At 39.2% G+C, this 72,089-nt stretch overlaps 1 long non-coding RNA gene and 1 pseudogene across 1 annotated transcript; one reads left to right on the forward strand and one right to left on the reverse strand.

Annotated features, from left to right (window-relative positions):
* The first annotated feature begins 25,644 nt into the window (after positions 1-25,644).
* On the forward strand, positions 25,645-50,041 carry LOC124861336. The gene is made up of 3 exons (XR_007036597.1): positions 25,645-25,940; positions 45,648-45,748; positions 49,809-50,041. It is a non-coding gene; the product is annotated as an uncharacterized LOC124861336 (long non-coding RNA).
* Positions 34,634-47,393, reverse strand: LOC124861335 (annotated as a pseudogene).
* Positions 50,042-72,089: the final 22,048 nt, after the last annotated feature.

A 72,089-nucleotide genomic window follows, 5' to 3' on the forward strand; every position in this document is an offset into this window, starting at 1 on the left:
AGGCAAGATAGGCAAGGCATGATCTGAACAAACAAGGCGTGATTAGGAAATGACTCTGCGATGACTAACTGAACAGGTGTGTATATATGGAGAGAAAACCAGGTGGAGCAAGGAGACGCAGGACCTTTGAAATATGAGAGATAGGGGTGTTACCAAGAGTTTGGGTGGAGTTTTGTTGCAGATGAAGAATCCTTAAATAAGTCTGAAAACATTTCCTGCAAGTGTTCTGAAATGTTCTGAAGATTACTATTGAGCTAAAGATGTGTCTCTCGGACGTCTGACATCAAGGAGATATTACCACTTCAACATTGGCCCCCACTGACAACCAAGGTGGGGCATGCCCTGTATTTGTTTAATGTTTGTGAGGTAGTAAAGACCTCACAAACATGTATAGTAAAGCTGACTGAAGTAACAGTAATATTTTTATTAAATAAAATATAACTTACTGGTAAGAGAAGGGAATCACATCAATAATTGGACTTGGGACATAGGAAGAACATAGAAACGCCAGGCAGTCCAACAGGGTATCGTAAGAATCCAGCGATAAATAATTGAAAACCAGAAGCTTTAATACTGAGAGGAGTGTGAAGAATGACATAGCAGGTGAGTTAGGGGATAATGTGGAGCAGCTATGGCAAAAGAAGAGGAGAAAATATTATGAAGGGAGACTAATTTACATAGAGGGAGCTGAACAAAGACACAAAAAGACTTCTAACCAAGGGAAAAACTGAATTGAGAGAAATAAATCCAAATGCAGAAAAAAACATGATACAAAAACAAACTAAGAAACAAAAGACAAAGCAATAAACTAACTTGGAAACACCTACTAACAATAATGAACACAGAAAAATGAACTAAAGAAGGCAAGACATAAATAAACAATAAAACACAAACACAAATAAAAACCAAAACCCAAGCAACCATGGATCAACACAATTTGATGAATTAGAGATAGGGTTTGCTAGGGGGGGTAATTTCATATACAAAAAAGAAAACATTTGTATGCTGTAATATAAAAAAAAGAAAACATTTGTATGCTGTAAAAAATATGCTTATGGCAATAAAGTAAATACAGCAGTGCTTTTAATGCACTACAGGTCCTTCTCAAAATATTAGCATATTGTGATAAAGTTCATTATTTTGCATAATGTAACGATGAAAATTTTACATTCATATATTTTAGATTCATTGCACCCTAACTGAAATATTTCAGGTCTTTTATTGTCTTAATACGGATGATTTTGGCATACAGCTCATGAGAACCCACAATTCCTATCTCACAAAATTAGCATATTTCATCCGACCAATAAAAGAAAAGTGTTTTTAATACAAAAAACGTCAACCTTCAAATAATCATGTACAGTTATGCACTCAATACGTGGTCGGGAATCCTTTGGCAGAAATGACTGCTTCAATGCGGCGTGGCATGGAGGCAATCAGCCTGTGGCACTGCTGAGGTCTTATGGAGGCCCAGGATGCTTCGATAGCGGCCTTTAGCTCATCCAGAGTGTTGGGTCTTTAGTCTCTCAATGTTCTCTTCACAATATCCCACAGATTCTCTATGGGGTTCAGGTCAGGAGAGTTGGCAGGCCAATTGAGCACAGTGATACCATGGTCAGTAAACCATTTACCAGTGGTTTTGGCACTGTGAGCAGGTGCCAGGTCGTGCTGAAAAATGAAATCTTCATCTCCATAAAGCTATTCAGCAGATGGAAGCATGAAGTGCTCCAAAATCTCCTGATAGCTAGCTGCATTGACCCTGCCCTTGATAAAACACAGTGGACCAACACCAGCAGCTCACACGGCACCCCAGACCATCACTGACTGTGGGTACTTGACGCTGGACTTCTGGCATTTTGGCATTTCCTTCTCCCCAGTCTTCCTCCAGACTCTGGCACCTTGATTTCCGAATGACATGCAGAATTTGCTTTCATCCGAAAAAAGTACTTTGGACCACTGAGCAACAGTCCAGTGCTGCTTCTCTGTAGCCCAGGTCAGGCGCTTCTGCCGCTGTTTCTGGTTCAAAAGTGGCTTGACCTGGGGAATGCGGCACCTGTAGCCCATTTCCTGCACACGCCTGTGCACGGTGGCTCTGGATGTTTCTACTCCAGACTCAGTCCACTGCTTCCGCAGGTCCCCCAAGGTCTGAAATTGGCCCTTCTCCACAATCTTCCTCAGGGTCCGGTCACCTCTTCTCGTTGTGCAGCGTTTTCTGCCACACTTTTTCCTTCCCACAGACTTTCCACTGAGGTTCCTTGATACAGCACTCTGGGAACAGCCTCTTCGTTCAGAAATTTCTTTCTGTGTCTTACCCTCTTGCTTGAGGGTGTCAATAGTGGCCTTCTGGGCAGCAGTCAGGTTGGCAGTCTTACCCATGATTGGGGTTTTGAGTGATGAACCAGGCTGGTTAACTCGTTGATTCAGATGATTAGGTTCATAGCTCGTTTAGAGACCCTTTTAATGATATGCTAATTTTGTGAGATAGGAATTTTGGGTTTTCATGAGCTGTATGCCACAATCATCCGTATTAAGACAATAAAAGACCTGAAATATTTCAGTTAGTGTGCAATGAATCTAAAATATATGAATGTTAAATTTTCATCATTACATTATGGAAAATAATGAACTTTATCACAATATGCTAATATTTTGAGAAGAACCTGTATATGCAACTGGTGAGGCAGCTCAATGAATGACTTTGCACTCTAGAAAATGTACAGCGCTCTGTATTTTTGTTTTCTCTCACCTAACACACTGTAAATGTGTACTCCACTGTTATATCTACACAAGTATAACTTATGGAAATGAGATGGTTTCTGGCACTGTCCTGAAGATGACAGGTTGCAAAACTGTAGACTTGATGAGCACATTCAAGCTGTGATCCAAGCAGTGAGCAGTCAGAACAACCCTGGAGATACACAAACAAAATCATGACCAAGATGGTGTGTGACATGCACGTGGCCAAAGCTGAGAATAAAGCCTTGTAGCAATACATCATCAAAGGAAGACCTAATGTGACAGTTCCACACCTCTTCTGTGCAAGACAAAACACAGTACAATCTGTCAGTGAAAATGATATTATTAGAGCTGCGGCTGACCTGCTCTCCTTTAGGGAATAGTCCCAGAATAAAAAGAGAAATGTTGGTTAAGTACATTGGTAAGCATGAAAGTTTCATAGCAACAAACAGAGGGCAGTGTTTATTTTTTTTAAACCCATTCATATTTTAACTTGCCTCGAACAGAGCAAAGACAAAAAAATATACAAATCTGTTTGTGCTGATGCTATGCATTAATGCAGTAGGTATAAAATATGGGCGATACATGTATTTTATCGGCCATATTTGGCATATAATAATGCCAAAAATACGAGAGAGAGGTTATTTTCATGTGAACAATTTCTATGTGCAAGAATGCATGCTGCATTAGGAATTTAAGATTAAGAATAGAATCCAGTCGGCTGAGTGATAAACTAGAAAGAACAAGGACTGCTTTTCAGCTCTGACCCTTGACAATTTTGCATACAAGTGTTTCGGTTACTGCAGAGTTTGCATGAGATTCATTTTTGAATGCATCTGTTTGTGTATTTTGCACATTATATAACCCAGATGCATCACTGTTAGATACGGTAAGAGGTCACAATTGGGTTCTGAATTTCAGAAAGGAACTGCCGAACGTCCAAGAATCTCCCAGTGTCAAAATGACCCTTTGCAGACAGAACAGCTCTAAATACAGTAAGATTGTTATTCATGCTGGCGGTAATGACACCCGGTGACGTCAATCGGAGGTCCCCAAAGTTAGTGTTGCTTCGGTGTGTAAGTTTGACAAAACAATGTCGGACTCCGTAATTTTCTCTGGTCCCCTCCCCGATCTGACCAGTGACGACATGTTTAGCCGCATGCTGTCATTCAATCGCTGGCTGTCTAGGTGGTGTCCAGAAAACAATGTGGGCTACACTGATAATTGGCGAACATTTTGGGGAAAACCTGGTCTGATCCGGAGAGACGGCATCCATCCCACTTTGGATGGAGCAGCTCTTCTTTCTAGGAATCTGGCCACATTTATTAGTTCTCCAAAACTCTGAAAACCCAGGGTTCAGACCAGGAAGCAGGGTCATAGTTTAATACTCCTCTGTGTAGCTTCTGTACTGCTACCCACCCATTACCCTATTAAGACAGTGTCTCGCCCACAGCCAAAATTGAATAGATTAAAAAATAATCTAAAAGGAGGAAATCAGGAAAATTTCCAAAAAATAAACACAACTCAGACTGAAAATAAAAATAAAACAATTGAATGTGGTCTACTGAACATAAGATCTCTCTCTTCAAAAAGACATTGTTAGTTAGTGACCTGATTTGTGACAATCAGATTGATTTATTTTGCCTCACAGAAACCTGGCCGCAGCAAGAGGATTATGTTACTATGAATGAGTCAACTCCTACTAATTATTTAAATTTTCACATTCCTCAAAATACTGGGTGAGGAGGAGGAGTAGCAACCACCTTTCAGTCCGATTATTGATTAGTTCCAGACCAGTCAATAGCTACCACTCTTTTGAATATTTAATCCTTAGTTTTCCTCATCCAAATTGCAAAGCACTAAAACCACTTCTGTTTGTTGTTTTGTACCGTCCACCAGGCCCTTACTCTCAATTTTTAGATCAGTTTTCAGACCTTTGATTTAGTGTTAAATAGAGATAAAGTTATTATAGTGGGGGATTTTAACATTCATGTTGACACTGAAAGTGATAGCCTAAATATAGCGTTTAATGCTATCTTAGACTCAATTGGCTTTGCTCAAAACATTAACAAACCTACCCACCATCTGGCGATGCTGTAACAACCATTAAATAATCTGTTCCACTTTTAATTTCCTCATTACCACTGAAAAGCACAGTGGAGGGCAATAATTCTGTTTCTGCCCCTTCACAAATTGATTATTTTGTTCATAGTGTTTCTTCATCATTGCGTGATGCATTAGACAATGCAGCCACCTTGAAAAAGAAGGTAATCATTCATAGGAGGCAGGCTCCTTGGTTTAATTCAGAGCTGCATACTTAAAAGGGAATGTTAGAAAATTGGAGAGAAAATGGCGCTCCACACACCTAGAGGATTCTTACTTAATCTGGAAAAATAGCCTACTGTTGTATAAAAAGACACTTCGCCAAGCCAGAAAAGCTTATTTTTCATCATTAATAGAAGAGAACAAGAATAATCCTAGGTTTCTTTGTAGTACAGTTGCTAAACTTACACAGAGTCATAGCTCTGTTGAGCCATCCATTGCCTTAGCTCTTAGCAGTCATGACTTTATGGGATTCTTCTTAAATAAAATTGATTCTATTGAAAAGAAAATCTTTGACATACTCCCGAAGATGATTACTTTGTCCTTAGCAAGTGAGACAACATTGGAAGTAATTGCAGAACCTGATTTGTGTTTGGACTGTTTTGATCCTGTGAAGCTTCCTGAGTTATCAGAAATAATAGCTTCATCTAAACCTTCAACTTGTATGTTAGACCCAATCCCAACCAAATTATTTAAGGAAGTGTTTCCTCTGATTACCAGCCCCATTTTAGATATGATTAATCTATCTTTAGTAAATGGATATGTACCACAGGCTTTTAAGGTAGCTGTAATTAAACCTTTACTTAAAAAACCTTCGCTTGATTGAGATGACTTGAAAAATTACAGACCTATATCTAATCTTCCATTCTTATCTAAAATTCTTGAGAAAATAGTTGCTAATCAAATGTGTGAGCATTTACACAGCAATGACCTGTTTGAAGAGTTTCAGTCAGGCTTCAGAGCTCATCATAGCACTGAAACAGCTCTGCTGAAAATCACTAATGATATTCTTATGGCCTCAGATAATGGACTTGTGTCTGTACTGGTTCTGTTAGATCACAGTGCTGCATTTGATACAGTCGACCATAATATTCTCTTAAAAAGGCTGGAATATGCTGTAGGGATCAGGGGAACAGCGCTACGCTGGTTTAAATATTATCTGTCTGACAAATTCCAGTTTGTTCATGTAAATGATAAATAATCTTTAAACTCCAGGGTTAATTGTGGAGTACCACAGGGTTCAGTACTTGGGCCAATTCTCTATACTAAATATTTGCTTCCAATAGTTCAAATTATCAGGCAGCATAGGATACATTTTCACTGTTACGCTGATGATACTCAGCTTTACTTATCCATAAATCCTGATGAACTCAACCAGTTAGATAGACTACAAGCATGTCTTAAAGATATAAAAACTTGGATGACTTTAAATTTTTTGCTTCTAAATTCAGACAAGACAGAAGTTGTCGTCTTTGGACCAGAGTCTTTAAAAACGAAACTGCTTAGTCAATCACTTAACCTGGATGGCATTAAATTGACCTCCAGTAATAAATTAAAAAACATTGGTGTTACTTTTGACCAGGACATGTCATTTAAATCCCATATTAAACAGGTTTATAGGATTTCCTTCTTTCACCTCCAGAACATTGCCAAAATCTGAAATATTCTATCCAGGAGTGACGCTGAAAAACTAGTCCATGCATTTGTTACATCAAGGCTGGACTATTGTAATTCTCTACTATCAGGATGTCCACAAAAAGCAGTTAAAAGCCTTCAGCTTATTCAAAATGCTGCAGCAAGACTTGTGATGAAAATTAAAAAGAGAGATCATATTTCTCCTATTTTAGCGTCCTTTCATTGGCTCCCTGTTAAATCCAGAATAGAATTTAAAATTCTTCTCCTCACATATAAAGCCCTTAATGATGTAGCTCCATCATACATCAGAGATCTGATTGTTCCATCTTTCCTTTCTTTTCCTTTTCTTGCTCTCGGTGGAGGTGGACGCTTTTTCTCTGTCTCCCGCACCCCTCCCATATCTGCCCTGCTTCAGCTCTGTGTCTTGTCTTTTTTGGAGCCTCTTTTTGTACATCTTCCAAATTCTTCCAAAATATGGATTTGGTCAGCTGGTCTCTCAATGCAATTGATCAAATTTTCTCGACGAGAAGACAGGGGTCGGGAGAGCCCACTTGCCCGGACGGGACATTTTTCTCCGGATACACGATGGACTCCTGGCAGAAGTGGAGGATTGTGTGTCTGTCGATAATGTCAGTCGAGGATGTGGAAGATGTGTATATAATTGGATGTTTGATTTCAGGATTTCTGCTTTTTGGAATCAGCGGTTACCTGGCATATCGAGAAATTCTGAAAATGTCAGCAGCTGTTCTGGCCATTGTAAGGCTGCCTGGCATGTGTGATGGGATCTTCAGAGCAATCAACACTCAGACTGAGATGTTACGTGAGCTCAATCGCAGACTGGATGTGATCCTTACACAGGATCGCAAGCAGGTTGCGGTTCCTGGACTCAGGGGTGAAATGTTGGAGAAAGTTGTTCGCTCAGATCTGGCAGAAAGACCAGGAATTTGGCTGTTTGGATTTGCCTTTGAGAAGCAGCAGCGAGACTCTCAAGGCTGACGGACAATTAAGACTCAGCCTAACCCAAATAATTATTGTTTTTCTGAATCTGGCTCCTCTGCACGGCCTTGATGGCTGGCTTTCTTCAACTTCTCCTGGAAGTTATGTAAACATGAGGCTCTGCTCCCTCTGCCCCCTCCCTTCCCTGAGGACATCTGTGGACCTGCTCAGAACTTGGCCGGTTGATGTACATGCCATATGCACCCCTCACACCACCTTCACCGTTCCCGGCATGATGTTGTTTTGTGAACTTGTTGCTTTTTTGTGCTGAGGTTTTTTTGCAGTCTCAAACTGTATCCTGCTAAGGATAAAGTGTGAAATGTGATATTTTTCCCTCTACTTACCTAATGTGGCCTCTTTTCTCATCTAGCAAGGGCAGTGCCTGTGAGTGGGCAGCAAAGCCTCGGTGACCCGTCCCCCCATTGTCTTGTGTCATGATGTATGTTTGGATGGGTTGTACTGGAATTCTAATTTCCCCTCGGGGATCAATAAAGTATTTTTTAATTTGAATTGAATCTTTGTTCCTAACAGGGCACTTCGTTCTCAGACTGCAGGTTTACTGTTGGTTCCTAGAGACTCTAGAAGTAGAATGGGTTAATCCTTTAGTTATCGAGCTCCTCTCCTGTGGAACCAGCTCCTGGTTTTGAGACGACATTGTTGTAAATAAGCGCCATTTAACTAAATAATCTGAACTGAAACTATCTGTGTAGTTATGCTGCTATAGGCTTAGACTGCTGGAGGACATAATGACCACTTTCACCCTCTTCGCTACATTCTCACACTACTCTCCAATTTTGCATTATTTGCTGTTATTTCAGTTTTTAACTTTGTTCTCTCTTTTCTCTTCCTAGAAGCTACACCTGGCCTGGCTCTGTGTCTACCTGTGACACCTTTCTGGAGAGGGGAATCGTCCGAGCTTCTGCTGGCAACAACTTAATGCTCACCCTCTACCGATGATCCACATGGCCCTGTCTTTTAGTGTTTAACCCTTTCTCTCTCCTAGACATGGCGATTGACTGAGCTTAACTGTAACTAACTGTATGTGCTCTCTTTTAGACTCTAACCCTGAAAACTGAGTTTATCTGTTCTTTCTTTCTAGGTGAAACGACTAAAGGAGCTACATCCATTAACATTTACTTTTCCTTCCCATAGAACGTACTCCTGGATCAGTGCTTCTTTGTTCTCTTTGTGTCTCTGCTCTGTTCTCTCTAACCCCCAGTCGGTCATGGCAGATGGGCGCTCACACTGAGCCTGGTTCTGCTGGAGGTTTCTTCCTGTTAAAAGGGAGTTTTTCCTCTCCGCTGTCGCTACATGCATGCTCAGTATGAAGGATTGCTGCAAAGTCAATGCCATTGACTGTCCACTATCTCTACATGCTAATCCAGGAGAAGTGAATGCTGCAAGTCACTGACTGGATGCAATCTGCTGGGTTTCCTTAGACAGAAATTTTTTTTTATCCAATTTGAATAAATAACTAACTCTGACTGCACTGTTCAATGGTTAGGATTAATTGGAATGTATGTACCTGACTATTGTGAAGTGCCTTGAGACAACATGTGTTGTGAATTGGCGCTATATAAATAAAACTGAATTGAATTGAATTAAAGTCAAAGGAGATGATCCCTCCAGCCGAGTGAGAGTTGGGCTGGAAAACAAAGTTGGTTCCAAGACAGTAAAACAGCCTTCTCACCCAACTGTGGGTATTCGTTATTTGTTCTCGTCTATCTGAACCTGCTGGATGTCAACTTTCTAGTTTCCTCATTAAACTTTCCTCAAGTTTAAATCAGATACTTAAATCTTTGAATTGAATCTTGAGTTTAAATAGTTACTCAGCAAATGATAATCTAAACCATTCTCAGTCCCTTTCTGAATTTTCCTTTAAATGTAAGACTTTGCGTTAGTTTCTTGGTTTCTTTACAACAGTTAATTGTATTTTTTTTTTTAAGTTTGATTACTGACATGCTAATTGTTGATTAAATTATTAATTTTTATTAATAATTATTATAAATAATTGGATCAAACATAATCATTCACTTCAACTTCAAACTGAATTGTCAATATTGAGATTTTGTAAATATATTTATTTTCCTATTGCTTTTCATGAATGCAACTGGGGCTCACGAATGAAGTAAAATGTTTAAATTGATAAACAAAAAGAGACTTAAAGGAGTGTACTGCACTAGAATAATCATAGAAATTAGCTACTTCAATCAGCTGCAGATTCTGATGACAGAAGGACTGACAGGTGGCCGTGCCAATCATGCCTGCAGGTGACGTTATTTGTGGAAAGCAACAATAACAAATTAGCACCTGTCAGAGGTCGTCAGAGGGCCATGGAGCTGGGTCAACAGCTGTTGGCCAAGTGATTAAGGTGGCTGCCAAGTTGAGAAAGAAAACGTCAGAAAATAGACCAGGACTTTATTAGAAAGCATTGCCCGCAGATCACATTTGTGTCAAATAGCAACAAAACATTTTGTAGATCATTAACTGCTAAATCTAATTGAAGTAAAATATTATCACTCCTACAACTCTAAGAAACTGAGCTTTATCTTTTTCTTACTTTAATGAAAGAGGCTTGTAGATGCATTACTGTTTAATTCAGAAGCCAGCTTTTAGAAGTAAGCAAATTTTCTCAGATAGCTGGTTTTGGCATTCTTTAACCTCCATACACACAAGAAAATTCTGTGGCTAGCAGATTACATCCTTGTCATCAAGAGTTTCTATTTAAAGCATAGGTATACATTGTGATGGAAAGCAGATGACATGATTTATCAGGGTCCTTCCTGAAGACAGTGTTTATGGTGACTGATGTTAGAGGCCCACGCTCCGCCGGCCACTCCGAGCCTTCCGTCTCAACAACCTTCTAAATCCCATTTTTATTGTGATTGGAGGTCATCAGCAGAACTGTCAGTGTGCAATTTCACACAGAAAAATTGCCATCCATGCTCGCGGACAGACAAGTAAATGGAGTGCCGCGTCAATAAACCAAGCAAAGACGAGACATATAGCAGTTAAATGATAAAAAGAACACGAATCTTCATACTTTTGAATCGTTTTGTATTCAATACATAGACTCTGCAAAAGGGTTCTTGCTGTTTGAAGTCTGTCTGGGTTCAGCCTTTTTCATGCTGCAATTCCTGAGATTATGGTTTTTTTAGGTGTAAAGTGTTGTTTCTAGCCACGAGAAGAGTGTAAACTTGTACAAGGTGTTTCATTTTGGAACTCTGTGTTTGTCAGACTATTGACTGGTTTATAGTGTTGAGAAATCAAGCTACTTTGCCAAGGAAAAGTGTTTACCGCCTTACAGATTCTTTCCGTTTTATCACTCTTGAAAAAAAATGTGAAACTCTTGATGGCAGTTGTCACCAAATGTGGGACAAGTTATTAGGTTTGGAAAGCATGTTTACCCAAAAAAAGCATCTTTTATCAGTTCTTCTGATGAGTCTTCTTGCTAAACAAAACCTGCTTTCTAAATAAGATGGCATGTTATTTACCTATTTAGAATTGTTGATATCGTGTTAGCAAACATAACTAAATTGGTAGTAGCTTGGAAATCGTCCCTAGCAAGGTCTTGGTTAAACGTATATATATGTTACCATACAAACAATAAAAGATTGTGAATACCACATACTAAGTCAACTTGCTGAAACTAAAGAGTAAAACACATCAGAGGCGTGTGTCATGTAAAAAATACCACTGGCTGTTTTGCTAAATTAAAACTAGTGGTATTTCCTCATTAGGAACATTATACTGGCTGGCCTAAAAGTTGAATTTCTGTTTAATCTTTTTTTTTTTCCTTTATAGTGAACAGCAGTTTTATGGACAAAAATGCCTTGCTTATTTCTGGGGAGAATGGGCAGAAATGTTGAAGGAACGGAAGAGTCACTCAAACAGTCACTGGTTACAACAAAGAAATGTGGTATACATCTCTGAATACAATGACACATGAAGCAGATGGTCTACAAGCAGCCGAAGACCACAGTGGATACCACTCCTCTCAGGTAGGATCAAGAAACTCTGGCATGGGATACCAAAATTAAACAATATCAGACTGAAAATACCCTTTCTGGTCTGATTAGTTACAGTTTCAGTTGCAACGTTTAAACAGTGGGTTCACAATTTGGCAAACACAACATAAAAGCATGTACTGTATCCATCCTGCCTTGTATAAACATTGTACGCAGGTGGTGGTGTTATGGTGTGGATGATATTTTCCAGGCACATTTTGAGCCTCTTTGTACCAAATGAGCATTGTTAAATAGTATTTTTGCAAACCTTCTCCATCCCTTTGGGACCACAGTGTACAGTCAAAAAATGAGGCAGAGCATTTGATTATACAGCAGAGACCAAGTCATTGTTGTATTTAATGGGAATTTGTGATGAATTACCCAAATAAACTACACATCTAGGTGAGTGTTAAAATACAGTATTCCAATTCATGTAATTCTTATATAAAGATAACAGAAAAACTGGTTAACCTGGGTCTGAAAAACATGTTTTATCTCAGCAGAACCAATACAAATATAGAAACTGAAGACACCATCTAGGAATCGAGCCAGACTCACAGTTTCTGATAAAGTGAGCAGATTTTTTTAGTTGATACATTAGGGCCCCTGATGATAAGGCAATGTTGTACAAAGCAAAGCTCCTGTTCAGGAGAAGGAACAATAAACAAAGGCATCACACTTGCTTTGCATTCTCCCCCTCCACCTCCTCTTTTGGTTCCATTTCAAGACTTCCACTGAGGAAATATGCATACAGTATGCTAAGAATATGCGCATAGCTCCACTGCGATTCATAACAGTGGAGCATTTTTAATCTTTTGTATTGAATTAACAAAAAATGTGCATTAGCTGGTATTCATTATGCAAGGCAATGACTCATAAGTAATGTGCAAAATTATTAGGACTTCACCATCCATTATTGTGACTGATTTTCACACTGACTGGATTGAAAAATAGTAAAATGGAGTGGAATAAGAAATAAGATGAGACCACAGGAATGTATTCAGCCTTTATTTCAAGAAACACTAAACACAAACACACCTTGAAGCCATATTTCTTCGAATGTCTTTTTTGGCTGCAGAAAACACGTCACATCATGTCTGTGCTGTTTTCAACTCAACGTTCACATTTGCTTTCTGTTATTAGCAGAATCACACTGCAGCTTTAACCTGCTGCAGGCAACTTGAGCTATTTAAGGAAATCAGAGCCACACCAAGTCTATAAATGAAGCATAGGGCGAATAAGGCCAAGATGTGGTAGGGAGGGGGTTCAGGAGTGGGTATAGAAAGGATGGGGCAGGAGGAAGGACTGTGACAAGGTGGAAAAAGATCAGAGAGAGGAAATTACGGAAATCAGGAGATTCCAAGGAGTGGATAATTTGTAAAGTGCTACTAAGGCATACAGACATGGGAATCATAAAAGAGAAAGATGAAACTTCTCACGTAAAAAAATCTAGGGAGTCTGATATAAAAGAAATAAAGTAAATGGGCCTTACAGAAAACAAAGAAAAGGTTACATGAATTTAGGCAGATGCTGTATTTTTTGTATTTACAGACACCAGGACTGTGGGGAACTGGGTCAACTTTATATTTCTTCAGACCCTGTCTACACCAATATGGATATATTTAAAACACAAAGCTGACATTTTTCTTTGCAAAAAATTTTTATTCAGGTACTCAGTCACAGAAATATAAACTTTTGAAATGCTTTATGAGCGTGAAAATTTCTAACAACTCAATTATTGGCATACAGCTAAAAACAATTAAGAATATCATGAAAAAGTTTTAAATTTTTTGGCAAACTTTTCAGAACTTGTCAGAAAGAGAAGTGCCTATGTTATAGATTCATTACATAAGGCAATATGTCAAGTCGCTTATGGTGCGTTCAGACCGACCATGATTCCAGGAAATTTGTCACCTCATTTGTGTGCTGTCGCTCACCTGACATTTCGGCAGCAATTCAAGTGGCCAAAACAGGAGAAGCTTCTATCTGCTGCTTGCCGGTTTTAACTCAATATGGAGCAAGTTTCGGTGCCGGCGTCGACGTCCCTGAGTTTACCACAGATTCTCCAGAGACAGAACCAGTTTGGAGAGTACCACCACCTACTCCAGGAGCGGCATCTGGATTAACATATCTTTCAGCTGTACTTTCGTCTATCCAAGATCCAGTTTGAGGACCTGCTGTCCTGCATCAGGGACGACTCAGCCTCCGGGACACCAACTACAGGCACTGTATCCCCACTGCAGGATCCCTGTCCATTTGTCTTTGGTGAGTAAATAAATCTCAGCTCAATAGAAAAGCCAAATTGTACTGCCTACATCTTCTAAATATAATAAACATTTTTGTGCCTAAGCATATGGACGAGCACTGCCAAAATACACCAGACAAGAGCTGATATGACAACAGAATGTAGCATGGTATCACATTAAACAATTATGTAATAACGGCTCACCTAGTAATCAGACTTGGTGACACAGGCATCTAAAAATGTAATCCTTATGAATAAAATGTAATTTCTTACATGTACATAGATGTACCCTGGGCAAGTGCTGAGTTTCATACTTGTATGACAACTTTTGTGCTGAAAAGGGGGCTATAGATGCGACAGGAATTGAGAGAAAAGTTCAAATGTTTCAACTCCAGCTAAATTCGCGTTGCTTCTTTCGCAGGTTTTGCTTCACTTTTGCTTCGCTCTATTCACGTCAATCGGAGCATTTGCATCGCGTCGCCTCGTTCACATCTCTTCTCTCCTGAATGCCCCTCTAAATAGGGTTAACATGTAAATCATTCGCTCCTGTCGATTCATATGTGGTTGGTCTGAACGCATCCTTACAGGTAATGAAAACCAAATAACAAACAAATATTCTGAACATGAATGCCAAGCTTCTGAAAAGTATGTTAATTTCTATGCACTCAATACATGGTTGGGTTTTCTTTTGCGTCATGGCATGGAGACCCTCAGCCTGTGGCTCTGCTGAGGTGTAATGGAAGCCCAGGTTCCTTTGATAGCGGCATTCAGGTCATCTTCATTGTTGGGTCTGGTGTTTCATCTTCCTCTTGACAATACTCCAAAGATAATTTATGGGGTCCAGGTTTGGCCAGTTTGCTGGCTAATCAAGCACAGTAACACCATTATCATTGATCCAGTTTTTAGTGCCTTTTCAGTGTGGGCAGGTGGCAAGTCCTGCTTGAAAATTAAACCAGCATCTCCTTAAAACGTATCAGAGTAAGGAAGCATGGAGTGCTCTAAACGTTCCTGGTAGATTGCTGTGTTAAACGAAGACTGTGGACCGACACCAACAGATGACATGGCAACCCAAATCATTACTGGCTGTGGAAATTTCACACAGGACTTCAAGCAATGTGAATTCTGTATTTCTCCACTCTTCCTCTAGACCTTGCTTTCATCTGAAAAGAGGACCTTGGACCACTGAGCATCAGTCCAGTTTGTGGTTCAGGGGTGGCCTGACATGGGTAATGCGACAGCCTCAGTCCACTCCTTGTTGTTACAGCCAGTGGTCATATGTGCTGTTTTCATAAGCTTGCCTACAGGCTGCTGATGGGCCTGCTGGAGAAACCCTGTTCCTCCGTTCCTGTCGCCTTGGCTGCGCGGGACTCCTGCTGGTGGAAATCACCCTTATTTGTGTTCTTCTTCACTGGTTGCTCTCTTCTTTGCTGTTCCTGTTGGACTCAGATCTTCCTGGGCGCTCTGCGCTCCTCCTGCTGGACGTCACTGGGAACTCATGTGGACTGTTCATTTCCTGTTGCCGCCAATGCGCCGCCAATCACCGAGGAGTTCGCCCTATATAAACTCTCTGCACCTGCTACTAGGCGCGGCTGTGACTTAATCTGAGCAGCCCGCCACTTGTGCTTATGAAGCTTTGCTGCTGTTTATTTTTGTTTATTCTGGTTAAGAAAATGGTAGCTGTTTGAACTTAACTTTGTCCTCCCTGGTGACTTGTTTAGAACTGGCTGGCTTGATTTTGGGAAAGCCCATTGAATAGGTTTCAAACTTAGGGTTTGATTTCCTTTGAGTGTTTTGATTGCTTTGTTTCACTGTTTGCTGATTGCCTACACCTCTAGGCCATTTTGAGTGTTTTATTTGGTTTCTTTCTTTTGTGCTGGAGGCTGCTTGTTTCTTTGCCTCAGGTTAGTTTTGTAAACTTTGACTTCTATAATTTTTCATTCCACTTGACTTTCTATGAATATGCTTGGATACAGCACTTTGAACAACCAGCTTCTTTAACAAGGACCTTTTGTGGCTTACCCTCCTTGTCAATATTTGTCTTCAGTCTGTCAAATGAGCAGTCTTCACCATGATTATGTAGCCTACTGACCCAGACTGAGAGACTCATGAAACCTTCACAGATGATTTAGGCCAGTTAGCTGATTAGGGCAGTGATTCCCAACAGGGGGTACTCGTACCCGTAGTGGTACGTGAGCAAATTGGAGGGGGTACACAGAAACATTTAATATTGTATTTCCAAGATGACGGGTAAATATCATCAGTTAGCAGGAATAATTCTTGGATGTGTGATGCTTTATTGGCACCCAGGTGCAAAATACACCAAGTTTTATCAACCAAAAGAGCAAAAAGGCACAATAAAACAACTACAAGTCGGAAAGATTAGAGCAGGGGTGTTCACCGGCACGACGCTCCACCAGGAGAGAGAGAAAAGTAACAGCTGTTTCTACTCTGCCAATCTATCAAAGCTTATCAAGGACAAGCATGCTCAGGTGTCTCATTAAAGCTCAGTTAAATGATGAAAACAAAGTAAAACTGATACAAAGAGCCTGAACATTATTTTTGTTATTTTTTTAGGCTTAAATGCCTGTTTATTGTGGTCTTCAATAGAGCTCCAGTTTTTTTGTTCTAACAAAAGCAGGTTTATTATTTATGTTGATTTTGTATTTATTTAGATTACTTATTCACTTTCACAGCGACATGGTTATCTTTATGTTTAATTTGAGCTGAAAAGAATAAAATGCCTAATTGTTTAAGTTATGGAGATTAAATGAAAGGTTTTTCATTTAGTAATCATTTGTTATCCATTCTATTTTTACTAACATGTTTGACAGTCACGACTGAATAAAAGGTTCTGACCTGGCTCGGTGGTCAGAGGTGAAATAATCCCCCTGGCTCTATAAGAACGAGCTTGGTTGGTTGGCTGGTAGGTAGGTAGGTATATATATACAGATACATGTAGATAGATAGATAGATAGATAGATACCAAAACCAAAGTGAGAGGCAAAAAGAAGCATGCAAATACACTCAGAGGTAAAAATAATATAAATAAAAATAAGAATAAAAGACTGTACAGTAAGGGGAAATTTAACATGTAAGAAAAAATTATGTAGTTCTTAAAAATAGCATACACAGATTAAATGTGCAACTGAGTAGGGTCAATACAAAAACTGCAACATTTGTATTTATATTTGTACATAAATAATAAACAAGTCTACAATAAATGAAAAAAACAAAACAAAAACATAACAGCAGGGATGTAAAGGCTTATTGTGTTTTAGTTTGTTGGGAGCAATAATGGTTGTAAAGCTGCCAGGAGGAAGGACCTACGATAATGTTCCTTTGTGCACGGAGCTGGCATTCCTGATGAGCTTATCTAACAGCTTCCTCTCAGCGGTAGATAAACTGCTGCTCCAACAAACCACACCATAGAAGGCAGAGTCTGCTCTGACCCTTTCTTTAAAGAGCATCAGTGTTGTGACTCCCGTTCCAGTTTATTGTTCAAAAGAACACACAGGTACTTATAAGGGTTCACTACCTCCATGTCACTTTCTTGCATGTTCACCGGTGTCAGTGTAGTGGGTCTGCGCCTGCGTAAATACCCGACCAACTCTTTGGTTTTCCCTGTGTTGATCAGGAGATGGTTCGCTGGCTCTACTTCACAAAGTTCTGTGTCCACTGTCTGTACTTTGAGTTGTCCCCACCTGTGATTAATGGCAGAGTTATTAGAGAACCTTTGTAGATGGCAATCTAAGGAGTTGGTGGAGAGGTCTGCGTGTAGAGGGTACACAGAAATGGTTTAAGCATAGTTCCCTGCGGGGCCACCATATTGCTGACCAGCCTGTCAGACACACAGCCCTGCATCCTCACAAACTGCTGGTGGCCAGTGAGGTAGTCCAGTAGCGACTGGGAAAGGTGGTGTTCCACTCCTGACAGCTCCAGCTTGTCCCTCAGACGTCCACAGAGTCCAAGAGCACCAGAGAAAAAAAAAAAAAGAACATGATCCTCACAGGCTTCTCCAGATGGGTCAGAGCTTGGTGCAGAAAGTATATGTTGTCATTGTTCTAAGGCTTTAAAGTGGCTTGTGGAAAGGACTACTGTTTGAAGGGCTGCATTCCAGTAGATTTACATTTTAGGAAAGCTCTACTGGCGTTAATTAAGCACTCCCTGTGCTGCATCTTCTCACCCTCTGACTTTGTGACAACCTCCCTTGGCCTCACATTGGAGTAACATTGCAACATTTGCAAGAAGACTTGATCCTTACACATTAAATCTGAATCAACCCAGGGCTAGTTTCCAAGCATGTTGAATTGTTGGCTCCAGTTGACACAGGAACAAATAATAGTCCTGAATATTTACCATCAGCTCCACTGGCTACAAAAGAGCTTTGCCCAGTGCACTTACTTGCCAACTGTTCTCTGTGACCATCATCATTGACTGCAAAGTGGCACAGCAGCAATAAGTTAACATTGCAAGTAAGAAAGAAAAATACTGACTCCAAACATAAGATAATGCTAGCATCACTTGAGCTGCAAGATTAAATAGCTCCAACTCGTATAGTCTACTGATACTTGTTAAACATGATGTCTCATGTTTATTTAAATGCTGCCTCAGTCTATAGAAGCTTAAGACTCTAAAACCACTGCAGCAACTAATTAGGCAGTCATTAACATAACAAGGCAGTATAGTGCGATTAATTAGAAAGCTGCTTCAGCATCGCACTTGAGAAGCCAAGCATTAACATAACATTTATATTATTGTTCATTTTATGGTTACTGTGTAATCTCTGCTAACTACAACTGAAAAGTAGACAATGACTACAGCTGTATTTCATGGTATGCTGAAAAGCATCACATTTAGTGTGACACTAATAAAAGGAAGTAAATATTAATCCAGAAGCTGAATCTGTACTACCCCTTAAATGCATTGATTACTTTAAGTGGAATATTAAAAAATAAGTTAGGTATTATAAAAACTGTAAAATAATTAAAAGATATATAAGTAATGAACTGTAGAAAACTTTTACAGTTATGCCAAATTCTGTAATAGCTTAACAGAAGTTGGGGAATGCAGAGAAAAAGGGACCAGACTATAAAACTAGAAAAAAAAGACGTGAAAGAACTTTGGTTAAATCTCTGAGCCAGAAGACAATCAATATTACTGTTAGAGTTAAAAAGCTGATAATTACAGATCAGTGCATAATAAGACACAAGATGAACCAAGTAAGTTTGACTTGCAAGGGTGAGAGCCAGTCCTCTGCTAAACAGTGGGAGAAGGCCTCACAGACCAGGAGAAGGCCTTGCACCAGCCTTTTATTCACAACTCACATTCTTACAAGTAAAAAGCGGGAATTGGTTCAGCCAATTCTTAAAGAGAACATAAAAAAGCAGTCATTCCCGTATATGGTATGAGCATGTCATGTCCAGAGAGTGATCCACTCCAGACCGCATTCCTTAACTCTCCACTCCCTTTTACACAATAAAAAACAATCACAGGAATCATCTTAACCAGAGTAGAACTTAAAACATAAACCTAGTTTAAACTAAACAATGATAACTTATATACAGTTTTCCAACAATTACCATGGAAGGTCAGTGGATTAGTAAGGGGCAACTGACAGTCTTGGGTTGAAACCTTTACCTGATTATAAAAATGAGGAAGTTTCCAAAGTGAGCAAAAACAGAGAACTAAACTTCTGTTCAGCAAACAAGGAAAAACAAAGACAAAGTGGCAATTAAAAGTGTTTCATATTTCCTTTTAAGTGCTGGTTTATTTATGTTGAAATCAGCTTTCGTTTGGGACTAAAGGCCATAAATATCTTTCAGATTGGTTTGCCCATGTGACGAGGTTGTTTCTCCAACACAGTTATTGTAACACTCTAAATTAATCTAGACCAAAATTCATTCCAGGTTACATTTGTATATAAATGACTTTTTCTCCCTTGTGAATTAAAGCGGTCTTATAATACCCAACTGTATTTTCAGTCCAATTAAAACTACACAAAGCCTTGCTCTAACATAATTACCACAAGTTGGAGGCATCATCTAGTGTCTAATTTAATCAATCCATCTCCAGATTATTGAAAAATATACCTAAGGGGTAATGAACCCTTTTAAAATATTCTCCCTTTTTGGCATAAATTGAGGTGGATGCTTTTATAGTACACTTCTCATAAGTTTGTCTTTTAGTGTGGAGAGACTACACTGAAAAAATATGATACTAAATGGCTTGTAAAATTTCAGTTAACTGAGACACTCAAACCCAGTTGTAGAGACAAAGTTGCCTCTGTCATAGTGTTACGTATGGCTCTGACCCACATGCTGAATCACGCTTAAGGGAAACGGGTACAAGTTTGAAAAAGGTTTATTTAAGGAGAATAGATCGGTATGGTGTCCAGGAACAATTGTAAGGAAAAGCAACACGTAAGTTGCACAGTAAACGAAACCGGAACTTAAATGTGTAATGTCTCTTACAAGGAGGGAGTAGGCAATCCGCCAGGGGGAGAGGGACTCGGACTGGAGAAGAAGTGAATATGGAGACAATGGTAAGTCCGATGATTTCTTAGTTACTTGGGTTAGAGCTTGGAGTGCAGGCGTAGCGTTAGCGGAGAGGTAGAGGGTGGACAGGTTAGGTTGAATGGTCTCTTGAGAGTCCAGGTCCGGAAGCAGCCAGCCGGGGAAGTTCCAGAGTTTGACGTCGGGTAGGTGTGTGTGGAAGATCCTTCCTGGGGAGATCCTAGGAGCGAGGCTAGTGCGAAACAAAGCCACAGGGGCCAGCCTGGGTAACCTCCAGGTAGTCACCAGTTCTGTTCACTAAGAGGAACACAGAACAAGTTAAACGTTGTCGAAGGCATAGTATACATAAACTTAATTAATACGAGGCTGGCTGAGTAGATACCACAGAGGCTAATACTCGAGCGACGAGATGCTGGCTGCTTCCTGGTTAAGTACTCCAGGACTCAATCACCGAGATGGAAAACACCTGTCTCCACCACTGCTGAGCACTAGCACTTGGAGTCAACAAACACAGACATAAACATATAACAGAAACTCCAGCTCCGACAGCCCCCCAATACACACAATCACTTTTAATGTGTAATTTGTACCATGAGACAGAACGCAAGCCAAGATGAATCCCACAAGTCATAATGGGATGTAACAAAAGAGTGAATAACTTTCAGTGTCCTGAAATGACACATTGGATCTGATCACAGCGAAATTTTGAAAGCAGCCTGACTGAAGCAGTTCAGTAATAGGGTGATTGAAATGCAAAGAAGAATTAAAACGCACAGCAAAGTTCTTGGATACTGGCATAAAAAAAGAGATGGGGAGCTCAGGGATCAGGGCAGATCATTAAAATTTATTTTTTATCAGTGTTCAGCTTGAGGAAAATTTGATCTATACAACCATTATTTGTGAGTGCAGTTTGGACAAAGACTCTCGGTCTATTGTTGGGACTTGTGCATATATTTAAGCCAAAAACGTGCTTAAGATAATGTTATTCAATTGACAGATTAAATTGCAAATGCACTAACCAGCACCGGGGCTCATTTCATTTAATATTTTTCTTTTCAATGCTATCTTAAACTGGATGATACTATCAGATAAGTACCTAACTTCTACTTAACTACAAACACTAGCAAAATATGTACAATCCCTGTCCCTTTAAAAGCAAATGCATGCACCTCTAATACACAGACATGAACATCTTGAAACATTTCCATTGGGGAAATTACATATAAAAAAAGGTTTTGCATAGTGTGAAGCTAATTTAGTTGATAGCAGCAAACACTGGTGTCTCTGTTTTTAGGAGGCATCTGCAATGCAAATATTTGTAGTGAAACTGCCTCTAAATGAGGGAATTCTTTCATTTTTCAGAATGGGTTTCTTTCTTAAATGTTCAATGGAGGTCCCGGACTTAGGTCTCCAATGTGGCATTTTTAATTGATTATCTGTGATTTAATGTCAGTATTTTTGTGTGCACCAATTGCAACACTTGGTTAAAGATTTGGCATGTTATTTTATTAATCCAACAATTTTGAGTTTTCACAGTGAAAGACAGACTGTATTGGCTGCTGTGGCTCCCTGAAACAAAACAGGTTTTGAATTTGTATGACACAGCAAGTTATTGATAACTTATTCTCTAAAATCTTGTTTTAGCCTAAAAGAAAACATATTATAGTAATAGAAACTCAATTTAGGTTCCAAATAAAAGTTATTGATGCCCCTCATCCTCAAACAGTCCATCCATAAATTATAGTTTGTTGGATTCTCAATGTTGATGGATGAAATGGGATGGAATAGGTAATCAAATTTCTGACTTTCTGCCACAGCTTACCCATATCATCATCATGTACAAATAGATTTACACTGATTCTTAAAAGCATGGAGCAAAGCGCATTTGAATGAATTTAAATCATAACACCTCTATTAATTGCCAGATACCAGATTATTGCATATTTTAAGGGGCGCTGGGCAACTTTATTGTTGCTAACAGTTTATGAAGTAAGAGAACAACCTTTTCTTTTAGTTTTATCCATACATTAATATCTGTAACCACAATTCAATATGCTATGAGCCAAATTAGCAATGACAGCAAACATGCTAGCATTGACCAAACACTGCTTTGTAAACTTTGGTAAACTGGTTTGTGTTAAACACGAGCAAGAAACTAGCTTAATGAAGACTGTAGCTGTATGTGTCAAATGAGCTATATCTGAGTGACCCTCTGACTTCTCCATTTTGTGTATAAACCTTTTCTGGCTGTGGTTTTAAGAAAATTATTTAAATATTACAGAATTTTAGCCATTCCAGTCAAACATCATGGGACAGCTTAATTTAACACGGGCAAAAATGTGTTTTCAAACAAAATGTCATTTAATATGTTTGAGAAACATTTAATGCAATTTCACACATAGATGTACCTAAATATATATCTGTTTTGATTTTAATCATTTTAAAGATATTATTTTCCATTGCTGGGATGACTGTTTAACTATTTAACTGAAGTTTTTCAATAACATTTTTACAGGTCGGATCAAAGGTTTTCTCATTCAAGTCATAACTAGTAACCATTACTGTATAGTTTTCTTCACTCTTAAGTGTGAGTGTATTATTATTATTAGGAATTTCATGTAAAAATATGTGATGTGATGGAAATCACATTGTGTGGTTACAAAAGCCAGCATGTGTTGGATATGACATGTGGCACAAATCATTCCAGATCAATGTTGACTTTTATTTTCTTTAGACTAAAGTAAAATAAAATTTAAAACATATCTAAATCTGAAATATTAATGCAAATTTAATCAGATGGTATAAAACTGAGCTTGTGCAATCTCTGTGCTAAAAACCAACAAGCAAGTGAGACACCTTCGACTTTCTGTTTGAAGCAAAATTAGACTGGTTTGTAGTGATTAAACTTTTATTATTATTTTTTTATTTATATACATAGACTTTGTCTCAAACTTATTCACACCGCTGACAGATTAAAATCATTTAATTTCATTAAACCAACAAGTGTTTTTCCTAAAGGAAATGACAAAGGCATCTCAAAAATAAAAAAATACTAAAACAACCAACATACAGGTGGGATGTTTAGGAAATAATGCTTTCATTTACAAAAAAAAAAAAAAAGATTGTTGAAAATTATGTATACCCTTCTCAATAATCTATTTTTTTTTTAGCATTACAGTAATCAACCAGTTTCTGCTGGTATATTGATAATTTATCTTAATAATAAGTTCCAAGTCGTTGAGACTGGAAGGTCTCCTGGCTTGGCTACTCCAAAATGTCAATATTACTTCTAATAAAGATGTGGGTAATATAAAAAAAAAAATATTTTCTTAACTTAGGTCTTAGGAGTACATAGGTGTGCTCCATCAATGTCAAATTATACATCTTCATATGGCTGTGTATGATTAGTTAAATTATGAGATGTTAATAATCAATTTGTGACCACCTGCTGATTAAATTAAGACAAGTCAAGTTTATTTATATAGCGCTTTTCAGCAGCAAGGCACTCAAAGCGCTGTACATGAGGAAAAACATTACAATGATACAAAAAATCAAACACAGAAAAAAACAAAACAAATGACATTAAAAATCCTTGGGATATTGGTAAGAGCTGGTTCTAATCCAATCTTTCTAATAGAGGTAATTAGCTCATTAAGTCCTCTGTGGTAAGGAATTAATTCAGTGCTAGAAGAAAAATGATAATATTAATCCTTGAGGTCACTGGTATGAGGCAGTTGTGGTCCCATCATTCAAATAATAACAGTCATGGGCGCTCACTGAAGTCTAAGCAGAGTAGCTGGGTTACTGATAGGTCCAAACTTTTTAAATACTAATAATGTTTGGCTTTCACTGGTATGAAATAGTTGTAATAAAGTCCTTTTAAGAAATCTAAAAATCTATGGTCATTGGTGTAAAAGCAGCTATAGTCCAAATTTTCAAATACTAATAATATTTGGCTTTCGCTGGTAATCCTTCTTAATTAAGCCCCACATTCTAGATCTACGGGGTCTCAGGGGTTGCACTCTAAATAGTATTAACTTTAATTACAGATCCATTCTGAGCTGTGAAAAACGAGCATATCATTGGCAACTTAAGTACACTACCAATACATTTTAGTTAATGCTTAAGTAGGCAACTGAAGTAAAGATTTTCAATTTATTAGCGGGACGAACCCTATCAACTACTTTCTGCTGATGTATCACATAAAATCCCAGTAACGTATACCAAAGTCTGTGGTTGTAACAACACAAAATGGGAACAAATTTAATGTGCATAAATATCAATGTAGTGAACTTCAATTAATTCCATTTTGAATACATTTTTATCCATTCATATGAAATAAAGCAGACTTTGCCCTGTAGCTCAAGCCGCTGTGTTTTCACTCAGATTGCCTCCTTGGTTGTTTCAGTTTCGATCAAAAATCTGAAAACATTCATTATGCATAATCACCATTTTTTAAGAGCTTTAACAGGATTTCATAATTACCGTTCCACTTTGCAAAGCGTGACATTTAAATTTGTAATTTGGCCAGAATGCTGCTCATTCCCATCTTATTTCTAGACCAATAAATACACTTCAGAGAAACTGTTACATTACACTCAAATAGAAGATGCAAAATATCTGTGCCTAAACAGTTTATGGAATGAGATTTCTTCTCTCCTTTTATTGCAGGGGGGGAATTGCTCAACCGTGCATCGCAAATGTGAGCAAGGCTTGTTTTCTGCTAATGAAACATTGTTATGAGACACTGCAAAGCCAAGCTGACGGTGGCTCAAAGAAGGAGCAAGGGATGCATCAATTTACTACAAATGATTTTAGAAAAGGATTGCAGCATAATACAATATTTGAAATATAAAGAGTCGCTGCTTTTTCTAGGTTTTTTGTTTTTTAGAAATACAAGATTATTAACTTTGTGTGGCATGGGCGATGATGTAGCTGCTCTCATTTGACTGTTAAGAGTGAGGTTAATTACATCAAATTACTCCAATACCAGCAACATCATGTTTATGTTTACTCCATATATAGTGCCCATGTTTTGTGCAAGGCTATACATGCCTCCTCCTGTATTTTGTTACATTGTGCCTTGTAAAAGGCATTCAATGTGAACACTTTATCACTCTGCACATTGCAATTACAAACTTCAGTGTATTTTATTCAGATTAGTTTGTGACAGACCAACAGAAACTACTGCATAATTGTACAGTGAATAGGAAACATAATATGGTTTTCAATGTTTTTAGGAATGGGTGGTTGACAAATAACAATTCTGACTGTCCAAGAAAATATATTTAAATATTGTTGCTCTGACAACATATAGAACAATAATACTAACAATGATGCAAGTGCATTACGATCTCTACTTAGCATTTTGATTCAAACAAAAACATGATATGGAGCAACTGTCCGGCATCTGTGTGCCCTCACGAATAAGACTTTGCTTTCCAAATAATTTATAAATATTTGAGTTTTCCAGTGCATGTAAAATTATTTTGTGTATCAATAGTCACATAAAGTGTCGATATCCATGCATAATTTTAAAGCAAGTTAAAACCAAATACATTTTGTCCGAACAAGGGTTTTAATGTGGTGTGACAGCATAATGTACACTTTAAACTGGCAATAATATGGAAATTCTGAAGATGAAAAGGACCAATACCAACTGGTTAGTTACAGTAGTATCTCTGGAGGGATTTGCAAAGTCATCAGGTAAGTTTAGCTTTTTTTGATTTTTAATCAAAAAGCTATGAATCACCAATAGTTGTCAGTGTATTGTGTCTTACGGTGTGACTTTATTTACATCAAAATTTAATATTTCTTCCAAAATTTATTTATTAATTCTTAAAAAATCATTACTGCCATGTGGCTATTTGTGAACTACAAGCTTGCTGCTTTAGTTTGCTAATAAATTAGTATTTAGGAAAATGAGGAAAAAGTAAAAATCTCATACCTGGACAGACATAGCTTTACAAGATGTCATGGCCACAAACAGCATATAATATTATAACTACTAGTACTACTACTTACTACGACTATAATAATAAATTCCTTTAATAGGTATTAAGAGAAGAAACAAAAAAGAAAGATTAAGATAATTATTATTATTAAGAGAAGAAACAAAAAAGAAAAATTAAGCCATTTAGTGTCCAATCGCTTCCTCGTTCTAAGCAGCATGTTGAGAGAGAAATGGAGACATGCACAATAGAAACACAGAAAAAGAAAAAATGAGGTTGATGCCATTATGAACTGGAGGTTATGAATAAACTCAAAGGGGAACAACTAAAAGCAGAAAAATACAGGAAAAAATATTAATAGCAAACTCATCATCCTGTTTGCTCTGTGAAGCAAAATAGGGATTAGTGACAGGAAAACAAAAGACACCAAATAAGTAAATAGAGTCAACCTGTGTGGGATATAATTTACATAATTAATAATTACAGCTAGTCTGTGAAGATCCCACAAGTTTAACAAAGCACTTTAGTGAACAAGGATTATGAAGACCAAAGAACACAACAGACAGGTCAGAAACAATATTTTGGAGGAGTTTAAACAGAGCTAGGTCATAAAACAATATCCCAATCTTTGAACATTTTATACAGCGATACAATATTGAAAAAAAGAACGAGTTGGCACAGCTGCATGCTTATGGCTGTCAACCTAAACTGGCCGGCCCAGCAAAGAGAATGTTAATCAGAGAACCAGCCAAAGGGCCCATAGTATCTCTGCAGTAGCTGCAGAGATCCATAGCTCAGGTGGAAGAATACCTTGACAGGACAACCACATATTATGAGACACAGGAAGCATCCAAAAGAGGGTGCTCTAGTTAGATGAAACCAAAACTGACGCTCAGGCACCTGAAACACACCACCCCCATCATGACACCATGGTGGTGGCCGCAGCATCATGTTGTAGGGAAGTTTTTCTTTAGTAGGGACAGGGAAAACTGGTCAGACTTGGTGGAAAGATGCAGGAAGCAACAAGCGAGTGGTTTAGATCAAATATATTAGCATGTATAATTTATAAATATGTACTGCTTTGTGTTGGTCTGCCACATAAAATATTTATAACATACATAAAGCTCCTCATTGTATCATAACCAAAGTAGACGTAGAAGTTTGAGGTTTATGAATTCTTTTGCAAGTCCCTGTCTCTAATAATAGATATTTTTGGCAACAAAAACTTGCTTTTTATCTCATTTGGTTTGCAGGTGATTATGCAGGTCTAAGTGTTGTTGGAAACATTATAAACTTCACTGGGCTGAAAATGGCTCTTACATGTGCAGGACAAGCGCCGATGTTCAAATAAATGCAATAATAACAAGACAGCAGACTCGATGCTTTCCACAACTGACTGATGTGAATCGGTCTGCGTCATTCACACTCACTCCAGGTTATCCACCTTTATTAGAAACGTTAACTGGGTTGACCTTTTTATTTCAGGCAACATTTCTCCTTTTTGGCAGGGATTTCTCACACTGGGCCATTAATCAGCAGCAGGGAGAAGCTCCCGAAAAGGAAACACAAAAGACACTGTTTTGCCTGTACCGCATACACATGCTTCAAAGGACATTATGTAAGCTGTGTAAGAGCGGACACAAGATCACATTAAGATTCTGTCCACTTACTTACAATTATTACAATTATTCTGCCCATTTAAAAAGCACTGATCCGTTGCCTCATGCCAAAATAGGTCACCATCTGGAAAATGCCAAACACACCACGTGCTTTGGAGTATTTTACCTTTCATATTTAAAGTCTAGTCAGCCATGGGTCCTTGTGATGACACAACTAGAAGGGGCGCTGAAATCAATAAAAATCTCATTTAGATAAACTGACAGGTAAGCTTTCCCTTCCAGCCAGCATTATGGAGAGCATATCGTGCATTACTGCATGTCAATGCAGCTTTGCACTCAATATCTGATGAGTGATGATGCACAAGGCAGTCTGAGCCAACTGAAAGCAGAGGGAAGTGATGAAAAACTCTTTAATATTATATCCTTCACAGTAGCTTCTAATAAATCATTCCACAATATTGCTTCTCAGTGCACATTTTAATTAGAATTGTATTAATGACTGAGTGAGTTTTGATAGTAGATCTTATATTTTGGATTAGCATTCCACTATTTTATAATGCAAACATATAAAGCTGTGTATATGCTTTTATTTAATAATATCTAACTTGAATCACTTGACAGACACAATTGAAAGTACATTGTGATTTTGTCATAACTTTTTAGTTAAATCCAATATAAATTGTACAAACTGCACAGCACAGATAGTACATAATTGTTTAAAGACAAAAACGAAACAAAAAAGAGAAACATAGATACATTCAACACATCTAGATACTTAGCATTGTACAAAATCCAAAGACATGTTAAGGATAGAAAATTGTAAAGTTTGAATGGGAGTCAGTGCAACTTCTGGGGTGTTTGGTGCGATAAACTATTTAGGTGCTTAGAGGAGTAAAACAACATCATGTTGCTTCTGTTCACCGTTTGGTAGCATTATTTAGAAGTCAGGGAGTACTTTCTGCTTTGCTGCATTGTTTTGGCACAGTCTACTCCCATTGCTTGTCGGGCTGACTGATGAAGGCCCCAACAGTTTTAAACTGTTTGTCAAGCAGAATTTTGGGTACTCTATAGGAAAAAGCAAACAGTAATAAAGTGACAGGTTACAAACACTGAAAATATTGCATCTAGTCAACTGTTAGCTACTAATGGCGCTAAAGTCGGTATCAGAGTGTACACCTTAAAAGAGCTATTTAACAGTTTTCAGTGAGAAAAAGATTGCATTTGGTCCACCCTAGTTCAAAATCCAAAATATTAGAATTTATACTGGACTGTCCAAACCAAGCCTGGTTTACCGAACACCGAAGAGAGATTCTATGAAATACAGTTTTATACAAATGAAACCTTTATTCTATTTGTGAGAACACAAGAAGGGACATTTTTAATACCTTCCGTGGTATGACAACCACCTTAGAATTTGGCAAGCATAATATATGGACTTTTCAAAACTGTGTACAGGTTTTATGTATGTGAACAACAAATAGGGGATTCTTCATCTTACCAAAGAATACTGCTAAATCTTGTTTCGTATTGTCCTCACAACCCCAATATATATATATATATATATACATATATATATACAGTAAAGACCAAAGGTTTGGGCAAACCTCATTCAAAGAGTTTTCTTTATTTTCATGACTATGAATATTGTGGCTTCACACTGAAGGCATCGAAACTATGAATTAACACATGTGGAATTATATACTGAACAAAAAAGTGTGAAACAACTGAAAATATGTCTTATATTCCAGGTTCTTCAAAGTAGCCACCTTTTGCTTTGATTACTGCTCCACACACTCTTGTCATTCTGATGATGAGCTTCAAGAGGTAGTCACCTGAAATGGTTTTCCAACAGTCTTGAAGGAGTTCCCAGAGATGCTTGTTGGCTCTTTTGCCTTCACTCTGTGGTCCAGCTCACCCCAAACCATCTTGATTGGGTTCAGGTCCGGTGACTGTGGAGGCCAGGTCATCTGGCGCAGCACCTCATCACTCTCCTTCTTGGTCAAATAGCCTATACACAGCCTGGAGGTGTGTTTGGGCTCATTGTCCTGTTGAAAAATAAATGATGGTCCAACTAAACGCAAACCGGATGGAATAGCATGGCACTGCAAGATGCTGTGGTAGCCATGCTGGTTCAGTATGCCTTCACTTTTGAATAAATCCCCAACAGTGTCACCAGCAAAGCATCCCCACACCATCACACCTCCTCCTCCATGCTTCACGGTGGGAACCAGGCATGTAGAGTCCATCCGTTCACCTCTTCTGCACCGCACAAAAACATGGTGGTTGGAACCAAAGATCTGAAACTTGGACTCATCAGACCAAAGCACAGATTTCCACTGGTCTAATGTCCATTCCTTGTGTTCTTTAGCCCAAACAAGTCTCTTCTGCTTGTTGCCTGTCCTCAGCAGTGTTTTCTTGCAGCTATTTTACCACAAAGGCCTGATTCACACAGTCTCCTCTTAACAGTTGTTCTAGAGATGTGTCTGCTGCTAGAACTCTGTGTGGCATTGACCTGTTCTCTAATCTGAGCTGCTGTTAACCTGCGATTACTGAGGCTGGTGACTCGGATGAACTTATCGTCCGCAGCAGAGGTGACTCTTGGTCTTCCTTTCCTGGGGCGTTCTTCATGAGAGCCAGTTTCTTTGTAGCGCTTGATGGTTTTTGCTTCTGCACTTGGGGACACTTTCAAAGTTTTCCCAATTGTTCAGACTGACTGACCTTCATTTCTTAAAGTAATGATGGCCACTCCTTTTTCTTTACTTAGAATTTGTATTATGGCAAGAAAAAAGCAGCTAACAGTCTATTCAGTAGGACTATCAGATGTGTACTGTATCCACCTCCTGCACAACACAACTGATGGTCCCAACCACATTTATAAGGCTTGAAATCCCACTTATTAAACCTGACTGGGCACACCTGTGAAGTGAAAACCATTTCAGGTGACTACCTTTTGAAGCTCATCAACAGAATACCAAGAGTGTGGGGAGCAGTGATCAAAGCAAAAGGTGGCTACTTTGAAGAACCTAGAACATATTTTCAGTTGTTTCACACTTTTTTGTTCAGTATATAATTCCACATGTGTTAATTCATAGTTTTGATTCCTTCAGTGTGAAGCTACAATATTCATAGTCATGAAAATAAAGAAAACTCTTTGAATGAGAAGGTGTGTCCAAACTTTTGGTCTGTACTGTATATATATATATATATATATATATGTGTGTGTGTGTGTGTGTGTGTGTGTGTGTGTGTGTACATTGTAGTGTGTGTGTGGCCTGTAACTCTTGTCATTTTGTGTTTTTTTTCTGTACAGTAGATTGATTGAATTAAACATTGCATGGATGGTTATAGGCAAACATGCCTTTTAGCTGACAGTGACACTCTGTTGTTGTTTTCTGCTATTGCAGCCAAGGCTTGACATGTTTTTGGTTCAGAGATGGTAACTCCACAGACCTTAGTTGTACCAAGTGGTTATTTTAGCTACTGTTGCCTTTTTATCGCATCCTCTGACATAATTTTGTTTTTCTTTTTTTTGTCAATTCAACTGTCCTGTATTATTGTTGGTCTGTATTTCTTCCTTTATTGGATCTTTCCCTGTAAACCCAAAAGATGGTTTTCAATTAAAATCCTATCAGATCAGCAGTTCCTTAAAGACTAAGACCAGCCTGTCTGGCACCAACAAACATGTCAAGTTTAAAGTAATTTAAATCTCCTGTCTTTCTCAGTCTGATGCTGGATTTGAATTTCAGCAAGTCTAAATGCTTTGAGCTTCTGCCATATTTGTGCTCATGAGAATTGAACAAGGTGTACCCAAAGAAAAAAGTGGTTGGTGACTGTATATAATGTATATTTTTAATGCAAAGAAAGATAGCTGTCCCTGCTTAATCTCCCAATTAAATGTTTGATCTACTTTAGAGCCTTTTGTTGAATCATAACAATGTTCATTCAGAACATTTTCTGAACAGTTATTTTTGTTATGATTCAGTAATTGGATACTAAATTATTTGCAATACTATTTTTGTTGCATTAACTGGATGCATTTATGTTGGCTTTCAACTTGATCAAGCAAAGGGGCCCATTAACTTATTCGTTGTTTCCTAGATCTGTCACAAATAAACAGCTTCTTTTATATCACTAACCAAACACTACTGCCTGTTTTTCTATTTCCCCTTCAACTAGATAAATAGTCCCTGCTCGCTTGTCAAGCTGACGCAATACTCAGAATTTTGCTGGTGGAAAGGAAGAAGAGATAATTAGACACCTTTGGTTTCTTTAGAAATCTTCTCTATCTTTTTTGTTGTACCCCGTATAACCTTTAGTGACAGAACAATTTAGATGGAAACATTGAACACAGCCAAGACAAAATTATAGCCACAGCACTGGGAACCAATAACCAATTTTCAACTTGTAACACAGACACTTTGTTCTGAACCTCATCAAATGGTAATTAAGCTTTTTCCCGCTGGAGACCACCGTTTAGCTTGAGCAGGCTCAACAATAGACAACTCAAATGCAAGGATCTGCTTGTGATGGAGAATAAATGTAGTGGACTGAAAGTACTGCCTCTGGACTGGCAGATTTGTGTGCCCCTTTACCAGAAACGCCTCCCCCCCTCAGCTATTACATTAAGTTTCCCAAGTTTCTATTACTCCACCTAAGAAGCACTATAAGTAAAGGGTGGTGATGCGACTTGGTGACAGACACTGTCAGAGATCCACTAAGACCCACATTCTCAGGATATCAGTCTTTGACAGGGAGCGAGACTTGATAAATGAAAAGAAGAAGAACAAAAGTGTGAAAAGCACTTCAGGGAGGGGCTCCTCCTCTGAGTCCTTTTGACATGTCGACAGCTGATACTCGGGCACTAATGGGGGTTTGACATAGGGCTGATGGGCACCCAGCCTTGCAAGACGGAGGTAAAAGGCTTGTTCCATATGGCTTGCTGTAGATGTGGCAGGCAGCAACTGCTGACAGGAAGCAGATTGGGTGTAAAAACTCACTGCATGGAGGAATATTAAACAAGCAATCGTCTGAATTGCCTGAACTTTGAAAGGGACAGTTTAGAATTTTCAGAGAGATTTTTTGTAAAACGATTATGAGCAGTTAATGTCCTACAAGCAGTAGATAACTCTCCTGGCGTCTTCGTTTAGTAAAAATCCAGCTTCTGGTCGTGGAGTCTGAAGCTAACATTGAGTTAAGTGGGGCAAAGACTTATGGTGGTTCATATAAATGCTTTTCTACGAACTTTATAACACTCTCCTGTTTGTGTTGCAGTTATTTGCCCAGAAGCTGATTGTTTTACAGGAGAAATAGATGTTGACCAATCAAGTACAATCCCTTTCAATAGTAGTAGTGCAATATCATTAGTACTTTACATGTTTACAAGGCACTATAATAAATAAAATAAAATAGCAAAGTCAATTTTTCAAAATAGCTCAAGCTTAGTTAGATTGAATGGAAAGCATTTAATCTGACTGGGCTTGAGAATGTTTAAAACTAAAATTTCAAAATAAGCAAGAAGAAAACTGAAAGATAAAAAGGAATTCAGACAAACATATTTTGAGCATAACACTTTGAAAAAGCATTTATTCTTTCCAGGATATTACCTTGGTGATTAGATCATTGATGTGACAAGCTGTATGCTTGCTTAAGTATAATTTCAAGTGACCTGGAGAAAAAGAGTTCTTGTAGGTGACTAGTCAAATCTGATGTGTTTGTGTACACTACATTGCTAATATAGCAAGATTAACTCAAGGAAGTTTTTACCCAGTTTTTAACCCTAAACCTTAACCCAAGCTTCTAATTGGCCTATTTTGCATAGCCACAATCCAATGACCTGTCATAAATTAAAATAACCCACCTTTTTGAAGTTATTGTACTGGTCTTTTAAAAACATCAAACAGACTTGATGTTATACCCAGAAAATCTGTCTAAATCCCCTTGGATCAAACAATTGAGCAGCGCCTGATTAAATGCCTAGCAACTGAAGAAGCCTGCTTGTGGGTGTGACCGTTTTTAATGCAGAGAAGGTATTACCCTCCAATCTGGACTTTATTCAACAATGCATAATGCAACAAAACTCACAAAAGGCACCTTTAGGAAACTGAACATCCAACTTTGCTTTCAACTTATGGCTTCTTGTCCCCAAGACACATCATCTTTAGCCTAATGTTTAAAAACTTTAAACTATCTCTGGGATCACTACTCCCTGCGTTTCCCCAATATGCTTCAACGCAATTAGCCAGATGAAATCTAATTTATACCCGGTGGTGACAAATGGTCAGTGAAACGAGAAATGATATAATTACCTTTCAAAAAGTATTGTGGACCTCATTTAACTGACGTTAATTAGTCTTAACTGTTTGAAACTACAGCTGAAAACCGTCCAACTGTGAATGGTTGTACAAGTTTTACTTATAATTAGGCTCTCCGCTTTAGCAGATTTTATCTTCAGGACTCAACGCATTAATAGGACTGTTATCTAGGGATTTGCTCCAGGTTTCAATGAAAACACAGATCCTTGCAAATATGTGAATGCAATTTAGCTCTATTCTGGCTCCATATTTGAGATAACTGCTCAATAACAGGTTGCTTTTGTCTTCAAAGAGACTGTTAACCCTCCTGTTGTCCTCATTTTCTGTATACACCCTGTGTCCTCTGGGTCAAAATGACCCGTCTTCACTAAACCCCCAATATAAACAGCTTAATTGAAATTTAAACACCAAATTTCATCTTGCATATTGTCATTGAGCTCAAAATGTGTGAATACTTGAGTTCTCCCTCTTCACTTGAATTTCTATAGCTTAACAAAAGAAAAAAAAAATGCAAAAAGGAGTTTTGAATACATTTTTATTCATCCCAATGACTCAGTTTCATTTTTTTTTCTCCAGTGAACAATTTAACACAATGTACAATACAAAAATATGAAAAATAACATAACCAATTCAACTAATTAGCATATGTAGGGCAGTATACAAGTGCACAGCCCTTGCAGATATATTTCTTACACCTGCAGCACTCAGTATGTGTATTACAGTCCTTCTTTTGAGGGCAGAACTGACATCTCTTTGTCTTACTTGCCCTAGCTGGGGAAGTGGCTGTGGTAGATGGATCCTCAGGTTGATCAGGAGCTCCTGCACTCTGAATAGCTTTCACAACTGCTGCTGAGGGTTCTGTGCGGGGGACATGCTTCATCCTTTCAATGAGTGGAGTTACAAGTGCCTTTCCTAGCTGCTCCAGGAACAACCTCCTCTTGTTCTGCTTATGAGACATCCAGGTTGGGTTGATCTCTCTCCAAATCACAAAGGCATTGTAGGAGGAAACATCAATGATGTTGTGGAAGGTGACCAGGGGCCAGCAGGCAGTCATTCCTCTGTAGCTATATGTTCCAATCACCTTATCCAGGTTGTCCATACCTCTTTTTTGAGGTTGTAGTCTAGGATGATGATTGGCTTCCTGTCCTCACGATCGCTAATGTTACCGTCTGTGTGCAGTCTGCTCAGAAGAACTACTTTCTTGTTTTTCTTTGGGAGGGAGGAAACTAGAGTGGTGTGGGCATGAAGGCAAACTTTGAGAAGAAGACCTCTCTCTCCTTTGATGCAAGCAGTGCAGGTGGGAGCTCGGACTTATTCTTTCGAACTGTACCAACCATGGTGATCTTCCTCTTCAGGAGCTGCTGTCAGAGTTCATAAGAGGTGAAGAAATTGTCACATGTCACATTGTGACCCCTCAGTCCCTCTGTCACATCAAGCACAACTCGCATCCCCTGGTTCTTCTCTGGGCATCCACTGGTCAGCTTCCCAGAATAGACTTGCAGTTTCCAAGCATAGCTTGATTTGGCATCGCAAGACACCCATGACTTGATCCCATATTTTGCTGGCTTGCTGGGCATATACTGCCAGAAAGGACAACAACCTTTGGACAAAAGACATTAGCATCAGTGATTAGTATCAGTGTCACAGAAAACAGTCAAAGAAATCAATAGTGAAAATCACTTTTATTATAAATATGAAAACAGATTACCTCTAAATGGAACCCGTTGCTCATCCACTGTTACGTCAGGCCCTGGATTGTAGAGGTAGGGCAGCCTCTCCACCCACTTGTCCCATACCACTCTTATGGCTGCAAGTTTGTCTGACACACGTCTTGCTGATCTTGACTCACAGTCATCAAATCGTAGCAGTCTTGAGTAGGTGTGAAAGACTTTGAGTGGCATTGTGGCTCGGAAAATTGGCCTTCCACTCTCAGCATCCCAAAGAACGTTGCTCTCTAAGGATGGGAAACAACAGCTGCATCGTAAACAGGTCATAAACTCCTTTATCTTTTAACAACACACTTCCACAATCTCCTCCAATCTTAGGATCAGTGCGTTGTCTGTTAAGCGCAATCAGCCTTCATCTTTATGACCTCCTCAACTGGACTGCTTCCTTCTCTGCAAGCTCAGCTCCATTTATGATCTTTGCCTGCAGACAACTCATCACATCCTTTACTCACACAAACATCATGAAAGGTTATAAGATCAAATAGCCAAGTTAAAGAATAGGAACAATATAAGACAATTCTTTATTCAATTATTCCAACAGTCTGCACCCACCTTCTCCATTGACGGCTGCTGGTGAGTGCATTATGGGAAACCTAGCTTACCCAAGTCCGCAGAAGGATGCATCAATGCATTCTCGATATGGGTGGAACAAGAGCTGTAGTCCGTCCAACAGCGTGGTCGACCAATCAGCAATGTCTCATGTCATCTACTGGTACCTACCTTTTTCGGTAGGTTAATGTTGTGTTTTTTGAAATGTTGTGTTTTTTTTAATGTTTTTGCATTTTTTGAAATGTTGTTGCTTTTTTTGAAATGTGATTTTTGAAATGTCGCTGCGTTTTTTGAAATGTTGTTTTTTGATTTATTGTTGTGCTTAGTTAATGTCGTTGCGTTTTTAGAAATGTTGTGTTTTTTGAAATGTTGTTGTGTTTTATAATTTGTAGTTGTGTTAAGTAACTTGTTGATGTGGTTTGTACTTCAGGGCCACCGTACTTTGCACAAGTAGCACAGGAGTCTGGTCTACATTGCCAGGTTTAAATGGGACCTGTTCCCGGTGCAAAGGGCGACAGGGCTGCCTTTCGTCACCGGTCCTGTTCATAACTTTTATGGACAGAATTTCTAGGCACTTCCAGGGCTCGATGGGGTGCAGTTTGGGGACCAGTGGATTTCATGTCTGCTTTTTGCTGACAATGTGGTTCTGCTGGCTTCCTCCAGCAAGGCCTACAACAAGCACTAGGGCTGTTTCCAGCCAAAGTGCGAAGTGCTGATTCAGCTTCGCCGAGGCCATGGTTTTTGACCAGAAAAAGGGTGGCTTGCCCTCTTCAGGTTGGAGGGGAGTACCTGACTCAAGTGGAGGAGTTCAAGTATCTCGGGTTCTTCTTCACAAGCGAGAGAGAATGGAGCAACTTTTTGTCTCTTGCTCCCATTTCTTCTTTTAGCATTGTGAAGCTCTACTTAGAACATTCTTAAGATCCAATAGTCCAAAATTGAATTTTTTACCTGGTCTTAAGGTTTTAATCAGAAGTGTAAATAGTTAGAAGGACGCCTCAATTGACAAAAAGTAGGTTAAATAGTAGGTTAAGCTTCCATATCGACATTTTGTGGGGCAATTCCCCTTTTAAACACCCTAATGTGTGACCTAACGACTTGATGTCGCATTCTGCACGAGTGCAGCATGATGAAAGGCAAATGCTACTGTAGTTTTTTTTTATGTTAAGGAATGTAAGGAAGTGAGTATGCATTTCCTAAACATTCACATATAGACTCATTTAAAATAAATACTGCAAACATTGTTTTCCTTCATTTCGCGCTCTCAGTTCCTATAATTTCATTCACGGGCTGCTGAACAATCACTAACTGCACTGGATCAAATAGAACACTGCACCCAGTTTGAGGGGTTTTATGTGCTGCATCCTTGTGCTGTCACAATTGTTTCTTTGCAGCTGCCTAATTGCTACAGTAATTAAGTCCTTTATGCAAACAAAAAAATGCGTTCTCTTTGAGGGAGATTACATAAACTCAAATCAATTTAGACAATTTCCTGAAAATATAAACTTTGTTAGGATTTTTGTCTTTTATTTTGCAACTGCAAAGGTGTTCTCATTTGTCTGTTGTTTGAGTAATTACAACACAAATTTGTTCTGCAGCCTGTTCACCAACACTCCTTATAATAATTATCTCACACTGATGAACAAGCTGAGGAGCAGATTGTCTTTTGATTCTCGACTGTGTTGCACCTACTCAGCAGCTGGTCCTATTGATTCAGATCTTCTTAGAGACTTGCGGTGGTTTCTTGCCCAAGCACCATGAAGCTAAGTGACTTCTTCCACATCATTATGCACAGAGCTGCAGGTTCTGTACACTCAGGTGGAGAGTCAGTAGCAGCTTCAATTTGATCAAGCAGTTCTTCTATCAAGTGTTCAGTCTTCCGCAAACAACTTAGGTAGAATAGTGATTTGGGAGTAGCTTATCACAAGGAATGTGACAGTTTTAGCCTATATCCTACATATGTCTGTCCATGGTGGCTTTTGCTTTGGCGCATGGATAGAATGTCTTAAATTTGTCAGTGAAAAGCTAAATCAGAATCAGAATCAGCTTTATTGGCAAGTTTGTATATACAAGCAAGGACTTTGACTCCAGTACACTTTGCTCTCTGGATTTTTTTTTTTAGGCATTATAAGATATATTATACATATATCTTTATGTCCTTAAATATACATATATACAAATATACACATATACAAAGGTGCATTTGTGACTTCAGTATGCATTTTTTTGGTACTCTATTAAATGTTCATCAGAGAAATGGCCTGGGGAAAGAAACTGTCTCTGTGGTGGCTGGTTTTAGTAAACAGTCCTGTGTAGCGGCGGCCTGAAGGTAAAACAGTTTATGTGCAGGGTGTGTGGGGTCTGCAGAGATTTTTCCAGCTCTTTTTCTGACCCTAGACCTGTATAAGTCCTGGATGGAGGGAAGGTCAGCCCTGATTATTCTCTCTGCAGACCTGATTATTCGTTGCATTCTGGACATGTCCTGTTTTGTGGATGAGCCAAACCACACCGAAATGGATGAAGACAGGACAGACTGAGTGACGGCAGTGTAGAAGATGACCAGCAGCTCCTGTGGAAGGTTGTACTTTTTGAGTTGCCTCAGGAAGTACAGTCTCTGCTGGGCCTTCTTCCGAACAGTGTCTATGTGTGAGGACCATCTCAGGTCCTCAGAGATGGTGATTCCTAGGAACCTGAAGTGGTCCACAGCTGAAACGGTGTTGTTGAGGATGGTGAGGCGGGTGTACGGAGGTGGTGTTCTCCGAAATTCCACCATCATTTCCACAGTCTGACAACACCAGTGTACCAGCTGATCCACCTCCTGTCTGTATGCAGACTCATCACCATCCTGGATCAGACCAATGACAGTGGTGTCATCTGCAAACTTCAGGAGTTTCACGGACAAGTCCGCTGAGGTGCAGTCATTTGTGTACAGGGAAAAGAGTCGGGATAGAACACACCCCTGGGAAGCACCAGTACTTATTGATATGGTGCAAGAGAAGATGGTCCCCAGTCTCACCTGCTGCTGTCAGTCCGTCAGGAAGCTGTTGATCCACTGACAAGTGGAGGCTGGGACGTTGAGCTCTGTGAGCTTCTGGTGGAGGATGTCTGGTATGATGGTATTGAAGGCCGAGCTGAAGTCTACAAACAGGATCCCGGCGTCCGTCCCTGGATGGTCGAGGTGTTGCAGGATGAAGTGTAGATCTAAGTTGACAGTATCTTCTGCCAACCTGTTTGCTCGGTAAGCAAACTGCAGGGGGTCCAGCAGGGGGCCTGTGATGTCTTTCAGGTGCTTCAACACCAGCTGCTCAAAGGATTTTATGACCACAGACGTCAGGGCTACAGGCCTGTAGTCATTTAATCCTAGGATGGTGGGTTTCTTGGGCACTGGGATGATGGTGGATCGTTTGAAGCAGGAGGGGACCTCACACGTCTCCAGTGACTTGTTGAAGATCTGGGTGAAGATCGGGGCGAGTTGATTTGCAAAGGCTTTCAGGCATGATGGGGAGACGTTATCAGGTCTAAATGATTCAAAGAAGCCTTAAGGGAAAGTACCGTAGTCCAATGAGATCAAAATCCATATTAAGGTCTTTGACATTAACTCACAAGGGTTGTTTGGAGAAGAAATGTTGAGAACGACCAATGTTGGAGCACATCAAGTAGGCATGATTAAGTAGCCAGATGGACAATTTTTAATGTTGCTTTGTAATGAAACAGCAAGAGAGAAGCATGTGAGTGAACCTAAGCAGTATCGTGTGAGTAAAATGTGTAAATATAAATACAGGACTAACATCAAAGTCACAAAATATCTATGGTGGCCTGAGACCCTGCTACTAATAGCTGAACATTTATACATGTGATGACATCATGACATTGGCACAAAGAGATACTTTTTACTTTGTTTAAAGTAAGTGATACAGTTAAACTGCAATTACATATAAACTGTGTAACTTGTAACTATATTCAGCAACATTTTTAAAGTAACCTTTTCAACGCAGCTGGGAAGTGACCCAAAACATACCATCAAGGCAATAAAGGTTTGGTTAAAGAACAGGCAAATTACAAGCAACTGCTAGGAAGATTAAATGATTTGGAGAGTTTTTCATCCTTACGGAGAGGAATACACACTGGTGACTACAACTACTTGAAATGTCTTACTGCTGTGGTTGCCATTTAAGGTTTCTTCCCCAACTTTAGTCTTGTTTATTGGGGAACAGATAGTTACCTCACTCAGTGGCATCCGAATAAACGTTTTACCTTTTATGTAATGGGTTTTTCTAAATTATGGTTGTTATTCTGTCTCTCTCAAAAATTGAACTAACAAAAAACTAAAGACTATTAATTTTGTCAAATGTGAGCACACATACAAATTCAACAAATACCCAACCCCCACACCACAGTTTTCTTTGAAGTTGTTAGTTCAAATAGCTGACTGAGATTAAGTTACCTTAGAAGGATAGCATGTTTGTGTGGCATGAACATGTTTGCTTTGTTGTACCTAAACAGAATGACATAGATTGCTTTTCATTTGCCCTTTCTCAGTTTAAATTGACATTTAAGGGATTTTGGGAGTTTTTTAGACTGCATTTCTTAAAGTAGCTTCAAGCTGATTCCTCTGCAATATTCCCCTTACTGTATGTCAAATTAGTCCAGTTCTTTAAATCTTTTTTTTTTTTTTTGTGTGCAATACCATAATTTAACATGACTAAACTCAACTTTGATAGATTTAGGTAGGGGCCAGTTGAACCGTTTAATGTCTTCTGCATTAGGAGTATATAGAAATATTTAAATAACAATCACCATCCATCTATTAACTCTACCGGCTGGATTTACACGGATTCTCTCTATTCAAAGCAAGCAAAAATACTGTAAGTATCTGCAGGTGCAGACTGATGGATGGTGGTCTGCCTCCCTCCATGAATGGCCCTGTGTGCTCGGAAACCTGCAGCCTTTGATTTAGCAGTGTGCTGGGAATGGATTTTGGTTGCACCATAATGTGGAAGCTGGGGATGCTTTGGCTCAGGATGAGAGTTGTGCTCTGGGTAATGGATGCCAACTGAGGGGGTAATCATAGCAAACACTAAAATTAGTCCCATCAGTACCAGGAGACTGTTAAATATGAAAACGGCTGAATAGTAAGCCAAGAATGTGTCTGTTTTAGTATTTTAGGGTCAGAACCTAACACTTTAAAGGTAAATCTGAGGAAAGATTCCATAGTAGCTGCTGTTTGCCTTTTTTTTTTCAGTTTGCAGGCCTGATGGAAACTGTAGAAGCCTAACAGCATGGTAATTATTATGAGTCTCAATGTTTTTGAAACAACTTCCACAAGATGCAATATTACACACTAAATAGTGTTTAAAATGCTATATCAAGTATACATGTGGCTTTCTATTACATTTAAGCAACAGATCAGTTGGCATGTATAAATGAGTTTGATAGTATGTTAATGACATAAGCCATATTTTGAAGTAATTCAATTCAATTCAAAAATACTTTACTAATCCCAAAATGAAATTAAATGTTGTTGTAGCTCATATTATGAAGGTTTCCTCAAAGAGCCGTTGTAGATGCTAATGGCTGTGGGCCGGAAGGATCTCCTGTAGCGATCCGTCTTACAGCAGATCTGAAGAAGCCTCTGACTGAAGACACTCTGTTGTTGTAGAACAGTCTCATGAAGAGGATGCTCAGGGTTCTCCATAATGTTCTTCATTTTATGAAGAATCCGTCTTTCCACAATGATCTCCAGAGGTTCCAGAGGAGTGCCCAGAACAGAGCAAGCCTTTTTTATCAGCTTGTTGAGCTTTTTTAAGTCCCTGGCTCTGATGCTGCTTCCCCAGCAGATGATGGCAGAAGAGATCACACTTTCCACAACAGACTTATAGAAGATATGCAGCATCTTGCTGCAAACACCAAAGGACCTAAGCTTCCTCAAGAAGTACAGTCTGCTCTGTCCTTCTTGTAGATGGCTTCACAGTTGCATCTCCACTCTAGTCTGTTGTCCAGGTGAACACCGAGGTATTTATACTAATGTTAATGTTAATGTTTTTTGAAGTAATGTTTTTTGAAGTTATTTTCAGTTATAGTTCCTTTAACCATAGAGAAATGTTATATTTGTTGGGACACACAGCCATGGATTTCAACATTAAACTCCGGTACGGACATTTCTGGAACTTTCAAAATAAAGTGCAGTAACCGTCTTCCGGCACAGCCAGGAAATGGGATAACTGCGGACTTCCTGTGATGCCACTACCCAAATAAAAGCACAGCTGTTGCTACATCCGCCCTCTTCCACACGGTCTTGCAGAGGGACCGGATAGGGGAGACAAAGCGCGCTAATGTCTTTTGCTGGCAAACAGACATAAACTTCGCCCCTTGGACAACGTTTCCTCACCATGGTTCATGAGGTTAGGTATTTTGGGCAGAGAAAGATTTAGGATGAAATGATCCAAACATTTTTCATTTTGTGAAGTTTGTGGGAAACTCGGCTATCTTAGTGCTAACAGGCTATCTGTAGCACACGTGCCGGTTTGTGTTCTTTGTATGTTTTAAGGTTAACTGCTAACCTGTAAGAACACGTGCTTCCTACTAAAGAGTATTCAACAGAAAGGTTGTTGGTTTTCAAGCTAGTGAATAATAGTTCCTATGTTCTCAAACATAAACATTGCATGGCAATGTTGCATCACTCTTTTGGTCATGATTTTCAACCTTCATTGATCAACTTGTTTATATTGTACATGGCCCATTAGTCTTCGTTATTCTTTAATTCTGCTTGGTAGTTTAGTTGGATTGTTATAGCATAGTAAAGAATTTGTTGATTGAAATATGTTTGACTTTGAGTTGACTTATTTTTGTTAATAAATTCTTGTATTTTAAGAAATTGTGTAAATTCATTCCATGTGTGTGCAGAGTTTATGCTGTTCAATAATGTCAGAGCTCGTCTCACACCTTTCTATTTTGTCCTAATATCATCGCCTTACTGGGCTGGTATTCACAGGACAACCCTTAACAGACCGAAATATTATTTTATAAAATATTAATATTAAATAATATTCTCAGATTCATAATCACAATATATTGGAGTGAGTTTGTTGAAAAGTCAAGAAATCTTCTGAATGTTGGATTGCTAACAGCTAGTTTGGTATACTTCCCCCATTTTAGTTGATTTTAGTTATTTAAAACAGCTCAAACTGGATGTTAAATGTCATAGGATACAGAGTTATGTTAGTGGATATTAGACGTCTAGGCTTTCACAAGAGACTTTTGTTAAGTTAGGTATCATCAAGATTCAAAGATGAGGCTCATATTTTACTTCACATGTGTTGGGATTATGATTATTGATTAATTAATATTTATCAAGAATTATAATTTAAAATCATAATTTGAGAACATTTATTTCTTAACCAAAAATCCTCATTTATGAATTGAAACCAGAGAAGTTCTCTGTTGTTGTAATTGTGGCTCAAAGCCCTTGATAATTACAATCATTAAACTTTCTGTAAGAGATAATAACTATTACTAGATGTCACTGTTTAATCAACTGTTTCTGCCGAAACGTGGGGAACGTTGACCTTATTTTGACTGACAAAGCACTCTTGCACAAAATAAACACAAACACTTTCTATTTATCTACGTGAATATTTATTAAATCAACAGCCCTGATACAACTCGCTCTTCCAATTCAATAATCTTCACCTAATCAAACACGCAAAGTTCTACTCAAAACGGAAAACATTATCTAACTAAACACAATAAAACAGCCTTAAGTGTGGATGAAATCAAACCAGCAGTTATGACAGTTATGGCAAAATACAAGAAGGATATTATGCTAAGCGAAGCTTTGAGTGTAACTTCCCCCACCAGGCATCAAGGGTCGTAAAACTTCCCCCAACGCTGCAAGCTCAGTGCACACAAAGAGTTATAAACGTTTGGCGGCAACCAATAAAACATGAAGTTGAAGACAAAGAAAATGGTTGATTTTCACCATAAGGATATTATAGCAGCTCAGCTTTACAGCGCACATGAGCTCAGGTGTTCACACAGTAAAACACAACTTCAATTCAATTCAGTTTATTTATATAGCGCCAATTCACAACACATGTTGTCTCAAGGCACTTCCCAAAGTCAGGTACATACATTCCAATTAACTTGCAAAGCTCGGCGGCTTCAGAGTCCAGCGATCATCAAAATTCAATAACACCTGGCATGCAAATACACTTCGAATACATTAGACTATAAGTGGCAATTCTAAATCGCCCTAAAATCCTACTCTATCCTGCCCAAACTATTTTAATAGAAATAAAAAGCGAACGGACTTTACTTGGTGTAGTCTTCCTTGGAGCAGAGAGGTAGAAAAAAAAGGGGGGGGAGGGGGAGTTTCCACGCGTCCGTGGGTCTGTCCTCGTCCTTTGGCCTCCTTGGCAGAAAGGTGAAAAATATGACGGACCGTCACTAGTCAACTAGAACAAAAACAAGGGTGAACATTTCTTCTCCTTGAAACCTCCGTGGTTTTTTGGTTACGTGTTAAATCCACGCCTTCGATCAGTAAAGTTGAAACTTAGAAGCCTTCTTATTCTGGTAAGCTTAATTTGATGAGTTTTCTGGCCAGTGGGAGAATGAATGACAGTCCACGTGGGATTTCTTCTCCAGAGTGCTGCACCCCAGATGCTGGTTCGGTATCCAACTTGGAAGCAAAGCTGAGAGGTCTCAGAGTATGTTATATAGCCCACTGTGACATCAGAGCTGCGACGCCCCTGTCCTATCAGCCGCTTGGATTTGTAGTAGCAGACTATCCTGGGGTACAAAATGGCCGATGACGCTGAACAGCATAGTGGCGTCCAGCAACGTACAAATGGTCCAATATTCAGTAAACAAATGGTCCAACACATGACAAGAGTTAAATCAGGATAACTTTAGTTGTCTATATATTTATTCTAAAATAAACGGCAAATAAATATAGCAGTAAAGGGGCCATTTGGTCAAATTAGAAATGAAGAGGCAGAGTCAGTGCAAGGTTACACAGCTTTGTCGGCAGTAATGCAGAATATTCAATCCGATAATACTGTGTGTTCATCCTAAAAAGAACACACAGATTGGAAAAAAATTAAAAATTAATTGGTAAATCTCAGCAACGCTGCTGTTGCATAATTCAAAATTAGCTACCAGCTCTGTCTCATCTTCATTCATTTCAAAACAGAGCTGACATCCTTAATTTTTATGTGAAACCTCACTGAAGCTAATAGCAGTCTCTGTGTCTTGTCCACAGGCTAAACCCGATGAAGTCCTTGCTGAAAGGAAGTGGCTGTTGCCCCAATGAGCATCAAACAATTTTGGTGTTGTTTAATGTTTCAACTAACTACTGAAATAGTAGGTTTTTTGCCTGTTAATTATGAAGACAAATGCTTGAAAAAATTGAGCGGGATCGCCTGCTGTCATGATGTTATCACTGGCATACTAACAGTCATTTTCAAAAAGTAATATCTGCATGATAACATGCCGTTTAACCTGAAAGAAAACCTACAGTGAAAAAAAAAAAAAACATTCTCAGGGAATGAAAAAAAAATTAAACGGACATAAAAAGCTTACACAGAGAATCAGAGCAAAAATGAATACACTGAGCATTAAGTGTCGCTGTGGGTGATTATGTGCGTGGGTTCTAATTGGCAGCAAGAACCAGATGAGGTTATTGGTAAGATGGAGATAAGGAAGAAAATAACTGGAAATGAAAAGTGACTAAACTTAAACACCATCTGTGTTACTGCAGTGACTAACACAGTGTTGCCAGTTTAGAAAAATGCTAAATTTGTCCCCATCCTGAGATCCAATGGTCAGGTCTGTTGTCAGGACAACTATTTGTTGAGCAAGCATATTCATATTGATGGCTTAGTCAAAGCCCAGATCTAAGTCCAATTAAAAATCTAGAAATAAAATTTAGCACAAACAAGGCAAGAAGAAAAAAAAGATTGTATAAAGAAAGTCATTAAAATTCCTCATTAAAGTTTGCCCCAGGCCATGTAGGCAACATAGTAAACACGTGAAAGAAGATGCTCCTGTCGCTTCCTGTCTCCAGTCCTGAACTTTCTGGCCAACATGCAAAGTGCTGTTTGGCAGTAAACCAAAAGTGCATATATCATCCCTACAGTAAAACATGACAGTAGCAGCATCATGGTGTGGTGATATTTTTTTCTCAAATAGGGAGAATAAAATTGGAAACACTTGGTGGGAAGATGTATGAACCTAAACACATGACAATTCTTGATGAAAATGTGACACTAGGTGGCAAAAGGCATGTGACTGGAACAGAGATTCCTTACACACACACAAAGCTACATTGGAAAGTTTTGTTGTCTGATGAGCTAACCCCTCCCTCCTACTTCCCTATGTCTAAAGGGTTTGCTTAATCCAGCTCTCCATCCAACGGGTCCGGACTTCCCTAAACCTGAAACGTCTTACTAAGCAGGTTTACTGAAAGTTCTGTTTAAGCTGGTGTCGGGAAATGACTCGCCCAGCCTCTGACAGCCTTCATACAAAAGTCTCGCCCTTCTTCAACTGTAGGTCTGGACGACTGAGTAGCCTATGGCAGTCATCCACACTTTCAACAGTCACTTTTGTTCACGGCTGCTCATTCCCTATTTTTACAACTGGCTCTTGGAATATGGGCTAGGTTAATTTTAGTGGCTCAGCATGAGCCCCAAGTGTGCTGTTTTAACAAACTTGGCTAAGGCAACCTATAAAAACCTCCCAAAATCTCTTAGAACCAGGCAACAAGACTTTTTACCACCAATGAAAAACCAAAAATAGGGTGACTCAATTAATTGAATGTCCACGATTTAACTAGAATTTTATATGCTTTCTTTAATTAGCAACGCTTATGCAGGGGTCAGTAACAGCTTCAATTCGGCAACATGTAATAATTTCAATAATATAAATAAATCAATCAATTCAGCCTGTCTTACCCTGATGCTGAAACTAATGAGTTTGGAGAGCCTTTGAAGACGGAGGCTCATCCATGCACCTGATGGAGAAGAATTCTTCTGGTAACGAGTGGTTTCTTGAAGGGAATACGACTTAATCTTCAGTTTTCTTCCTTTAAGTGGCAGGTACTGATGCTCCAGGCTTCAATGGTTAAACAGGATCTTTGTTGTCATATGTCTCAGAAGACAGTAGTTTCCAGAGGCTGAAGAGTTGAAGGAAACCCGGAGACATAAATAAGGTTGATTCAAGACTTCCAGAAGCCTGAAACTTAGAGCAATCAGCTATTCACCAATCAAGTTCACTTCTGTTGTCTGGATAAAGAGCCTTTAGATGAAATCAGATTCTTAATCTAGAGGCACAGTCCTTCTAAGGCAAACGGGTTGATACTCTTTTTAATGCAGTCGATCAGCTGGGCTGTGTCTCTGGTCCTCTGATTCATCTGTAGCGTCTCTCCGATCTTGTTCGCTGGTCTTCTGCGAGGAAACAACCAACTAGTTCCTCTATTCTTGCCCATTTTATAGAGCATTTCCACCAAACCCTTTGTGCTCATAGGCCAGTGGATGTTGCCATGGCTGTCCCATTGGTCACCCATGACATAAGGTGATTTTCTGGAATTTCCCGAGTTGTGTCCATATCAGACATGCCATCATCACCTCAGTCCTGAGCTGTCTGCTGGCCTCTTGTTTGCCCTGCGCCCCCGCCTTAGTCATCAGTCTTGTGCTGTAAGCTGCAGTGCTCACTTCCCCAATTCCCGAACATCTGCTGTATTCTTGTCTCACTCAACGTTACACTTCCTCTTAAACAGAGGATTTAATTCTTACATTGGTGCTGCTCAAACTTTTAGTTACAGCGTTTACTTCATTTACAGTTTAAAACCATTACTTAAACTTCATCCTTTTTATTCATACACCACACAACATTATCTCTTTCATATATAGCTGATTGAGAATGTCAAACCTTAATGTTTTTTTGTTTTTTTTCTAATTCTCAGTTCTTAACCACATTTCAATCATACATCTTTTAACTTGTTAATCAAAGATTACTAATTTTATTCAATACATGTGAAAGAATATAAAATCATCATACATCATTTCTTTGGATATACTTGTTTATATTTTTGCAAAAGATAAGACAGATAACATGTGGCAGATAATATGTGGCTCCACACAGGCCTCTCCAGTCTCTCAGCTCCAGAATATGAGAACATGCTTGTTTCACTCCCCACTGCTTCAACTGTGTGTTTTTAATAATTATTCCATGGATTATTCATAAGGATATTTATTGTAACTTTTATGGAGTTAACTGTGAGCAGTTACTAAATGTTGCATGGATTACATGGAGAGATCTCACCTTATTTTGACAAAAGGCTTAAATTAAAGCATATTAATATTGATGGGCTAGTCAAAGGCCAGACCTGAATCCAACTCAAAATCTGTAACAAAAGTAGAATATTGCCATAACAGATGCTGTCCATCAAATATGGCTGGCTTTAAAATGTTTTACAAATAAGAATAAGCAAAAAGTCTAGTTTCTAGAAGTGCAAAGCTGGTAAAGATATATCCCAAAAGACCTGCCCTTGTAATTGCAGCAAAATGAGGTTCTACACCATTTTGGCATAAGGATGCTGAATATATGTATGCCACACTTTCCATATTTTTATTTGTAAAAAAATGTTTTCAAAATCGTCTAATTTCCTTCAACTTCATAATGATGCCACACTTTGTCTTGGTCCTTTTAAATAAAGTCCAAAAAATGCATTGAAGTTTGTGGTTGTAACATGACAAGATATAGGCGAGTTCCGTTTACAGTGCAAGCTATCTAAAAATAAGCTATCTACAAATAACCCATCACTGTTTTAGCAGTAGATAACACTAAGACATATCATTTAAGTTTCCTGAACAACAATGGATCTTTTGATGTGCTTGCTGTGATTCACACAGTACAGTCCCTCCGGTCCCTGGTCCTTAGAAGCGATCACACTTGAAATAACACTTGCTCCTAAAGGAACAACTCTTGAACTGTTTCTAAATTTTAGCTGTTTAATCTAAATAAGGCAGAGGAATGTTTACAGAGATCAGCGCTGAGGCTCTTGTCTCGGACTGTCGCCGTCTGTGCATGAGGGCCATAGCTAGAGCTCTTTCACTTTTGCCTTGGAAGTGGTGGCCTAGCGGTTAGAGTGGGGGATTTGCATTATGGGCCACAAGTACCCGGGTTCGAAATACAGCCTGCCACTCTGGGTCCCTGAGCAACACCCTTAGCATGCTCCCTGGGCTGCTCCCCACTGTTCCCTAACGGATGGTTTAAATGCAGATGACAATTTCTTTATTGCGAGATCAATAAAGTCTTTATATTATTATTACTTTCCTTGTACATAAAACACACATTTTCCCAAGATTGTCTTTTCATGTAAACCTTAGTGAAGTGTGAACTAATTTTTCCTGGTTTTCTGCAGACAGCTCTGCAGGAGGAGAGAGTGCACACTTCCAGGTTTGGATGCATTTTCCCTCAAACTCCCAGGGATCTTCACCATCATGTCCAGCCGTGGTCTGCTCCACTATCTCCTCATCTTATTTTACATTTTTAAATTATATTAAATAGCTCATGATTAGACAGTCAAGGTATCAACTTCCTGTACTTGCTGGTTGATTATTTGGTTTTTGTTTTTTTTTGTTATTCCAATAAAGATTTTACCCCAAACGTTGTGTCTCTGTTTGTGCTGTAGTTATCTGATGAGTTTAATAAAATATGCTCTGTTCCTCTGTTTACCTCAGACCTCCAGTGCTTTGCACAGTAATGCTGATTTTACTATTTGACTTTTTTGCAGAAGTTATGCATTTACAGTTTAATTAAGGTAACAAAAGAACCTTTAAGTTGTCCATCATTTATTCACATAAGGCAACCTATGTACACTGCTTTCTGCTTAACACAAGTTTCACAAAGCTGTTAGGGTTTACACTTTCAAAATAATACTGGGACACATATTGGTCAGATCACAGCACACTGTCACAATTTAAAACCACCTCTTCACCTTCACATGGCAGCACCATGCTCAGTGGTATGTTACCCTGCAGCAAGGTGTGTAAACATGACATCTAAGGTATTTGTTGTTGGACCATTTGTTTGCTACTACGTACCCCAGTATGGTCTGCTACCACAACTCTCAGTAGTAATTGCAGCTGCTACCACAACTCCCAGCAGGGATTGCAGCTGCTATCACAACTCCCAGCAGGTATTGCAACTGATAAGAAGGGGCGTCGCAGCTCTGATGTCCCAGTGGACTATATAAGGGCACCGGAGACGCCCACCATTGCTTTTCATGCTGCAAAACGGGACCGGTTAACCAACCACACAACTGAAGCACGCATCTTTCTGGAGAAGAAACTCACACGTGGGTTTTCATCAATTCTCCCCACTGGCCAGAAAACTCAATGAATTAAGCTCACAAGAATAGGAAGGCTTGTAAGTTTTAACACTTGACCAAAACCCATGGAGGTTTTCAAGGAGACAAAATCTTCCTCCTTGTTTTGTTCCAGTCGACTGCTGTCGGTCTGTCATAATTCTCCACTTTTGCCAAAGGAGGCCAAGGACAATGACGACTGCTTCCCTCTGAGTTAGTTACGGACGTGTAACTACTACTCCCTTTCTCTCCCCCCACTCCAGATGAGGCAAAATAGCTTGGGCAGGATAGAGTAGGATTTTAGAGCGATTTAGAATTGCCTCTTATAGTCCAAAGTGTTCTAAGTTGTATATGCATGCCATGTTTGATTGAAACTTTGATTGCTGTTGGACTTTGAAAGCCGCCGTGCTTTGAAGCTGTGTGTGTGTCTGTCTCACTGTATTTTGAAACCTGAGTGCAGACCCAGGTAAACTTACAAGTTGGACTCTTAGAACCTCATGGTGATAAACTCACCATTCCATTGTCTTCACCCTTCGTGTTTTTCCATTGGTTGCCACCAGGAGGTCTTATGACCCTTTGTATGTTCCACTGAGCTACACTTTGGCGGGGCTGCTCTCAAAGCTTCGCTCAGCACCATATTATCTCTTGTTTTTGCCATAACTGCTGGTTTGATGTCATACACACTCAATGCTTTTTTATCCTGTTTAGTTAGTTATTTTACCCTTTTGTGTAGAACGTCACATGCTTGATTAGGTGAAGATTATTGAATCGGAATAGCGAGGTGTATCAGGGCTGTTGAATTAATAAATATTCACGTAGTTAAAGAGAAAGCGTTGGTGTTTATTTTGAGCAAGAGTGATTTGTCTGTCAAAATAAAGTCAAAGTTCCCCAACTTCGGTGAAGCGGTTGATTAAACAGTGACATCTAGTAATAGTTAATTATTAGCACATACAGTTTCTTCCCCCAGGCTGTTTCTCTATTGAACATTCAATAGAGTACAAAATGTAAATACAGATGTTGCAAATGCACCTTTTTATTATATATGTGTATATTGTACATTGTAAATATGTATATTCTGTAATGCAAAAACAAAACCAAAGAGCAAAGTGTACTGGAGTCAAATTCCTTGTTTGTATGTATGAACTTGGCAATAAAGCTGATTCTGATTATTACTGAGAATTTAATAATTGTAATTATCAAAGGCATTGAGCCATAATTACAACACCAGAGGTCATCTCTGATTTCGATTTGTAAGTAATGATTTTTTGGTTAAGAATTGTTATTTTCTTTCTTCCAAGTTATGATTTTAAATTATAATTCTTGATAAATATTAATTAAAAAATAATTATAATTCTTACATTGTGAATGTGGTGGATACAGTTGATCGGTTGATGCAGAATAGGTGTGCCATATGCTGGATGGGAAGATTCAGCCTCAGGTGCATTAGAGTCAGGAGGAGCATCTAGAAGGGTGAAAGTTTTCGGCCAGTCTGTGGTAAACAGGGAAGGATCTGAGACAGCACACCCATCACAACAACGACACACAACTTTATATCAACTTTCAGCCGCTGCAAACAAATAACAGGTTGCAGAAAATCACAGAGTGACTGGCTGAGGTCATTCTGCGGTTAGTGGGGAAAACCCCCCCCAGCAGCCCGCTCTGCTTCAGCCTCTGAGGGTTCGCCAGGCTCTGCTTCAGCCTCTGAGGGTTTGCCAGGCTCTGCTTCTGCCTCTGAGGGTTTGCCAGGCTCTGCTTCTACCTCTGAGGGTTCGCCAGGCTCTGCTTCTGCCTCTGAGGGTTCGCCAGGCTCTGCTTCTGCCTCTGAGGGTTTGCCAGGCTCTGCTTTTGCCTCTGAGGGTTCGCCAGGCTCAGCTTCAGCCTCTGAGGGTTCGCCAGGCTTCACGCCTCTGGGGTTCCACAGAGTTTTTGTGGGGGCCTCTATTCTCCTCTGTCGGCCTCCTGACCTACCTGCAGGTTCACGTCGCAGGCCGCCACGGCTTCGCCGCCGACCGCCCAGAGCTCTGTGGTGCAGGTCTGGTCGCCCGCCGGAACTCTGTGCCTGATGGGGACGACCCCCTGAACTTTGTGCCTGCTGGGGACGACCTCCTGGTCGCCGGCCTGAACTTTGTGCATGCTGGGGACGACCTCCTGGTCGCCCGCCTGAACTCTGTTTTTGTTTCTGGCCCTCCTGCCAAGGCCCCCTCGGCCCACCCTGTGTGGGTTGTTTTTGTTTCTGGCCCTCCTGCTGAGGCCCTCGCCGCCCACCCTGTGTGGGTTGTTTTTTGTTTCTGCTCAAGTCTTGTTTTCGGATCATGTCATGCCTCTCTCGCCTGCACGTTTGTTGTTTTGTTCCTGCCTCTTGCTGTGAGTGAGTTTTTGTTTTTTGTCATTAAAACCTTTTTACTTACCGACATGCTGCCTTCTAGTCTGCATTCTGGGGTCCTATATAGCAAGTCGTAACACCTGCAGCCACTGCGGCCTGTCTGCGGAGCTCTGCTGCTACGAAAATACCAGAGCACATTTCAAACTAGGCTCACTCTTGGTAAACTGACTGCATGGATGAAGTTTTGAGGTCGACTTTGTTGCCTTACTTTTTGTCAGAAAATAATTGTGGTATAAAAACACTAAATGTTTGCACTCACCTTCCCCATTGACTGCTGCTGGTGAGGGCATTATGGGAAATCTAGTTTACCCAAGTCTGCAGAAGGATGCATCAGCAATGTCTCATGTCTTCCACTGGTACCTACCTCTTCCGGTAGGTTAATGTTGTTGTGTTTTTTGAAATGTTGCGTGTCCAGGATCGGACTGGCTGTCTAGACACGGGATGGTCTTCAACCCAAAATAAGTTATATTACTGGTGCTAGCTACAGCCCAATAACCATTGGATGGCATTTGCAAGGGAAAGTCTCCAAAAAAAAACATATCCAAAGATAAAATAACATTAATTTGCAATGTTAATATAAATAAAAAAACATGGACACATTTTATGCACGTGTGTAAAAATCTATCAAGAAAGATCCAAAATATGCAATATTTCATTCTTTTTTTAATTTTATTATTAAAGACAATTCCTTATTTATGATGAAAGGCATCTTTCAAAAATGTATGTTTGAAAGTACCTATGGAAGTGAACCGGAACAAATTTCTCTTTACCCCAGCAAGTTTTTGGTCGCCACCCTTGCATTCATTTCATTTTCCTGCACTGGCACCCTCGCCTTACTGAAATGAATGAGTGGGTCTTGATTTTTTTCTCAGCACAACCCACAGTGTTGCCAAAGACATGTGACTGTTGTTTTTATACTTGGAAAAACTTTGATAGAATGAAAAGCTTTCAGAGGTTTGAAATTATCCCATTTTTTCATCAAAGTGTCTTACAGTAACATAAATCTTTTGGTATATAACGTTCTATTTATTCTGGGCACAACCACCTTTCCTTTCTGGAGGCAAAACAAAAACCTGGAGCACAAAGCAGCTTTAAATTAGCACAAAACATAACCCACAACACAGACATGTAAGCTTAATGGAAGTGCTCTAGTTTACAATGTTTGCTTCAGGCTTATTCAATTTCTTGCATTTATTGGCTTATTTTATGTCAACAAATTCCAATAAGAGATTATAACACAATTTAGATGTAAACTGCACAACCCAGTTGACTCATTTTTTAGCTGTTAATTTGCCGTCTCCACTGCTGCTGAGAAATGTGGAATCTAATGATTAATTTATCCCCATAAAAAAAGTACAGAGAATGAAAGGTGTGGATTTATGGAAAAAGAAGCGAATTTTGAATTGATCCTGGCTTTGGCTCATCCACAGCATCTCTCTTATTACACACATGCATTGCAGGATTAGACAATAGCCAGCACTGTGTCCTCTGGAACAGATTATCGCCCATTTGTATATGTTCCAAAGAAAATCCAAAAAGCATGTGCATTTTTCTAAATTTTATACAAGAGAAAAGCAATCTTTAAAAAAAAAGATCACTTTTCCTCTGAAAATACCAACACATCAGCCACAGTGTTCGGCTGACTTCATTCACTTTCAGAGTAAAAACCGGACCTTTTTAAATCTTCTGAACCTTACAGCAGCACAGTCTTACCATTTCCTCGCTCTCTTGCCTCAATGCATTTGACTGCACTTTCTGTGACATATTTTCTGCTTTTACTTTGAATATCACTTTTCGCTAATGCATATTCCACACTTCCAACACTGATGCATATTAGTGCTGGATGTGTCTCCACTAGTAGAGATTGAACCTGTGCAGTGATGTTGGATCGAACATTTACTCCGCCATGTTGGGCTGTTGGAAAAAAGATGGCAAAATAGTCGGAATTAACACCAGCTAATGATAGTGATAGTATTTGTGTTATTTTGACAGGATTCCTGCAAAATAATCAATTAGCTGTTGTAGCTGGAGCCACATCATTACGTCATCATGAACATCTTTTCAGTAATTTGTCCTCCCTGTTTTTTGGTGAAGGATTGTAGTGTATAAAAAAAATTAAACAACACAAATTATATTATCTATCCCAGTATCCCAGCAAATAGACATCCTAATATCATCAAATTATTTTATTAATGCTGTTTTAAACTGCCAGCGGTGCTTGCAAATGCTTCATACACAAGACTGATCAGCTAATCTCTCATCCACACTAAAATCAGAATCAAAATCAGCTTTATTGCCAGGTTCGTACATACAAACAAGGAATTTGACTCCGGCACACTTTGATCTTTGGTTTTGTTTTTGTATTACAGAATATACATATTTACAATGTACAATATACACATATATAATAAAAAGGTGCATTTGCAACATCTGTATGCTGTTGTAGCAGCTCCTGTGGAAGGTTGAACTTATTGCGTTGCCTCAGGAAGTACAGTCTCTGCTGGGCCTTCTTTCGAACTGTGTCTATGTGTGAAGACCATCTCGGGTCCTCAGAGATGGTGGTTCCTAAAAACCTGAAGTGGTCCACGGCCGATACAGTGTTGTTGAGGATGGTGAGGGGGGTGTATGGAGGTGGTGTTCTCTGAAAGTCCACCACCGTTTCCACAGTTTTGAGTGGGTTCAGTTCAAGGTAGTTCTGACCGCACCAGTGTACCAGCTGATCCACCTGCTGTCTGTATGCAGACTCAGTCTGATGAGGTGCAGTCATTTGTGTACAGGGAGAAGAGGAGTGGGGATAGAACACATCCCTGGGGGGCACCAGTACTTATTGATCTGGATCGGGAGAAGATGCTCCCCAGTCTCACCTGCTGCTGTCGGTCCGTCAGGAAGCTGTTGATCCACTGACAGGTGGAGGCTGGGACGTTGAGCTGGGTGAGCTTCTGGTGGAGGATGTCTGGTATGATGGTGTTGAAGGCTGAGCTGAAGTCTACAAACAGGATCTTGGCGTACGTCCCTGGATGGTTGAGGTGTTGCAGGATGAAGTGTAGACCTAAGTTAACAGCATCATCTGCCGACCTGTTTGCTCGGTAAGCAAATTGCAGGGGGTCCAGCAGGGGGCCTGTGATGTCTTTCAAGTGCTTCAACACCAGACGCTCAAAAGATTTCATGACCACAGACGTCAGGGCTACAGGCCTGTAGACATTTAATCCTAGGATGGTGGGTTTCTTGGGAACTGGGATGATGGTGGATCGTTTAAGGCAGGAGGGGACCTCACATTTCTCCAGTGATTCGTTGAAGATCCTTGTGAAGATTGGAGCGAGTTGATTTGCACAGGCTTTCAGGCATGATGGGGAGACGTTATCAGGTCCTCCAGCTTTTTTTGTTTTCATGCGCTGAAAGAGCCTGTTTACATCTTCCTCGGAGATCTTTAGTGCAAGCAGAGGATCTGAAGGTAGGGGGTTGGTAGCTTTGTGGGAAGAACTTGTTCCTGAATGGGATGTGGCGGGGATGATTTGAGGTGTGAATGGCTTCTTGTTATGTCTGCAGTAGAAGCCATTCAGACGGTTGGCCAGGAGACAACTCTGTTCAGGATGAGTTGGGGGGCTCCTATAGGCAGTCAGGTTTCTCAGACCAGTCCATACAGCTGAAGTGTCACCAGTAGAAAGGCTGTTCTTAAGCTTCTCACTGTAGCTTCTCTTAGCTGCTTTGATCTCCTTTGTTAGTCTGTTCCTGGCCTGCCTGTACCGTGCCCAATCTCCACTGCTGTGAGCTTCTTCCTTTTCCCTGCACATATTCCTGAGGTGGGGATTAAACACAGCTTTCAGAACAACACACTGACTGGAGATTATTAAAACAGTTAAAGTCCATCATTGGTGATTTCATAATAAACTACATGAGGATAAAAAAAAAAAAGATTTTTTTTTCAGTGTAACATTTGATAAATCAAAAATGAAACTAAACTCCACAGTTTTAATCATTGTGCTCTGAATGTTTTTATTGGCTATAGTTCCTCATGATCCCACTCGTCGTTCTTGACAATAATGGTTCTTTCCTATGGTCTGGCAGTATACTTGTGCTGGTATAGCACTGTTTTTTAATGCAAGAGCCAAAGTTTCTGTGGAAACATATATATATATATATACAGTACTGTGCAAACATTTTTGGCAGGTGTGAAAAAATGCTGTAAACAAAGAATGCTTTCAGAAATATCAATGATGAATGTTTATTTTTATCAAAATGCTAAGTTAGCAAACCCAAACATACAGCCAAAGTCAGTAAGAAGTGATGGTATAGCCCCCACAGAGCCCTGATCTTAACGTCATTGAGTGATCACATGAAGAGACAGAAGGATGTGAGAAAGCCTACATCCACAGAAGATATGTGGTTAGTTCTCCAACCAGCCGAGTTCCTTCAAAAACTGTGTGTCTAGAAGAATTGATGGTGTTTTGAAGGCAAATATTGATTTGATTTAGATTTCTCTTTTATTCATTCACTGCATTCTGTTGATTGATAAAATAAACCATTAACACTTCCATTGTTGGAGGCATTCTTTGTTTACAGAATTTTTTCACACCTGCCTAAAATTTTTACACAGTACTGTGTGTATACATATATATATAGGGTTTAAAAGACAGGGGTTGGGAGAGCCCGCTTGCCCGGACGGGACGTTTTTCTCCGGATACACGATGGACTCCTGGCAGAAGTGGAGGATTGTGTGTCTGTCGATAATGTCAGTCGAGGATGTGGAAGATGTGTATATAATTGGATGTTTGATATCAGGATTTCTGCTTTTTGGAGTCAGCGGTTACCTGGCATATCGAGAAATTCGGAGAATGTCAGCAGCTGTTCTGGCAATTGTGAGGCTGCCTGGCATTTGTGATAGGATCTTCAGAGCAATCAACACTCAGACGGAGATGTTACGTGAGCTGAATCGCAGATTGGATGTGATCCTTACACAGGATTGCAGGCAGGTTGCGGTTCCTGGACTCAGGGGTGAAATGGGATAAATCTTGGAGAAAGTTGTTCACAGGAATTTGGCTGTTTGGATTTGCTTTTGAGAAGCACCAGCAAGACTCTCAAGGATGACGGAAAATTAAGAGTCAGCCTAACCCAAATAATAATTGTTTTTCTGAATCTGGTTCCCCTGCATGGCCTTGATGGCTGGCTATCTTCAACCTCTCCTGGAAGTTATGTAAACATGACGTTCTGCTCCCTCTGCCCCCTCCCTTCCCTGAGGACATCTGTGGACCTGCTCAGAACTTTGTGGCCGGTTGATAAACATTCCAACGTACCATCAAGGACAATGGCCTCTGTGACAGTGCTTCATGGACTTACTTGCACTCACACACATGCTCAAGATAAACATATGCACCCCCTCACACCACCTTCACCGTTCCCGGCATGATGTTGTTTTGTAAACTTGTTGCTTCTTTGTGCTGAGGTTTTTTGCAATCTCAAACTGTATCCTGCTACGGATAAAGTGTGAAATATGATTTATTTTCCCTCTACTTACCTAATGTAACCTCTTTTCTCATCTAGCAAGGGCAGCGCCTGTGAGTGGGCAACAAAGCCTCAGTGACCCGTCCCTCCCTTGTCTTGTGTCATGATGTATGTTTGGATGGGTTGTACTGGAATTCTAATTTCCCCTCGGGGATCAATAAAGTATCTTTGAATTGAATTGAATTGAATTAAGCACAAAGATACCTTGGTCAATAAATGGGTACTTGGCCTTTTGGCAGTGTGGGCAGGTGCCAAGTCCTGCAGAAAAATTAAATTGGCAGCTCTATAAAGTTTGTCAGCAGTAAGAAGTATGAATTGCTCTAAAATATCCTGGTAGGTGGTTCCTCTGACTCTGAACTTGACAAAACACATTTTAACAAAATAAACAGAAGACATGTCTCCCTGAATCATCACTGACTGTAGAAACCTCACACTGGACTTTGAGCATCTTGGACTATGTGCTTCTTCACATATCCTACAGACTAATGGATATTGATTTCTAAACGAAAATTACCATAGTTTAACTTGAGAATAAAACTGCACTACTGTGCCAAAGTCCAGTCCTTTTTCTCTTTATCCTAGGTAAGACATTTCTGACATTGTCTCTGGTTCAGGAGTGGCTTAACACAAGAAATTATTCATTTATCTGTGTGTTAACTAACCCCAGCTACAGTCATGCATTATGGATTTCCTTCAAACACTTTAATGGGGTTTGCCTCACAATCCCCCCTAACTTGCAGTTATTGCAGTTGCTTTTGCAAATTCTTATTACCACACTTTTTCCTTCTGCTTAACTTTCCATGAATATGCTAGGATATAGCACTGTGTGAAAAGCCAGCTTCTTTAGCAATGACCTCTTGTTCCTTGTTATCCTTGTGGACTGTCTGCTAGACATCTGTCATGTAAGTATTTTGAAGGGACATAACATAACATGTATGTACTAAAAGGGGGGCGGTGGTGAATGGCTGAAAGCCACAACCCTAAAAATCCTTAGAACTAAATACTTGCAATATATCTACTGATTGATCACTTTTTAGCTGCAGCACAAACATGGTATCTCATTAGATAAAAGGAATATGCAACAACTAAATACACATTGATTTGTTCAACAGTTGTAGCATATCATAGTGGAATTTTATAACTACAACCATTTTGCTAATCTCATTGTATTTCCTTCCTGCTAAATATAACTACAACTTAATATCTATTACCTTAAACTCTATACAGTAAGTGTTCGTTTGGCCTCAAGTATCCAGAATGGGTGTATCAGCATTAATTCTTGATTTGATTTCTTTGACTAAATTAGAGCTATGAGGAAATGGCTGAGCAAGATGGCCCTTGTTAGGAAGGAAGAAAGAGAAAGACGAAGGGAAGGAAGGTGGCTCCCATGACATGGCAGCGGGCCAGGGACAGTGACAGCTGACTAATGACTTTCACTGAGGGTGTCAGCCTCAGATTTATGTTCCCCCTATTCCCGAATCCACTCTCAGTATCTTAAAGCAAGAGTTATTCATGAACTATGAAAGCACGCACACACCCTCAGAGATTTAGGACTGGAGCTGTTTTCTGAATCAAATATCAACACGAAGCAAGTAAATAAAATGCAGGGCAAACTGCAAGCATCAGACGGCAATCATCATACCAAATCAAGACCACAAATATACACAAATGTCCTTTACTCACCCAAGAAAGCATGTACACCATTCCCAACCTCAAAGGACCAATGAGACAGTGTAGAGATTACCCTGACCTTTGAATGATTATAACCTAGACATAGTACCATCTTGGGACTGCTTTCCTGCAAAAGTGTTAGGGAAAGAAACTATAAAAACTTCATATTAGGTACCTTGGTTAAACTTTTCCGAGGAGATAAAGTTTTTAAGCTTGTGACTAGTACTGTTTCCTTTCCTTTTCATTCATGGAAGAGAATGTACCACACTAGTGTGAGCTAAATGCCAACATCAATATTTTAACCTGCTTGTAATAACTAGCACAGCAGTACCAAGAGTGACCTACTCTTCTCTCTTTTAATATTTATCATTTATGAAAGCAAACATCCTCAAAGTTAGAAACGGATGGGAAGATTTTAGGGTGAATTTAGGACAAAAAGAATTAGATGAGGCTTAATATAGATAGGACTTTGTAATGGAAATTATTTTATTAAGCATTCCATAGTGTATGACCTTTAGGTTACCTCACTCCTCAGAACATCTGTGTTAGAGGAGGAAGCTGTAAAAGCCATTATCAGAAGTTTAATAGTTAAAACTCATGCTTTAAGGGTGATATCTCGGGAAGGACAGATGGGTTCCTAGATAATGTTGTCACCTCTGAACCCGAGAAGGGTCTGGGCTCATAAAACACAGACTCTTTGAAGTTGAGATAACACTGTCATGTTCTGGTATAAATACTGTGTGTAAATGTTGATCGGGGCTCTGCTCAACTGACTTGCTTGGTGACAGAGTCATTCAAACGCTGAATGCCTTTGAATAAAACTTATAAAGACAAAGTCCGGATTTTCTCTTGTTATGAGTCAACTTCTACCCACTTTGATAAGAAAATTCCACAACAACTTCATAATGGAAAAAATAAGGGCATAACTAACAGACACGTTGTACTTTATTATGAGTTACTCAGGTGCTCTCCTTTCTAATGCAGCCCTTGGCAACTGCCCATATGGCTCATGTCAAAAACAGCTACTGAGACAATAGCATAAATTGCTTGCTACATATTGCAAAGGAGATTCCCTCCTGTTTTTGAAGTGGCCGTATTCTTTGTTGACTGTTCTTTTTTTTTTGTCTTACTGTGATGAGTTTTTATTACTGTTGAATGGTCTGCAAGTTTCTAATTCCCAAAGACTACAGCAAAAGGAGTTCACTGTTCAGAAAATACCTCAAATTCAAAGTTTGTTTAACAATCACTTGTCAATTTAACACATTTTACCAAATTTGCATTATGTCTTTCTTGTGGCTATTTGACGAGCACTAAAGACAAACTGTCAAACTGTTGGAGGACGTCTTTGAGGATAATGGGAACCACAGAGCTCCCTGAACGACCACATATGGTTCAAAGGCACTCCACTAGGAAGGCTAAAGCGGCTAAGAATGGAATCAATATAGATGAGTAAATTTTCTGTCACAGATAGGGTCATTACTGCAAGCTTTTTGACACTGCTTGAATTTGTTATTTTTTTTTTGTTTCTGTAATGTTTTTTTTTTTTTGCCTGTAATGCCATTAGCCACATACAATTATACGTTTACACACAGGTTACACCGTACCTGGTTCTCACGGAGAATTAAAACATTACTATTTCCATTATTTCCATTTCTATTTTCCATGAAAGTCATAATTATTTTATTTGATTTCTCTCATGTAATTAGTATTCTCATATTCATCATCTTCCACTTATCTGGGTCACAGGGCAGGGGCAGCAGTGTTAGCAATCTCAGCAGAGTTCCCTCTCCCCAGACACCTTCTCCAGCTCTTCTGGGGCGAGCCCAAGGCTTCCCCAGACAAGCTGGGAGACATAGTCCCCCAAGCATGTCCTAGGCAGTGTCCTGGGCCTCCTTTCGGTGGGATGTGCCTGAAACACCTCAGGAGGGAGGCATCCAGGGGGCATTTGAAACAAATGGCCAAGCCACCTCAGCTGACACCTCTCAATGTGGAGGAGCATATTTGGCATTTATTTCTTCAAATTGTTTCTTTTAATCCATTCATCCATCAGTCGTCTATATCCACTTATCCCTGCAACGTAGCAGGGGGCATGGTGTATATCTACAGTAGTCACTGGGTGAGAGGCAGGGAACACCATGGACATGTCGCCAGTCCATCAAAGGGCAACACAGAGACACATACTAATGCCTAAGGGATATTTTGAGTAACAAATTTAACCAACTGTCATGTTTTTGTGTTTGTGGGACAGCCAGAATACCCAGAGAGAACCCATGCATGTGGAGGGAGAACATGCAAGCTCTAAGCAGAAAGACAGAGGCTGGGATTCCAACCCAGAACCTCAGTGGTTTAAGGCAATAATGCTTAACACTGTGCTGCATTGCAGCACGCTTTCTTTATATGCGATACTTAAATTTGACTATCATTCTTTTAATGGTTTTCTTTACTTTAACATATTTATCTTTACTATTTGTTCCTTTATTTCACTGTAAACACTTTGAATGACCCCGTGTATGAAAGGTACTGTATACATAAACTTGCATTGCCTTGTCTCAACCCAAGCCTAAATCCAGTTTGACATCAGGGTAGATTTTTTGTTGATTACTCCAGAACTACCGAAGAAACTGTAAATGTTTAATCAAGCCTAGCACTATGTCTCAATTCTCCTAATGGATGGACATTTTGACCTTTTTGGTTGAAATAAGACCAATAAATCAAAGGAAACAATAGGTCACACAGTGTAAAAGCCATGTATTTCAGGCTTCAGCACTCAATGTACATTGCTGTGAAAACGTATTTGCCCCATTACAGACTTCTTCAGTTTTTGCTTTCTCTTCAGACTTTATAACAAAAAGAAGCTTCCAGATTAAGATTTTATTTATAAGGAAATGTACTACCAAACTACCAGATGGGTCTATGTTATGGCGGCCATGGCTTTTTTTTAGTAAGTGCCAGGCCTACAGAATAAAATGACTTAAACTTGACCACTTTGATGATGTGAAGGCTAAAAGTTCTCAAAAAGCAACACACAAGCACAGATGAGAAACAGAGACATTGACATCTATCATTCTGGAACAGATTACACAGACATGTCTAAGGCTTTGGACTTCAGTGAACTGCAGTAAGATATATCATCCACAAATAAAGAAAAAAGGGAGCCGTGGTGAAGCTTCCAAGAAGCGTCCAGCCTACCAAAATTACTTATTACTGATCCAAGAAGTCACAAAAGACCCTAGAAAAGCATCTGAAGTACTACTGCAGGTCTCACCTTTCTCAGTTATGCTCAGTGTTCATGTTTAAACAATAAGACAGAGCCTAGGCAAAAACTCCATTGGAGACACTTAAGGCAAAAAGTCACTGCTGACCAAAAATAATGCAGAAAGCCTGTCGAATATTTCTCCAAAACAGCATCTCTTAATAATGGAAAACATTCTGCAGGCTGAAAAGACTAAGGTGGAGCTCTTGGGAAGGTGTGTGGCCAGCTACATCTAGTGTAAGACAAACAGCGTTTTAGAAAAAACTCATAATACAGACAATCAAACATGGTGGTAATAGTGTGATGGTCTGGAGCTGCTTAGCTTCTGATGACTTACAGGCAACTTACTGGAAATGATAAAACCATTAATTCTGCTCTCTACCAGAAAATCATTTAGGAGATTGTTCACCCACTGGTTCGTGACCTTGCACCACAACATCTTGATGACCATCTGTAAAAGGGGGGAATACGTTTTCATGGCACTTTATCAGCATGGGTCTTATCAACACATTTTGCAAGTCTGTTTATTTCGGCTAGTTCCAGTGTTAACTCATCTTTTTAGCATCTGAAGGTTTGTTAACTGGATGAGCAGAACAACAGACCATACTCTACAGAAACAGCACTTATTAGAGTTGTAAATGACTCATTTATAAAGAGTAATTCTAAAAAAAACATCCCTCCTTGTGCTATTGGATTCTCTATGCTGCCTTCAACACTGTTGACTGTGACATTTTATTGAGCAGGTCACACACATGGGTTGGTTTTTCTGGCCCAGTCATTAATTGACTTGAAGCTTATTTAAGTGAAAGACTGTTTTTGTATCACTTGGAAATTTTAATTCTACCAGCGTGGAGTACATTATGGTTTAATTATTGGACAATTACTGTTGAATCTTTGAATCATTGCACACATTATTCAGAAACACTAAAAATACTATTACAATTCTGCAGAAAAGTTACATTTCTAGATTTCTTTATTGTAACTTAACTCCTGTATACTCATTTATTCAGCGTGTCATTGACATCAATACATGAATGTTTGGCAATTTCTTACAATTAAACAAAAACATAACAGAAATAGTAAAATATTTTGGTGAAAAAACCTCAGGCACAAAGCTCAGTAAACTGTCTGATAAATGCAAAAACAAAGCATGACATTTAGGTATAATTATAGACAGTGATCTAAATTTCAAAAGGTACATTAACACTATTAACAAATCTGCCTATTACCATTTAAATAAAATAAAAAAAAGTTAAAATATGTATTTAGAAGAGTGACCTTGACAAAACTAATCCATGCGTTTGTCACTATTACGTTTTATTATTCTAACAGCCTTTTTCACTTGCCTCTCAAAATCTGCAATTAATACAAAACACAGCACAGCGTTGTAGTAGGCACTAAAAATTTGAACATAACTTTCCAATGTTTACCTGTAGAAACCAGAATCAATATAAAATCCTATTACTTGTGTAGAAAGCATTAAAATATCCTTCTCCTCAGTATATAAGACATTCAGTACATTAACTTGGTATTTACATACAAGATTACTCAGGACAATAGGCCATGGAAACTTAGTCAGACCACCCTGTACTTTGTTCAAAGGGTAAAGCTGCCTTTTGTACTTGCGGTCCAATGTAATGGAATTAAATCCAAATAGATTTGAGAGAGGCCCCTTTTCTAAATTTTGAGGTTAGATTAAAAACCATTTTCTACCAAGCCTAGGGTTTATATTTAAATGTATGACGACCACATTTTTGTACAAAATGGAATATTAATGTCTTGTTTGTGTGCATCTTGCAGATGTATATTTGTACATTTTATCACCTTTGATAAATGAAAAAAACAAATGTGTGGTTTTTGCATTTGCACTTTTATTAGTATTTTTGTCTTTTGATGAAATACATAATGTGTTCCTTTGTACATGAAATGTACTTTATAAATAAACTTTGACTTGATTTGATATGAATTTCATAGCAAAATAAAGACGTTTTTACAGTATCTGTGGTAAATAAACTTAGCAATACAACATTCTTGGGTAAAGATAGTCATCCTATCTATGTAATTCAACCTGGAAAGACTCACATAATGGAGAAACCACAAGAAGACGGTTAAAGAGTTTATTAATGAAAGATTATTTCTTTGGTGCTCGGACCCCTGAGGAAGCCGTGAACGCTGAGGATGAAATGAGTTTGAATAAACATCTTATGATTATGATTAGGTACGTCTTCCCCACCGGGATCCGATCCTGGTGGTGGCGGCGTAGGCCTTGGTATGGAAGGAGTTGGGAGACTATGGTGGAGAAGGGGTGGAGGAGGGTCGAAGCTCAGCAGAAGAGCGGTGTCTTCCATGCAGATGGTCTTTAAAAGTGATGCCCTGGGAGATGATTGGCCAAGGAGGAGTGCGGACCTGCCGTTGATTGGATCAGCCAGAGAGGAGTGATTGGACGAGACGGGATGTTGAGTCTTCCATGTTGAATTTTCATTTAAACTCCATCTGTTAATTATTCCTAGCTTACAATGTACACTTAGGTTGATGATAAAATACTCAATGATATGAGTAAATGAGAGGTATCTGTGCAAGTGAGATAATCTCTTAATTTGCATACAGTGTCAGAGTGGAGCGTCTCATGTTGTATGGTAGTTGGGTGCAGAGGTGCCTCTGAGCATAAATAGAAAAGTGACTTTCACACGTCACGCATCACATGTGCTTTTAATCCAAATAGCTTCCTGGTGCCCTGAACATAAAGCAGTAAAAAAAAAAGGATTAGGGAGGATGGAGGTATTGAGAAGCAAAGTAGGGAGGTGGGTGCTGGCAAATATATGATGACTCAATTATCCGAGCCGCATGTGTGCCTGCATGTTACTGAGTGTCTGGTCCACCAAGCCTTCCCACGTTGACGACCCCGTTATCCGTGCAGGTTAAATGCCAGAATGGTAATTAAAGTGGAATGGTTTCATCGCCAGCCTAATCCAGACTGGCACCAAGAAGAAGGCAATCTAAATGTTTTCACTTGGGGATCAGCAATCGCACAGAGGGTCTCAAAATGAGATGTACTGACACACATATTTGCGCTTGATAGAATCATTCATACAAGGAGATTAAATCTGATAAACATGCACGCAAACACACATCTGCACAGATCTGTGAACATTTTAGCAGAGTTATTATCAAGCACATAAAGACATTTTAGAGTAGGGAACTGGAGATCCCAGTCAGTAAATGAGAGTTTGGCAAGCAAGGTAGGGGAACCATCATTACAGTCTGAGAGCTGTTTCACCATCGACTCCCAGATGGCTAATTGAGAATAGTTTAATGACACCATCATTTGCAAAAGACAGAAAAACAGAACAGAAAGCATGTGTTGTTTTAGGTTTGAGTTGCATGAAACCAAGCAATGAAGAATCATTGAAATTATTTCCTTAAGGTGAACCAATATATTAATACTTTCTCCCTGTATTTCCATAAAAAACAAAAACAAAACAAAACAAAAAACACAATTTCTATCCAAATACATTCAATAAAATAGTAAGGTGCAACAGCACTGACTTGGTGGCTGAAAATAAGATCTATTCTATTGATACCCCTTTGTTAGCCTACTGTTAAAATAAATATCCTTAGTAAATGGATATGTACAACAAGCTTTTAAGGTTGCTGTAATTAAACCTTTACTTAAGAAACCTTCACTTGATTGAGATGACTTGAAAAATTACAGACCTATATCCAATCTTCAATTCTTATCTAAAATTCTTGAGAAAATAGTTGCTAATCAAATGTGTGAGCATTTACACATCTATGACCTGCTTGAAGAGTTTCACTGAGGCTTCCGAGCTCATCATAGCACTGAAACAGCTCTGCTGAAAATCACTAATGATATTCTTATGGCTTCAGATAATGGACTTGTGTCTGTAATGGTTCTGTTAGATCTCAGTGCTGCATTTGATACAGTCGACCATAATATTATCTTAAAAAGACTGGAATATGCTGTAGGGATCAGGGGAACAGCACTAGGCTGGTTTAAATCTTATTTGTCTGACAGATTCCAGTTTGTTCATGTAAATGATAAATCATCTTTAAACTCCAGGGTTAATTGCAGAGTACCACAGGGATCAGTACTTGGGCCAATTCTCGATACTAAATATTTGCTTCCAATAGGTCAAATTATCAGGCAGCATAGGATACATTTTCACTGTTACGCTGATGACACTCAGCTTTACTTATCCATAAATCCTGATGAATCCAACCAGTTAGACTACAAGCATGTCTTGAAGACATAAAAACTTGGATGACTTTGAATTTGCTGCTTCTAAATTCAGACAAGATAGAAGTTGTCATCTTTGGACCAGAGTCTTTAAAATAGAAACTGCTTAGTCAATCACTTAACCTGGATGGCATTAAATTGACCTCAGGTAATAATGTAAAAAACCGTGGTGTTATTCTTGACCAGGACATATCATTTAAATCCCATATTAAACAGGTTTCTAGGATTTCCTTCTTTTACCTCCGGAACAATGCCAAAATTAGAAATATCCTATCCAGGAGTGACGCTGAAAAACTATGCATTTGTTACTTCTAGGCTGGACTATTGTAATTCTTTACTATCAGGATGTCCACAAAATGCAGTTAAAAGCCTTCAGCTGATTCAAAATGCTGCAGCAAGAGTTCTGATGAAAATTAAAAAGATAGATCATATTTATCCTATTTTAGCTTCCCTTCATTGGCTCCCTGTTAAATCCAGAATAGAATTTAAAATTCTCCTCCTCACATATAAAGCCCTTAATGATCTAGCTCCATCATACATCAGAGATCTGATTGTTCCATATGTTCCTAACAGAGCACTTTGTTCTCAGACTGTAGGCTTACTGGTGGTTCCTAGAGTCTCTAGAAGTAGAATGGGAGACAGATCCTTTAGTTATCAGGCTCCTCTCCTGTGGAACCAGCTCCCAGTTTTTGTCCATGAGGCAGACACCCTGTCTACTTTTAAGACCAGGCTTAAAACGTTCCTTTTTGATAAAGCTTATAGTTAGAGTGGCTTAGGTTATCCTGAACTATCTCTGTAGTTATGCTGCTACAGGCGTAGGCTGCTGAAGGACATAATGACTACTTTCACTCTCTTCGCTACATTCTCGTACTACTCTCCAATCTTGCATTATTTGCTGTTATTTCAGGTTTTAACTTTATGTTCTCTCTCTTTTCTCTTCCTAGAAGCTACACGTGGCCTGACTCTTTGTCTACCTGTGACACCTTCATGGAGGGGGGTATTGTTGTGGAATTTTCTTATCAAAGTGGGTAGAAGTTGACTCATAACAAGAGAAAATCCGGACTTTGTCTTATAAGTTTTATTCAAAGGCATTCAGCGTTTGAAGACCCTGACACTGAGGTTAGTCAGTGAAACAGAGCCCCGATCATCATTTACACACAGTATTTATACCAGAACATGACAGTGTTATCTCAACTGCAAAGAGTCTGTGTTTTATGACCCAAACCCTTCTTGAGTTCAAAGGTGACAAGGTTATCTAGGAACAGACCCAACTGCCCTTCCTGACATTGTCCTAAAAGATGAGTCTGAACCATTAAACTTCTGATAATGGCTTTTACAACTTACTCCCTAACACAGATGTTCACAGAAGTGAGGTAACCCAAAGGTCACACACTTTGGAACACTTAATAAAATAATTTCCATTACAGTATCGTCCAAGCTTCTGCTGGCAACAACTTAATGCTGTCCTTCTGCTGATGATACACGTGGCCCTGTCTTTCAGTGTTTAACCCTGTCTCTCTCCTACTGACTGAGCTTTTACTGTGACTAACTGTATGTGCTCTCTTTCATACTCTAACCTTGAAAACTGGCTCAGAGTTTATCTGTTCATTCTTCCTAGATGAAACGACTAAAGGAGCTACAGCCATTAACATTTACTTTTCCTTCCCATAGAAAGCACTCCTGGATCAGTGCTTCTGTGTTCTGCTTCTATGTTATTTTTCCTTCTCTACTCGGTTCTCTCAAACCCCCAGTCGGTCGTGGCAGATGGCTCTGCTGGTAGTTTCTTCCTGTTAAAAGGGAGTTTTTCCTCTCCACTGTCACTACATGCATGCTCAGTATGAGGGATTGCTGCAAAGTCAACGGCATTGACTGTCCCCTGTCGCTACATGCTCATCCAGGAGGAGTGACTGCTACAAGTCACTGACTGGATGCAATCTGCTGGGTTTCCTTAGATAGAAAAACTTCTTATCCAATTTGAATAAATAACTGAATCGGACTGTACTGTTCAATGGTTAGTTATTAATTGGAATGCAAGTGCCTGACTTGAAATCTATATGATTCGATTGAATTGACTTAGCCCATTTTAAAGTTACCCACATTTCACACAATGCAACAGGAAACAACACTCTCCAATTATTTTTACCTCTGCCTTCCTCCCTTCCTGTTGGATGAAGTAAGGGAGAGTCAGGTTTAGCCTAAACCGGCTCAGTTATGGTTGAGGTGCAAACACACCCTCCGTTTCTGCTACCTGTGTGACCCCTTCTCTTTTCTGACAGAGAGAGGTACCCCCAATCCTTGTGGTTTTTAGTATAACAGTGGCCACCAGTGGGCTCTACATGGACACACTTTATCAGTGTATTATTTTACTTAGTACCCCTACACATAGCCCATTCTAAAATGGCCAAACTCTAACACTTAATAGTTTAATCTAACCTCCCCAAAAACCCTATACCATTCCAAAGCCTTTGTGAAGTGCCTTGAGACGACCTGTGTTGTGAATTCGCACTATATAAATAAAACTGAATTGAATTGAACATGCTATGTACTCCAAAACGTTGTAATAGAGTGCTCTTAAAGGTGACATCTCAATGAAATATCTCTAACTTCAAATGGGCAGGAAAGTTTTTTTCAAGCCCTTTTTTAGCTTGGTACTATGTTATATAAACATCCACTACACTGAAACAACTTCTCATAAAATACACTGAGTTCAACAAAACTGAACCATTTTGTGGTATCTGGTAGCACTTTATTTACAAACATAAGCAAACAAGAGTTACCCACTGGCATTTCCAAAGTGTTCCAGGTGAAACTTGGGCTTATGAACCATTTATATAGTATATTTTATTGATGCCATAGACAATAAGCAACAGTGTGTAACCATTTTCATTAACTTCTCAAAGGCTTTCGACAGAGTAGATAATATGCTATTAAAGCAAAAACCAATCAGTGTTAGTCTATCAGAAAAGGCTGTTGGGTGGATTGAGAATTATATTTCAACAGAACCCAGGGTGTGATAGATGAGGGCATTTTACCTGTCTTCCTTCATGCAGCCAAAGGTGGTCCCAAAGGATTTGGCCCCGGCCACTTTTCTTTATTTTGGATACTAAGAATATTGATCATGGAGTGTCAAACCCTAATTTCCATTGTTTTGCTGATGATACAGTGATGTACTCATCAGTGATGTACCACACCTCATCAGGCACTGCATCAGCTCCAACAATCCATGAATGCTGTTCAGAAGAGTTTTTGTGAGTCTTTCCTTGTTCTGAATACAAAAAACCCCCAAAAAACTTAATGTTTTCCAACTAAAAAAATTTAATATTTCGATCTCCCATCATCACCACTCCTTCATGGTTCAAAATCAAGTTAGTGTCTGAAAACAAAAACCTAGGAATTTTAATTGACGTTCTCACATAAAACAGCTGGTAAAAAAAAAAATTTTAAACTAAAGTTAGAACTTGGCTTTTTCTTCCGAAGTAAGTTTTTGTTTTGAGGGAAAGAAAAGATTTGTGTCTGCAGCTTTTATGTCTTTGCATGATTATTGACATTTATATGAAAGCCTGTCCACAGTGTTTCGATGCTTTTGACAGTTTATCACAGCGCTTTGAGATTCATCACAAATCATAAAAGTTTCACTCATCATTGTGTGTTGTATTTTAGGATTGGATGTCTGATTCTTTTAGTGCGAAGATCAAAACATTGGCATATCCTCATTTATAAAGCTATTCTCGTCCTTCAAATTTATTATCCATTTTTACTATGTTCACTTGCTAATCTTTTCCTATTGAAGGTGTCAAGGGCTCGTACCAAGTTGGGGAAAAAAGCTTTTAAATATTCTGCTCCACATGCATGCAATCAGCTGAAAATTCAGATACATTTGAAAGATTCACCACTTCAAAATGGATATTAAACATTTTAAGTAGTCAGACTTCTGAATACCACTGTTTATTTAATTGATCTGGTTATAGGGCTGAATAATTAATTCGGCTTTTTCATTTTTACTCAGTTTAGTTACCTTTGAAGTATTATAATGTGTTAATTTCTGTATGCATTGTGCTTTAGTGCAGTCTCTAGCTGCTGTCATTTTGGCCAGGAAAACCTTGTAAATTAGTTATTCCCTGTCAAAATAAAATGTTCATAAAATATATAAAATCTTTTGACTAACATTTTTTAGCATATTTTTTGGTGAGGGCTCGTACTGAATATTACCAAGCTCTCAACATAGCAGTAACCTTTTTGATTTTTGTAGCCTCCATGGAAATCCAAATATTT

The sequence above is a fragment of the Girardinichthys multiradiatus genome, chromosome 24 (assembly GCF_021462225.1).
Source record: "Girardinichthys multiradiatus isolate DD_20200921_A chromosome 24, DD_fGirMul_XY1, whole genome shotgun sequence".
Classification (NCBI taxonomy): domain Eukaryota; kingdom Metazoa; phylum Chordata; class Actinopteri; order Cyprinodontiformes; family Goodeidae; genus Girardinichthys; species Girardinichthys multiradiatus.